The 72089-nt window shown below is 44.1% G+C and overlaps 1 protein-coding gene across 2 annotated transcripts; it reads left to right on the top strand.

Moving 5' to 3' along the window:
• Positions 1–32263: 32263 nt before the first annotated feature.
• Positions 32264–71868, top strand: LOC141103187 (uncharacterized). 2 transcript variants are annotated; one of them, XM_073592517.1, is made up of 6 exons: positions 32264–32477; positions 62520–62698; positions 62818–62874; positions 64239–64310; positions 65974–66036; positions 71795–71868. In XM_073592517.1, exons 2-6 carry the CDS (start codon positions 62554–62556, stop codon positions 71800–71802), a joined length of 345 nt encoding a protein of 114 aa, XP_073448618.1. In that variant the 5' UTR covers positions 32264–32477; positions 62520–62553; the 3' UTR covers positions 71803–71868. The 2 variants fall into 2 exon arrangements, with proteins under 2 accessions (XP_073448618.1, XP_073448617.1); XM_073592516.1 differs by lacking the exon at positions 71795–71868 and adding an exon at positions 69608–70162.
• Positions 71869–72089: the final 221 nt, after the last annotated feature.

The following is a 72089-nucleotide window of genomic DNA, read 5'->3' as shown; positions in this document are numbered from 1 at the left end:
ATGGGACCACAAAAATGTGAGAATAGAACCCCTGTCCGCGCTGCTCTGTCGGGACAATGACCTCCTGCTCTGCCAGCTGTCTGATGCTCTCTTGAAGGCCTGTTGCTCTCTGGGTAGGTGGGTTAGGAGAAAGTTTTGAGGGGGTGTAGAAACTAGCTCCAACGTGTAGCCCTCTTTTATCAGCTGTAGGATGTAGGGGCTCTGAGTGATTTTCCCCCACTGGGCGAGTAAACGTGAGAGCCTCCCCCCTACCCTGGCGCTGGCGTCACTTAGGTTCCTTGTTGGCCGGTCTTGGGCCAGAAAAAAGGAGGCCTCCTTTTTGCTTGCCCTTACCAAACCCCCATTTCTTGCCTGTGTCCTTTTTATTCATGAATCGGTTATGAGCCTGGGGGCCTTGATAGGGCCTGATCTAAGCTAGTCCCAAAGAGTAAAGAGCCCTCCAATGGCAGGCCACAGAGTCGTGTTTTCAACATGTGATCACTATCCCAGGTTTTCACCCACAGCACCCTCCTAGCAGAGTTTAGGTGCGCTGCTGATTTTTCAGCCATTCAAATGGTCTCTCCGCCACATCCGCCAAGTATGCCACTGCCTTGCCGATCACCTATAAAGGAGTCTATGATCTGCTTGGACTTTGCACTCTACGAAATGTGATCAACTAGCCTGCTCACCCACATGTCAGCATTCCTGGCCATGCAGGCAGATGCCAATTCTAGAGTCCCGGCTGCTGCGTTTGCCTTCCAGGCTCTGCGGTCCATTTGAGCCCTGATATTGCCAACATCCTCGAAGGAGAGATCAGATTGTTTTGACACCTGTGCTATTGAAGCGTCTAGCTTAGGGGGTCTTAAAAAATCTTCCTTCCTCCTCTTCCCTGAAGGGGCACCTGCATTTCTAGGTTTTGAACTTCAGTACTTTACTCTCAGTTTCCTTCCATTCTCTCAAGATGACATGCTTGAGAGCCTGGTGGATCGGGAGAACCTTCGACTGAAGTCTGACCAGTCCCCTATACATCCTGTCTAGAGCTGAAACCTGTGTCGTTGGTTCCTGGATCTCCTCCCAAGCATAAATTGCTCTAAGAAGTCCCTTCATATCATCTGCAGAAAAAATGTGCATGCCCGGCCTGGAATCCTGCCCATCCTGGTCCAAATCTTCTCCATCAGGGGAGCTCTGCTCGGAGACCTCTGCCTCCTCCTCCGAGTCCTGAGGGGCTGGGGTTCTGATCGCCTACCGTGGCTGTGCCACCGGCTAGTTGACATCCCCTCCTGTGAGGAGCCGCGCTCCCTGCTAGAGAGAGGCTCAGCTTCCTGCCTAGACCCTAAGGATGCTTGGAAGGATTCGAGGGTTGCAAGCATTTCAGACTGCATGGAGAGGAAGTCCTTCATGACCTCCTTTCCGGACAACTTATGAATAAATTTATAGCAGAATGGCTTAGTGTGTTCCTGCGACAGTTTGTCATTACAGTAAAAACATCTTTTGGAATGGGAGGGGTCTTAGGCTTAGGTCTACTGGCGTTCCCCTAGGCAGCTGTCTCTGGAAAAAAATGCATAGCCATACATTAGCTAGTTCCCCCCATGCCTTCTGCAACATCCTGCAAGGGTAAGGGTTTATTCACAAAATTGTCATATTAACAGGTTATTTCTCACACACAGCATATGCGTACTTGCAACTACACCCCAAAACACAATCTACTACTCCTCCCGAGTATGGCGATACCACATGTGAGAATTTTTCACAGCCTAGCCACATACAGAGGCCCAAAACGCAGGGAGCCCCATTGGGTGTTCTAGGGACATAAATTACACATTTAATCTCTTGACTACCCCTTACATTTTTAGGGAGTAGCTGTTTCTACTCCAAGTTTTTTTTCTATTTTTGTTTTTTTTTCTTATTTTCTAGGTTTCTATGATGATTTGTTTATATACAAGAAAGTGTAGCGCTATAAACTTTGAGTGAATAGTGTTTTCAACACAACTCAGGTATATAACAAACAATTAAGTGTTATCAAAAAATAAAAAAAAATAAAACTATGATGCACTATATGTAGTACAAATACAGTTGTACAGAATATGAACAAAATGAAAAAAAATGTGAAAAAAGCACTGTGTAGTATTAGTATGAGCCAAATATAATACACTATGTGTAATATATAAATAATGTGAACAAAACTTAAATAAAATAAAAACAAAAAACAACAAAGTCCAAGAAGGTTCAAATGGGGTTGGCACCACTCAGAACTCATATAACAAAAGTCCACCAAATTTATGGGTCTTAGGGGGCTTGCCAGGGGCAAATGCCCAGGCAAGACCTAAGAAGCTGAGGGATCAAATAAGTAAGTAGAGATAACAAAAAGTGGACAGGAAAGCTGGTGGTAGTTCAGAAGCCGTCACCGAAGACAGGTACAGTCACCGAAGACATCGAGAGGCTTACCAGATGTTGTTGACTTGAGAGGACTTACATCATCCAAGTCAAAAAGGCTTAGAGACCAACTGGTCAGAATGGTGCGTCTTCTCAGGTATCCGCAGTGACTTCCGAACCAAGATGGCAATTCGACTTCCACAGTTATCCACACAGCATAGACAATAGTATTCCAATAGAAGGCCACAAACGAATTTTCATATACCATGCGAGAAATGGACGAAAGGACTCACATAGCGTAGTAAAGTAAACACAAGCACTCCATCAGTTTTGTATTAGTATATGACAGCATTACCAGGGAACACCTCCAAATGATTTGTTTGCTAACTGTAAGACATGTATTGTTGCTCCCTCGCCACTAGAGGGAGAAGGTTACCAAACAAAAGGTGCATGGATAACTGCACTCCCTATTAGAAATGCTGATATATTGTGCAAGATCCATATACTTTTAAGGCTGTTCCAGTCCTGTCAGATATTCACCATGATGACCAAATGACCCCCCTTAACGTCTTGTCTTGGAACGTACGAGGCCTTAACCCCTGGATAAAACGTTCAAACGTATTCAAATTACATCAAAAAGTACAACCCCCACATCTGCATATTGCAGGAGACGCATTTAACTGGGAGCAGGACGATGGCTCTAAAAAAGCCCTGGGTAGGCTCCTACTATCATTCTACCCACTCCACCTACTCCAGAGGAGTCAGTGTCCTTATCCACAAATCACTACCCTTTACCCTCTTGGATCTCCATTTGGATCATCAGGGGAAATATGTTGCTATTCATGCTATGTGTGACAGGATGGAATTGGTTGTTGTTAGACTGTATAACCCACCTCCGGCCTTCCCAAATGTTCTTCATAAATTGACCCCTATACTAGCTCAATACCCAGCTGCAGCTGTGTTACTAGCAGGTGATTTTAATATGCCCCCCAATCCCAGTATGGGTAAGCTTGGCACTGACGTAGCTTCTGACTCTCCACTGTCAAGATGGGCGGGTGAATATGGCCTTAGTGACGTGTGGAGGTGGCGATATCCCAGGGAAAGGCAATATACCTGCCATTCAGCCAATTATGCCTCCTTCTCTAGAATAGACTTATTTTAAGCCAGTGGCCCCCTACTCTCACGCACCCAAGTGGTTAAAATCCTCCCACGTGACATTTCTGATCAGGCTCCCCTTTTTCTACAGCTTAACATGGACTCGCCGGTAGGCACTAGCCTCTGTCGACTCCCAGGTTTCTGGAGAACTAATGAGCGTGTCGCCCCTGAGGTTGCAAGAGAAATAGGCACTTACTGGTTGCATAACAGGGGGATGGCCCCTCCGCCATTGGTCTGGGATGCTTATAAGGCATATACATTAGGACAATACTGCATGATAATCAGCAAGGTTAGGAAAACCAATAGGCTTGCACTAGAGGAGGCTGAGGGTCGAGCCCAAAGTTTGGAAACCAGCTATGTGACTACCAGAGATGCAGGGACATACGCAGCACTCCAAACGCTCCACCGAGAAATCTCGGTGCTGAGAGCCACCACGACTCGGAAGCTTTTGCTATCACAGTCGCAGAGAATATTCGAGCAAGGGGAGAGATCAGGCAGATTGCTGGCATGGCTGGCTAGGGAACGCTCCACTATAGCACACATTGCGAATATTAAGGATGATCAGGGACAACTACAGGCAAACCCTGTCCTGATTAATTCTAGATTCACACAATACTATGAACACTTATATACATCCAAGACAGACTATAAAACAGACTGCCTACAAGATTTCCTGGCCCAGATAGAATTTCCTACCCTATCGGACGTGGCCAATACTAAACTAGATACACCAATCAGCTTTAAAGAAGTGCTACTGGCGATCTCATCGCTCCAGCCTGCAAAAGCCCCAGGCCCAGATGGTCTACCGGACTAATTTTATAAGACTAATAGTGAATTCCTTGCCTCACAGTTTCATGAACTTTTACTATCCATGCTAGAAGATCAGTGTCTTCCCCATCTATGTCGGAGGCAGTTATCGTGGTGATCCCTAAACCACATAAGGACCCTGAGCTCTGCGAGTCATATCGACCTATTTCACTTCTTAATGTCGATGCCAAAATAATTACTAAAATCTTAGCAAGCCGTCTCAACTCGGTCATCCTTTCCCTGGTTCATGGAGACCAAACGGGCTTCATGCCAGGTAAGGGCACAGACATCAACCTACCTCGGTTATATATGAACATATCCCACATGGTGGCCACGGAATCCCGGGAGTGGTGGCCTCCCTAGATGCCAAAAAGGCTTTCGACTCAGTCGAATGGGAGTTCCTTTGGCGAGTATTGGAGAAGTTCAATTTTGGGCCCAAATTCATCTCATGGATAAAGTTAATGTATGCCAATCCCACTGCTAGAGTCAGAACTAATGACACATTCTCGACCCCTTCAATTTGCACAGGGGCACTAGGCAGGGTTGTCCACTGTCCCCTGGGCTATTTGCCCTGGCTATCGAACCCCTGGCCATCCTCATTAGGTCGTCTACAACCACAAGGGGGATGGAGGTGGGTCCACTGAGGAAATAGATCTCCCTCTATGTGGACGACTCCCTGGAGGAGGCCCTACGGGTTATTGACCTGTTTGGGTCCTTTTCCGGGATACGTATTAATTGGACCAAATCCATCCTTTTCCCATTATCCCGGCCACCCCTCCTCCCTATATACCATTACAGTCAGTCACTAAATTCAGATATTTGGGCATTGAAATACAGAAGGATCCCTCCTGCTATCTAACAGATAATGTATACCCTATCCTACAGCAACTCATACGGAAATGCCTGGCCTGGAAGTACCTCCCCTTAACACCGGTGGGGAGGCTCAACCTTCTCGGAATGACATTTCTCCCCAAATTTCTGTATGTTTTCAGAAATACCCCAGTCCCCATTCCCAACTCCTTTTTCCAAAAACTGGACCTGGTGATCAATTCCTCCATTTAGGCGGGTCTGACCCCCAGGGTGGCTAAAGCTGTTTTACAACCCCCCCGTCCGCAGGCAGACTGGCACTGCTGTACTTCAAACAATACTATTGGGCAGCGGTGATGGTAACTGTGCGTTGGTGGTTCACCCAGTCACGACATAACCCGTCGGTTAACCTAGAGGCAGCCATTCCGGTGTCATACTCGGCACTGAGCAACCTAGTGTTCAGGGGCCCGAGAGCATAAGCTGCAATGACCATCCCCATGCGCACAACGACTAAGGTTTGGGAACAGTTGACAGCTAAACTTAATCCACCTAGCACACTCTCCCCTTATACGCCACTTTGGGGTAATCCTAAGCTACCACAACTCTTGTCTATCCCAGACCCAGCAGTCTGGGCTAGATACGAAATTAAAATTCTACAACATATCATGCTAGAAGGCAAACTCCTGTCATATGAGGAACTGAAACACACTTTCCAACTCCCATCGAAAATGTTTTTCCGCTACCTACAATTGCGACATGCAATACAAGCCCAATTTCCCACTGACGTTCACTTGGAGTTACATGTGGTGGAGCATTTTCTCATTTCTACCAGCGCGGGCCGTATCCTCTCCACCTTGTACCTTAGAATATCCTGTGAGACTGATGGCCAGGGGATTAGGCTCTTTTATAAATGGAAGGCGGATGTGCCCTCCCTGACGGATGATGATTGGGAAGAAGGAATCCAACAATATATCCCACTGATGATATCCGCTAGGGACAGGTACATCCAGCTAAAATTCCTTCACAGGGCATATTACACCCCCCGGAGGCTTGATATGTCCTACCCATTTTTCCATGTAGTGTGGTCTTGCCCCCTTATTCAACAATTCTGGAGGGAGGTGGTGCAATATATTATCCCGATTGGAAATTTAGACATCGGACTTGACCCTTGTGTCCTCTTACTCGGTATCTGTGACAATCTCACCACAAATACTCACAAAAGGTTACTAATCTTCTATGCCTCATTCTATGCCAGGAAGGCCATCCTAACTAAATGGAAGCAGCCTGAGCCCCCGATGGTTGGACAGTGGAGAACTCTCATTGACTCTACCCTTCCACTTTACAAGCTTACATATATGAACCGTATATGCCCGAAAAAATTTGGGTAGATATGGGGTGACTGGGCCAAAAGCTAAAATCCTGCTCACGCTACAAGAAGACCCCACTTTGTCTCAGATTAAGCAGATAGACGAACCTTGTGCAGAGTTTTTGTTTTCTCCCCCCTCTCCAATCACCCCCTAGGGAACCTCCTTAATTCTATTATTGGTAATATGGATGGTATAGGATAGGACTCTTTGTACCTATGACACCTCGTCCTTTGAATAAAGATAACTCTACCTCCTTTTATACAGAGAATGTATTATTGATGCTATGTACTAAGAAGCACATGTAAATAACATTTTGGCTACTATGTCTTACACCTTGTTGTAATATCCGTCGATGTATATAATTTGTTCTGTTTTATACCTCTTTATGTTTATAACTGTACTATGTACTGAAACTTATCTCCCGTTGGTGATTAATAAAAACTTTTTTTTTTTAACAGAAAAGTTAAAACAACAAGAGAAGATTTAATAGATGAAAAAATTACTGAAGGTCCGCTTTAAGTGAAGATGTCCATGCTCCTAGGACACTAACAAAAACAAAAAATAGCAGCTGCCATAACCCCGGTATTTAGTGTCAAAGAACCAACCTACAGGTACGGCGATTTGCGGTAAGTGGTTAAAGACTTCCTGTGTCTCTAATGGACGAGAAAGAAATTTTATGTACTATGCTCTCAACTTTGTGGGAACAGTTTGGAGATGGCCCCTTCCTGTTCCAACATGACTGTGCAGTAGTGCACAAATGTTGTTTCTGTGCATATACAGTACATATGTATTTTCCTAATACGGATTTAAATAGATTGTGTTTCTAGCACCATCTAGTGGGCTGTTTAGGATAGACAGTGGTCTTCTTTTATATAGATTGAATAAGAAACAGTGCAGATGTATCAAATATTTCGTTAACTTAGTCTATGTACATATATGAATGTGTATATTTACGTGTTTGTATACATTTATATATTGTGACATACCCACTGTCTTATCACTGTGAGAATGCAGTAAAAAATAATTCTGGCAGAGAAAGTGTCTAACAGGTAGCCAGAGCCAGCGCTGGCAGAGAGTCAGTTGCCATAGATAGCCCAGTGGAGAAGTCTGATGAGAGACAGGTTACTATTGCACTAAAAGAAAAGATCGCTGTCAGTCACGGTTCCTGTAGATGCAGTTGGCAGCATATATAAAAAAAGGACAAGCTAGGGAGCACAATCAGGCCTGTCTGGCCCTACAGACAGGCACCCTAACCAAAACAAGGTTTGACATAAATGATAGTGGGACATTGTGTAGTGAGTGAGTTGGTACTTTAAACATATAGAGAACATGCCCAGACCCAGTCTTTAGATTGGATTTTACTTTGAGGCCAAAATAAGCTGTGATGGTAAGGCTTTGTTTTTGACTTTACTAACAAATAGATACGGAGAGAAAGCCCAAAATGCAGCTTTGACGAGTGAACTAGGACATTAGAAGTCTCTATTTGATGCTCATCCTTCAAAATAAAGAAAAATGATATATATTTTTTTCCTCTCTTCATAGCGAAACAAGAAATAGTGCATATTAGTATTCTGCATTCTCCTGAGCCAGCAAGTAACTTTTTAGGCTTCTTTTCAGCTTTTATTCTCTGCCGTTTACAGAACTCAATAGTTCCAGATTAAATTTACACATACAAGCGAATGACTTATTTTATTGGATGACTGTCTGAGGTTTTAATCAGAGAATACAGACAGCATCACTTTAGCTGACTCATAGCACTCTGGGAATCCATTGTCATGCGTTAGGTTTATTTGTAAAAACAAAGACCATGTAAAATTTACAGTAAGAAAAAGAGCATGTAAAGAACAAATAGTTTAAAAATGTATAAACAAGAAATATTCACCCAAAACATTACAGTTTCCCTCAACGAAAAACTAAATGACTACTTTACATTAAAAGAAAAAAACTCTAGTCTAAGCTTATTTTTCCCCATTTAGGATCATAAATGGAAGAATTAGAATCTTGGTCAGGTTCTTCTGCAGCGCATTTCCTTATTGAAGAGATTCCCTTGCAATTTCTCTCAGGAAGCGAGGGAGTGGAAATTATGAGGATATAGACTTCTTCTAACAGTTGTTATCAGAGGAGAAGGAGAAAGATATCACCTTAAGCTGGCCATACGTTATACAATTTTCTTATTCAATTTCCTTTAGATTTACCTTCAACTATCTAGTGCAAGGGCCTGTCTGATTTCATACAAATTGAAGGGGTTTAGGTTTGACCTCATATTATATGGTTTTGGTAAATCTAAGCCATAGTCTTGTTCGAGTCTATCCCAGTGACAACTGTCACCATAGGGAAAGGAGGGTAGATCTCCAAAAAAAATTAAAACACAGGTTCTTACTATTTCAACTATTACAAAAAAATAATAATAATAATGTTCTGGTTGGTGTTATACTTTACAATAAGACAGCAGTACTGTTTATAAATGGTATTACAGGAGACATTCATTTTTGAATCACAAGTTACATTTAGAAGCTCATTCACATGGGCACTCTGCCCCTTGTGGCAGCAAGAGCAACCCATATAAACTGAACATGTATACATAAGCTGTGTGGACTCACCCACACAGACAGGTATGCAGAGATGGTGCATGGCCCAGGACACAAAGCCTGTGCAATTAGGTCTGTGCACCAATCCTGCGTATCCTGTGCACAGCCGATGCCTACCCATTCACTTTCTATGGGCTGAATGACCTGGTAACTGGCTCTGACTGCTGCTGAGGCTGAGCGCCCATGTAAATGAGCCCTGAAAAAATACCAAAAATTCTTGTTCGTACTGCATGTATGAAAGCTTGACATAAAGCAAATATGGTTTAGCATCCTGTGTACACCAAGTATAAAGCAACTCCGTATAACGAAACCAGTAGATTACCTCTAATAAAATGGTGATGAAACATCAAAACATAAATGCAGTAAACATTTACAAAGGAAGTGCATAGAAACAGGAAAAGGAGATGTTTAACACAGATACAGATTTTATGTTCACTACAAAACTGTTTCTCAAATACCCATGGTATCAGCAGAAATTGAATGAAATGTTCTTTGTTAATCCACATAAGCAAAGTTATCTGCACCTGCAAGACACAAGGATAAAAATATTATAGTGTCGGGTTGTTTTTCATGCATTGGGTTTGGTCCCTTAGTTCCAGTGAAGGGAACTCTTAAGGCGTCAGCATATCAAGACATTTTGGACAATTTCATGCTCTCAACTTTGTGGGAACAGTTTGGAGATGGCCCCTTCCTGTTCCAACATGACTGTGCAGTAGTGCACAAAGCAAGGTCGCTAAAGACATGGATGAGCGAGTTTGGGGTAGAGGAACTTGACTGGTACAGGAGTAAGAATCTGCTTTGTACCACATGGCCTTATCAGTTCTTGGCAGCTCTGCCTACCCGTTAGAAATAACATCAGTAACAATAGCTGACACTGTACTGGCTTCCCTGCAATCCGTTGTTGCAATATTGACTTTTCTACATGGCATTTATGTTGTTTTAGACAACAATTACTGAAAAAGTAGCTACACTAGCGTGTTCCTGTTTGAACAGAAAAACATTTGCCCTTCTGTTTTTGCGTCATCTGCTTACAATATATTGGAGCTGTGTACATCCACACATACGTAACCCAAAATGCTTAGGGCAATGCATCAAGTTTGCGTTAATGCCGCCCCCCCCCCAACAGCATATAATCCTCTATCTTTTGCTCCCCTTTCAACAGGACAAAGAATATACCCTGTACTTCCAGATATGGAGAAGTATTTGGACCAATATATAAGTGCGTACAGACTGACATAACAGTTACACAGGGTAGCAGGGAGCCCCCTGCACTGCCAGAAATAACTACTATTTTTGGTGCCTTTTGATGCATTAAAAAGTGTTAAGCCCAGGGCCCTGCATTCACTTTATCTGGTTTCCCACAGTTCACAGAACATGAAAATGATATTATTTTAGTAATTATAATCTGCTAAACCTTTTCTCATCAGCAGTAAATAGCAGTCTTGTGACTTCTATCAGTGTCTGGTTAAAGCTTGTAGGAGGAGTTGTCATTCAACTTTGAGTGTCCTATGAGGCTACAGGACCCCTGACCCTCTGTCTGGACAGTGCGGATTGGCCATATGCCAATCCCATGCACCCTCCCAAGAAAAAAAACAAACTAGCAATGCACAGCAAAATGAGCATGTGCACAGTGACTCCAAAAGCTCTGTCTTATCAGGAGATGGATTGGGGACAGTGGAAAAAGGGGGAAGATCAGAGAAGACAGGATCAAACAGCCTTTTTACACAATGCAGAGGATTAACCCCTTCCACAGTGAGTAGAACAAGCATGCTTTACTACATATATATAGTGCCCAACTGTCCCTGATTTTGTGGGACTGTCCCTGATTTCTCTCATTCCTCCTAATTTTTCCCTCTTTTTGGTCTGATCTATATTTATACAAAATGCACTTTTCATCTGTCAAAAAGGGTTTTCCAGCCCTAAACCTTTCATGTGATTTCTAAATTGCTGTATTTGTAAGTTCCAAAAGCCAATATAAAGGAATGGTAAAAAAAAAAGCACTTGTGGGTTTAACCAATTTTGTTTTTTTGTACAATTCTCCTTTCAGGGGCGTGGCAAGGGGTGTGTCCTATGTCTGCATACTTTTGCTGGATAGGTGTCCCTCATTCCCATCTCAAAAAGTTGGGAGGTATGCATATACAGATTGATTTAACTGTTGTGGGTTTAGTAACACTAAGTAGCCCACTGAATTAATGGGCTGTCCTAGAGGAATGCACACTAACGGGCATAACAGGACACATTAAGGCATTGTAATGGTTTGAACGGGTTCTCAAGGATAAGCTTACACAAATGATGCATTAATGTTTTTCTTTTTTTGAGCTGCAAAAGTAAGCTTACACTTTAAATACAAAAGCATGAGTGATGAAAGCACAGCAGAAATATCCTGTCTAAATGGCAACACAACAAGATTATTATTTTAGAAAAACTACAATTCTTCCTGTAAAAGAAAATGACTTCTTTAGCAAATTGCAGAAATGTTATAATTTTGCTTCTGTGTGACAGCTGCTCCTCAGCATGTCAGACCTGAGCAGACCTGAACTAGATAGCATGTTAGAACTGAGCGGGGATGAACTCTGCTTTCAAGAGGCAATAGGACCTCTTAAAGCTTTTAAAATGCTGTGCTGTCAATTAACATGATGAAAGAATGGGATAGGGTGCAGACGCATAGATAACAGGTGAAAGCTTTCCAAAGCTATGCCTTTCTTTTTAGTTGACTGATGACTGAAGAAATTCTTTAATGGCGTTAGCAGGGAAAGCTGCAAAAGAAAGGAGGGTCACTTACCACCTTATCTAGTTGGATAGTTGGAATAGGCAGGTGCCTCACCTGGATATGGTGGGGGAACAGAAGCTTTGTCAGGCCGCTGAGCGTACATGGAATGTGGCACAGGCTGGTATCCAGCAGCTACTGGCATTGTTACTAAGGGTTGAGGATTAATGTTGGTGACAGCCACAGATGTTGTCAATGCTGTTGCCCGAGCTGAAAAAGAAAAAAAACACCAAACAGTTTTATTATCTGTTGGTTAGATGGCCCAGCCCTCCTAAAGTGAAACTAGTTTAGTTGAGGATATGTTAAACTGACATCTTCAGATCAAATACATTGCAAGAATGTGAGCAAAATTATTACTTGCTTCCTTTTGAGATACTGAAATTAAGCCTAGGGCTACACTGGCAAGATTTAACAGCAGTTTAAAAAAAAAAATAAAAATAAATTATTAGCATCACATTTATTTCAGTTTGTTGAAAATAGGGCGGCTTCCAGCAAGCAGTAATATCACCTGGCAGCAGAGATTTAATTGCCCATGTAGGCCTAGAGCAATTCTTCCCAGGGCTAGATTTTTTATAATTGCAGTGGGACAGGTTACTTTTATCATAAATCATATTTTAGACGCCAGTACTGTAATAAACACTGCAACCCCAAAATAAATGTTCTCTGTGTAAGTATCTTAGCAAAAGATCAAACTTTCATTTCAGTAAATGTAGTTCTGAACATGGCACATTTTATGCAGCGGGTTGTCTGAACATTGTCCACAGAACACTTATAGAAACATTAAGCTTGTCTGAAACAGAAAATGTATTTCATTTTATATTATTTGATTATAAAAAAAACAGTTTGCATAGCAAAAGACAATATGGGAAATTTACTAAAACTGGAGCACAGAGAATCTGGTTCAGCTTTGCATAGTAATGGATCAGCTTTTGACTTCAGCTTGTTCAATTATGGAAGCTGATTGGTTACAATGCACCACATTCTGTGGGATCCAGTTTTATTGTATCCCCCCAATTATGTAAATTTTTAGCCTTGGTTCACACTGTAGGGAACACAGACATCACATGTGATTCGCACCTGTACTGCTGTGCCGATCACATGCGATGTCTGAGCAATGCGATTTCAGCCATACAGTTTGTATGGCTGAACTCGCATTGGATTTGCACTAAAAAAGTTGCAGGAAGTTTCTCACACTGGAATCGGATCGCATGGGTGTTCTCACCCATGCGATCCGATTCCTGTCTGAATCCACAGTTTGCACTGCGATCTGTGAACCGATCTGGGGGTGTCGTTAACATTGTATTGACACCTGCAGCGGTTCGCAGAAGGCAGTGTAATCTTCCTGCAGGAGAGATGCGATGCAGGATCTGGCGCTGGAATCACACTGGTTCCTGTTTCGCTACAGTGTGAACCCAGGCTTAATAAAAAAACTTTTCTTCAAAAGTCCTAAAGCAAAACTAAACCCAGGAACAAAGGTTTAACATATTGCAGCTTGTCAATCCTTACGCGTAGTGGATGCATTCGTTTTCATTCTTTGGGCAAAGAACACTTTAAGTACATAGTTCATATCCTAGGGCAAAGGTCTCCAAACTGCGGCCCCTGGGGCACTATTCCTCTCACTGATATGAGATACTATTCGTCCAACTGACACCAACAATGGAGCACTATTTCTCCCACTGACACCAATATTAGGACCACTATTCCTCCCAATGATACCAACGATGGAGCACTATTCCTCCCTCTAATACCAAATATGGTAACTGTGAAGTGCCTAGCGTGACAAACATTGTTTTTTCTAAGGTTTATGCCTGCGCTGACTGCGCTGTCACAAAAAGTCAAGTGAAATGTTGAATGGATAAAATATAAAATGAAATTAATATGGAAAGCCAAGCTGCAACTTCCTGTGAGAAACACAAAATCTACAACTTTCAATATTAAGTTGTGCTAAACCTCCATATAAAGTGAATCTGTGCGATAAAAATTGATTGTGCTAAACTTCCATAAAGTGAATCCGTGCAATAAAAAAAATTGATTAGTTATCACACTATAAATAGTCCATTATATTAAAGATGATTTTCCAATGTGAGATTGACACACGATACACCCAAGAATTGTGGCGAGAAAAGATGCAATTTCTACCTCTACACACACTGCCGCTTACCGACTCCAAATGATCTCCTTTTACAGGAGATCACACACGCTTTTAGCTTAATACCCGGCCCAGGCCTTTAAGATGTAAAGCAATGGTCCCAGTGTCTTCTCAGGTGTTATCCCTCAAAGATACATATTGCCAGATGGTCAGATGGGCCGGCCGCCTCTCGATTTAAGGAGATAGAGAGATTATCTCTCTCTCATATATATATATATATATATATATATATATATATATATATATATATATATATATATATATATATACACACACACACACACACACACACACACACACACACACACACACACCTTAAAGAAAACAGGATTGTCCACATTCTACATGTGCATCCAGTTCTGACCTTAGCTCCAGTAACGCTGCAATATGCAGATGATACCAGTGTAAACTCTCCACTCCCACAGTCTTACTCATTTACATTGCATACTACGATTGCAAATAGATGTATGACTTCACTGGTGCCTAAAACCCCTTTTCCGTGCTTTTAAACTTTTGTTTTCCCCCCTCTTTAATTCTTTTCCTACTTACACCTAATAACTAAACACCCTTTCCTACCTTCTATTCTCATTCTTCATTGACTTTATGCCTATGACATGGCAATGGTCACTTGGCCATTGAAACTCTTCAGAGCCATTAGCTACTTGATATGTTGATGTACCTGTGGACAACCATGGCTCCCTCCATAAATACATTGAGGAGTAAACAGAAAGGGAAATTTGAGCTAAAAAAATTAGAACAGCTTGACAGAGATGCTATGGCCCTATATGCAGCTTACACATATTGAATTTGCAAATATATGCAAATTAAACCTGATTTAAACACTTTACGAGCCAGATGATTCATTAGCATTACACAGGGAAATACAAGCTGTTGTAGGATATTCACCTCCTAGACAATGACTGTTAATATATTTTTTCAACCTGCCCGTTACCTGAAAAAATATATTAGAGGGAAAAGGGGGTAGTATTTTGGCATCACACTAGTAGACTGGGGTGAAGGTTCATCTTCCAACAGGACATGACCCTAAGCACACAGCCAAGATAACAAAGGAGTGGCTACGGGACTACTCAGTGAATGTCCTTAAGCGGCCCAGCCAGAGCCCAGACTTGAACCCGATTGAACATCTCTTTAGAGATCTGAAAATGGCTGTGCACCGATGTTCCCCATCCAACCTGATAGAGCTTGAAAGGTCCTGCAAAGAAGAATGGGGGAAACTGCCCAAAAATAGGTGTGCCAAACTTGTAGCATCATACTCAAAAAGACTTGAGGCTGTAATTGTGGGCAAAGGTGCTTCAACAAAGTATTGAGCAAAGGCTGTGAATACGTATGCTCGTGATTTTTTTTTGTATTTTTAATACATTTGCAAAGATTTCAAACAAACTTCTTTCACATTTTCATTATGGGGTATGGTTTGTAGAATGTTGAGTAAACTAATGAATTGAATTCATTTTGAAACAAGGCTAAACCATAACAAAATGTGGAAAAAGTGAAGCGATGTGATGACTTTCCGTATGCACTGTATTCACAGATATCCAGTAGTTTTTAATATCTACTCTCTCCTAGTATGAGCCTTTTTGCTACAATCAATTGAATGCAATACTCATTTCCAGTATAAAGTAAATTCTATAATTCCCTGAGAATCACTTATAAATAACCTCAGTGGCCACCTTATTAGGAACCCTTGCTTGTCAACAGTAAAAGCCAGAGACTAATGTGGCTGCAACTAAATACATAGAGTAGGCAGACAGATGAAAAGTTTAGTTGTTGCCTAGCAAACATTACATTGTGTAAAATGCACGATCTGGGAGACTTTAACCACAAAATGATTGAGGATGCCAGACATGGTGGTTGTAGTATTTGCTGAACTCCTGAGATTCAAAACATTGAGAACAGTTAAATCCCTAAGACCCCTTTCACACTGGGGTGGTTTGCAGGCGGTATTGCGCTAAAAATACCGCCTGCAAACCGCCCCTAAACAGCCTCCGCTGTTTGTTCAGTGTGAAAGCCCGAAGGCTTTCACACTGAAGCGGTGCGCAGGCAGGACGGTAAAAAAAGTCCTGCAAACCGCTTTTTTGGAGCGGTGAAGGAGCGGTGTATTCACCGCTTCTTCACCGCTCCTGCCCATTGAAATCAATGGGACAGCGCGGCTATACCGCGGCTATAGCCGCGCTGTACGAGGGATTTTAACCCTTTTTCGTCCGCCAGCGGGGGTTAAAACCGCACCGCTAGTGGCCGAATACCGCTGCAAGAACGACGGTACAGCAGCGCTAAAAATAGCGCTGTTGTACTGCCGACGCCCCCACCGCCCCAGTGTGAAAGGGGCCTAACTGTAATATGCAAGTGTAAACTATCTTGCCTGGCAAAATATCTGTAACTTTGTTCATCTAGTTTCTAGTTACAACTTGGTCAAAGACCACTCCAGGCTGCAATAGAAAGAGCAACATATTGCCAAATTAATTTCTATGATGCCCCCCTCCTTTTTGGCACAGGATCACCACAGCTGGACAAGTGAAAATTGGAAAAGCATTGGGGCATTTTTGGTTTCTGCTGAGAATAAATCCATCATGTATTGGGGCTAAAATTTTAACACAAACTACACACTAGGGGGGGGACCCCCTGGGGGAATCAAGGATGGAAAAGGATCTGGGGGTCCTACTTGATGACTGACAAACTTGCAATGGCATGCAATGCCAAGCTGCAGCAAGCAAGGCCAGCAGATTATTAGCATGCATTAAAAAGTGGATTTATTCAAGAGATAATCTATAATAATTCTACCACCTTACAAAACTCAGGTCTGGCCACATCTTGAATATGCCGTCCATTTCTGGTTACCAATCCTCAAGAAAGATATGCTGGAATTGGAGAAATTCCAGAGAAGGGCAGCAAAACTACCAAGGGGTGCTGGACCTCAGATATGAGGAAAGGCTACACACATTAAACTTATTTTCCCTGGAGAAGAGACTATTAAGAGCAGATATGTCTGCAATATATAAAACATCTAAATAGTGATTCTAGCATAAGGAGAAAAATCTTCAGTCTTAGATCACCCAAGAAGACACATGGGGGTTGACTTACTAAAACCGGAGTGCAAAATCTGGTAAAGCTGTGCATGAAAGCCAGCTTCTAACTTCAACTTGTTCAATTAAGCTTTGCCATAAAAACAAAAAACAAAAAACTTTGCACAAAGATTTTGCACTCTCCAGTTGTAGTACATCAACCCCATGGTCACTCAGTCAGGTCGGATGAGGTTTAACCTTACACTGCGTATGGGGTTCTTTACTGATAGGACAGAAAAGACGTGGAACTCCCCTTCCACAATCGGTGGTGTTTGCAGAAAGTGTTAATAGACAAAAAAACAACTCTTAGATAGGCATCTGAACGTAAACAATATATAGGGATATGGGAAGTGTTAGACATAAATGCATACACACACCCACACAGGTTGAAATGGATGGACTGATGTCTTTGTTCAACCTTACCAATTATATCGTGATGGCTAGTGTTGGTGCAGGGAAAGAATTCTCGTCACAAATGAAGGCCTTCAATACTAAATGAACTATAAAAGTAGAACTAAAAAAAGGCAAAACTTTTTTCATTTTGGATAGAGAAAGAGGGTTAAAACCCCCTGTAAGGTTTTTTTTTTGCCAACTTTGTCCTATTGGGGAGATTTCCCTTCACTTCCTGTTCCATAACCACAACAGGAAGTGAAAGGAAATCAGTTCAAAGTGAGCGAATCCCTGGTTGTCACCAGAACTAGTGTCCCCATTGGAAGATTTCCTCTCTATTACTGTTCTGGGAACAACCCAAAATTTTCTTTTACTTTTGATTATAATAGTAAATAGAGCAAAAAGAGGGTAAATCTCCCCAATGGGGGCACAGAAAACAACAAAAATCTGACAGGTGTTCCAATCCCTCTCCACTCTATCCAAAAACTAAAAAATAAAGTTTTCTAAGTTTAATTATTAAGCTGCTTCCTAGGAGGGCGCACCTACAGGCTCTCTGCCAAACCAGGCTGTGTGCATCTATAGACACATAAAGCACAGCTCAGCCCCGTCCCCTGCGCTCTCTCAGGATTTGACTGACATCATCAGGAGGGAATGGCTCCCGCTGCTGCCTCTGATCAGACAGAGGAGAGGGCCACTGCAAACCAGCACATTGAGACTGGGCTCAAGTAAGTGAGGGTGAGGGGGCAATACAAATACCGGGACAATTTTTACCCTGTGCAGGGAATGCATTAAAGTAAAAAAAAAAAAAAATAATAACCTTTACAACCATTTTAAGCCTTTGGATGAAAAGCAATAGCTTCCTGTTGCAGATATGAAGGTTTGATACTACTGATGGGAAAAAAAAAAAAAGAAAGAAAGGTGAATACAGGTTTTTGCTATTGAGGTATGTAGGAACCTGGCTTTTGAGACCAACATCCATGGAGCACAATTTGGGTATGGAGGTTAAATCACGCTTTTTTCTGTTTCAACCAAATTAACTTTAAAGAGTATTAATGCAGACAAATCATACCCCTTTAGGCGTGCCAATAGGCATAGCTAATACAGTGGCTACTAGGTGCAAAGCTGGTCAAAGATGACTCAGTTTATTCAATCAGCCAGAACGCTGATCAAAAAAAAAAAAAAAAACTGAACAGATTCTCCCATTCACACAAGTGAGGTTAATGGGGGAATCCTACCCGCTGCGCTATTTTATTGCGACAGCCATAAGTTGATCATTAAATTGTCGCCTCTCAAACTGGAAGGGCCATAAATTTATCAAAATTCAACTGGTCTTTACTGAACCAGCCAATTTTTAATCCCTCTATAGTCAGTCTAAGGCCCATTCTCTGGTTAAAAAAAAAAAAAAAAAAAAAAGGAAGAAGTAGTAAAGTACACTTCACAGAACGAACAACTCAATTATACAGTTTAGAGCATTATAGGCTTGTGACTTACGCTGTCGTTCGCAAAGTCTGCAGCACAGACAGAGTGATTTACAGATACAACTGATAATTGAAATAACAGTCAGCAAAGAGATAATAATACCAGCTCCAATGACGAAATAGAGGCTGTTGAAGAAATACAAGGAGAAGGTTATAAAATGAGACATGTTCAATATTACAAACATAACCGTAATACATTTTTACATAAAAATAAATAAATGTAATAAAAAGTTTTTTCCTCCAATACTTCAATGGGGCACACGGTGACTAATCTTAATCTGTATGTATGGGTTAGCTGCTGCCTCTAGGAGGCTGGACACTAGGCAAAGCAAAGGGCACAGCCTAAACTAGTGCCTATTCCTTATGCATGTACAGAGCCATCTAGCATCAGCCATATCTACATGAGAAAACTTGTTGAATATGTGAATGGAGGACCTGGTAGTAGCCTTGCATACCTAAGATGCTGATGCTTGTTTCGGCAAGGCCCATTTATCTCTCTAGTAGGGAGGCGACAGGGAACTGAGGCTCCCCAAAAGGTGCCTCGTTGGAATAATTAGTATAATCTAGCAAATCCTTCAAGAGATGGTCACACTGGAAGCTGAGGACCCTCTAGTAGGACCATCCAGACTGACAAATAGAGTGTTGTAGGAACCCTGGCAGCCCTTTACCACATCTACCACGTGTAGGGCAATTTCCTTTGTATTAGAAGGGGATGGATAAAAGAAAGCAAGAAATATGTCCTAATTAGGAGAAGAAAAAGTGGACATGACCTTAGGAAAGAAATTGTTTACAGAATTTTTCTTCTACGTCCTGATGGTAATATGGTATGGATCTTGGCCAGCAGTTTATGCCATACAGTGGAGAGGAGAGGGACCTCTGACCTGGGCAGGCACCGGCTTCAGTACACAAGCGAGTCATTCTGCTTATGCATGGAAGCTCACCAATCCGGTGGATGTAATGTCCGCCAGGACCCACTAATCGTTTCCCAGAGAGGCAGAACGGTGATCTGCCTGCCTATGTAAACAAGGCAGATTGCTGTTCTGACAGGGGAGTACACAGTGATCTTGTGTTCCTGCTAAGCAAGAACACGGATCTCTGGGTTCTTCCAGTCAATCCATCCCCCACACAGTTAGAAAGCATCCCCTAGGGACTCACTTAACCCTTTGATCACCCCTGGTGTTAACCCCTTCCCTGCCAGTGTCATTAGTACAGTGACAGTGCATATTTTTTAGCACTGATCACTGTATTAGTGTCACTGGTTTCTAAAAAAATAAGTGTCTCAGTCACACTAAAAATCGCTGATCGCTGCCATTACTAGTAAAAATAATAAACAATTCCATAAAAATATCCCATAGTTTGTATACGCGATAACTTTTGTGCAGCAGAATACATATTGGCCTAAATTGAAGGAGAAATTAGATTTTTTTACATTTTTTTTTGTATTGGATATGTTTTTTAGCAGAAAGTAAACAATATATTTTTTTTCAAAATGGTCACTCTTTTTGTTTATAGCGCAAAGAATAAAAACCGCAGAGGTGATTAATTACCACCAAAAGAAAGCTCTATTCGTGTCGAAAAAAAGAACAACTTTATTTAGGTACAGCTTTGCTTGACCGCGCAATTGTCAGTTAAAGTAACGCAGTGTCGTATCACAAAAAAATGACCTGGTCATGAAGGTAAAACCTTCCAGAGCTGAAGTGGCTAAAGCCCAACCGGGCTGAAACGCATCAACTCTCTTTGTTTGGACTTTATATCTCCCGTGGATCGCAATAAAGATTTTAGAGATTATAGATGGCGATGCCGACTTTTTTGTTTGGATGTTTCCCTGTAAGTTGGAAGGACTGTAGTCTGGGCACATGTTTGGCTCTTTAACATGCTTCATGACATTTGGGTTGTAGCACCAATTTGAAAAAGAGGTTCCTGAACTATTTTTGGCAATTTCAGGTACGACTTGCATAGACATCTGTGTATGAAGTCGCACAGATGTCAGCCAAGTTGCACCTGAAGTCGCACTGACATGCAGCTTTGAAATCGTGTGATTTCGAGTGAAGTCACACTAGTCGGTGTGACTGGGGGATAAGGCCTAGTTAGACTGCTGTGCAGCGAGCTAAAAAAGCCCTGCCCACATCATATAAAGGTGTGCCAAGAAAAGTGTTGCTCTGGAGCCCCCTACCCCCCGGCACAGGAGAAATTTACAAGCAGCCCCTACGAAGATAGCAGTGGAAACAAGCCGAAGCCCATGTGTATGGCAGTCTGCCCGACTGTTTGGCCGGCTTCTGTCGGATGAGCATGCTGGAAAACCAGCAGCTGACTGACTCCCAATCAGGGCTCTCAGCCAATGGCAAAGAGCACTGATCCAAGCATTAGAGTGCGGGGGCCGTTCCCCTGTCAGAACACAATAGCACAGCAGAGGAGATCGCTGCACTTCGCATAGTTAGTACAGTGGCTCCGACCGGAGCAGACAGTTTTTTTTTCATTCAACCCGCTGGATTGAATGGAAAAAACTCAGTGTGTACCAGTCTTTAGTGAAAACACTTCCAGTGATATATCTCCCTGGTAGACACAGCAGGCATCTTTATAAACAGCCTACTCACTGCTCAAGGGCGTCTTCAATGACAACCTGTGCCGGAGATCTCAGAGGTTCTGACATGCTAATGCAGGCAGGTGCCTTATAGAATAATCTTTAGCTAAAAAAAATCTTCATTCAGCAAAGTCGAAGAGAGATATCTTACCTCCTCAGGACACCAAGCTAAACTGGGCTTGTGCTGTGCCACTTGCCTTGTATTTTGCTCAACCTACTAGAGGCTGGAGATATACCTGTACTTAGAAGACTGGATTTTACGTGCACAAATAAACACTGAGAAAAAGATTATTTACCACTCAGTTTTGTGTATAGGTTGGTACCCAGTGTCTCAACTTAACCACTTGCTGACTGGCTCAGGCCGATACACGTCGGCAAAGTGGCACGTTCCCGCAAAACGTATGTGCGAACGCCGCCGGCCACCCACGATCGCGGGCACGAGAGCCAGAATGGGGATTTGTGTGTGTAAACACACAAATCCCTGTTCTGTCAGGGGAGAGCAGATAGATTGTTTGTTCCTAGTAAGTAGGAACAGTGATGTCTCCTCCCCCAGTCAGTCCCATCCCCCCCACAGTAAGAAATACTCATGAGGGAACACATTTAACCCCTTGATCACCCCCCTAGTGTTAACCCCTTCCCTACCAGTGACATTTACATAGTAATCAGTGCATTTTTATAGCACTGATCGCTGTATAAATGTCAATGGCCCCAAAAATGTGTCAAAAGTGTCCGATCTGTCCACCAAAATACCGCTAAAAATTGCAGATCACCGCCATTACTAATGAAAAAAAAAAAAAAAGCCAATAAAATGCCATAAATCTTTCCCATAGTTTGTAGACGCTATAACTTTTGCACAAACCAATCAATATACGCTTATTGCAATTTTTATTTTATTTTTTTACCAAAAATATGTACAATACATATTGGCCTAAACTGAAGAAATGTGTTCAAAAACATTTTTTGGGGATATTTATTATAGCAAAAAGGTAAAAATTGTTTGTTTTTTTTGTTTTTTAAACTGTCGCTCTTTGTCTATAGCGCAAAAAATAAAAACCACAGGAGGTGATCAAATACCACCAAAAGAAAGCTCTATTTGTGGGAACAGTGTCGCGCAACCGCACAATTGTCAGTTAAAACGACGCAGTGCCGTATCGCAAAAAATGGCCTGGTCATTAAGAAGAAAAATCTTCCGGTCTGTAAGTGGTTAAAGAAAACATTCTGCGCTATAATGGCAAGTCATACAGAAACCAGAAAGCAAGTGCTATGTAAAAAGCAATAATAAAAGTTAATTTTATCAGTTTAAAACTAGGAAAGATGCATGTTGATGGGGTAATTTACAGAGCAATACAAAGATTCAAGACAAGCAGGTTTGGGTCCACCACTATCATGGGGTTCAAGGCAAACCTTGCATGCTCAAGGTTCATGATACTGGCGAATTTATGCAGAAATTTGCCAGACTAAATTCTTTGTAACCATGATGCGCTGCCTTCTCTTAAGTCAGCTGGCTCAAAAAGGCCAATAAGGGGGCTTCTGAATAAGTCAGCTCACTATAAAGGGTGAGGTCACAGCAGCCATATTGACAATGTGCATTATCTGTGAATTGGAAAGCATAGGGAGTGCTGCTGACAAACTGCACGGAGAGAGCATAGTGTAGGGCTTGTTGAAGTAAACATAAACCTTAAGTCTTGGTTCACACTGGGGTGGCTTCAAAGTCGCCCAACTCTGAAGCCGCCTTGTACAGCGCGGTTTGCAAATGCCTTCTGTAATAGAAGTCAATGCAAGTCGCTCCGACGTCGCCCCCAAATGGCACAGGAACCTTTTTCTAAGTTGGAGCGACTTGAGTCACTCCAATTAGAATGGTTCCATTGCACTGAATGGAGTGTGACTTGTCAGGTGGCCAAGTCGTGACAGGTCGTCTCAGTGTGAACCGAGCCTTACTGAATGTCATGTAGGTAGCATCATGCTGTGCAACTCAGCTTATCTTGGAGTGCTTCCCCGGACCCTCTTATGTGTAAATCACCCTGTGTCCATTAGGGGCACAAGGTACCTGAGAACCCCACTATAATCTGTGCTAGTCAGACTCAATGTTGTATATATGTATATATTGTGTGTTGTCTCAAGCTGTTGTGGACTCTTTGCTGTGATTGTTTGGGGTGTGGTTGTATTCCATTGTTTGTGTCTGTCTGCCTTGGAAGAAACGTATATTATGGGATGGATGTCTATGCTATGTGGGGGGGGATTCCAGTGAAGAGGACAGGATACAAGTAACTGTGCTGTCACAATCGGAGAAGAAATGGTTGTGCCTCTTTTCCTTCCGCTACAACATTGGACCCAGTGTGCCATGAAGGATATGTAGCGTCCCTGTCCATGCCAACTGGACCACATGACTGTGGTCATGTGTTTCCATGTCAATGACAGCGTGGTTCGGCATGGACACATTGTGTTCCACATGCTCAATGAGGGCAGGGACAACTTTTTGAACAAAATAAAGGTGGATGGGTACCCGTTACTGTGGTGTAGCACCGGCCACAAACTTAAGGGAGGGAGTAGATTCCACAAAGGGAAAGGGAACAGCTGCAAAGCCAGCAGGCATTAGGAACATGGGCATGATTATTAAGGGAATTTTTATCCACTCCAGCCGCGTCAGAAAAACACCTACCTTGGGAAGGATTCTGGGAATGGCAGAGTAGGGGGAAGGATCTGCTTGAGCACCCTCAGTGTGGTTGCAGGTGCCACAGGAAAATGTTGTGGGGAAGGGGGAGAAGAGAGAGAGAGAGAGAGAGAGAGAGACAGAGAGAGAGACAGAGAGAGAGAGAGACAGAGAGACAGAGAGACAGAGAGACAGAGAGACAGAGAGACAGAGAGACAGAGAGACAGAGAGACAGAGAGAGACAGAGAGACAGAGAGACAGAGAGACAGAGAGACAGAGAGAGACAGAGACAGAGAGACAGAGAGAGAGAGAGAGACAGAGAGAGAGAGAGAGAGAGAGAGAGAGAGAGAGAGAGAGAGAGAGAGAGAGAGAGACTTTTGCTGCTAACTTGTCTGATTGAAGTGCTCACAAAGATGCAAACAAACTAAATGGTAGAGGATAGGCTTTAAAATATATTTCAGTTCTTAAGTACGGTATATGCAATGTCTTCTTACTTGTTCAAAATGCACAAGAACTGGGACTGATCCAGCTGTAATCCAGGGATTATATTACAATACCGATTTGTGCATGACCCTGAACAGAAGGATAGAACACAGGTCTGACCTCGATGGAGGGAAAAGTCCTGTCCCACATAGGGTGCACAGTCATCAGCCACAACTGGAACAAAATAAACAGATTATTATTAAATTAGAGAAAGTAAAGTAAAAAAATAATGAACATAGAAACATATATTTATGAAAATCCTTAAAGCTGAATTCCCAACAGAGAGATTTTTTCATGGTTACATTGGTCCAGCTTGGTTAGTTACACAGCACTGTGTGAGTATTCTGTTTTAGGAATAAGTGACAAGCACTGTCGGGCTGCGTTATTCACGGCACCAACCCGAGATAGCTGATCAGTCATTCTTAAAATTGAAAGCTCACAGCGCTGCAGAGCTGTGTGACCCATCGACCAGGCTGTACAGCCCTGATAGACAAACAGGGAGCTACAAATCTAAATGATCTGCCAAAAAAAAAAAAAAAAAAAAAAAAAAAGGGAAGGATAGTTCTACTTTAAAAACATACATGAAATGGAACAAAGCCCCATTGTTGCATAACCAGTTTATCCCCAGCAATATAAACCTTTTACACCTAGAACTTTTTTAGGGTTTATATGTGTTGGTTTAGCATTAAATAATTATTTTTGAATCTGTCCTAATGTTTTAGATTCAAAACAAGCTCCTCTCTGCAGCTGCGGCCATGAGCTTGGTACCGTTTTTTTTTAACCAGCCATCAGCTATTCAGTAAAAGTGATCTGGGTGCCCCCTGCCACCAGCCGCGGTAGATCCCAGGTTCTCCTGTTTATCTGGAAACCCAGGGACCACAGTAACTCACTTCAAGGTGCTGAGCGGCAGAAGTTTAAGGAACACCCATTTCCAGATCTCCTCTGTGATGAATGATCCTGGAAGTGATGAGAATTTCGTCAGGTGTAGCAGTTAATCAAGCATAGTCTGTGCTTGATTAGCTGCGGTTGAGGACAGAGTGACATGGGGGGGGGGGGGGATCTAAAAGGCCCCTGATCTTCCCATACAGAGTACTTTTCTCCATTTGGTGTGCTAACCATATTTGTCTATGGATTTGTGCGGTGTCTTTGTTGGCTGTGCACCTGGGCTCAGGCGAGATCGGCGAAGGTGGGGGATTAATGATATAAAGAGAATATCTCACCTGTCATTTCATCAGGACAACATATTCAGAAAGAAGCTGGGAACTTTGAGATTTGCAAATTTGGTTAGATGATGGAAAACTTCAAAACAAGCTCATTAGGTCTGGCAAGACAGCTCCCACACAGCAAGACTTCCCTCGATAGGCACTCAACAGTAACTCAAACCAACCATAGAAATACAGAAGGAAGCGCATGACCAAAAAAAAAAAAAAGGAGTGCAAGATAATTTTCTTTGCTGAGAAAAAGTCATATAAAAATAGCCAATGCATTTCAAGGACAATACCTCCTTCATCAGGGCTGAACACAGGATAAAACTTGGATGGACTTCACAGGCCTATATTAAAACCAGTATTGAACTGTCCTCATGGAGGAAAAGCTTGGCATGGGTTGCAATTGAGTCCTGGAAGCTGTATTTTTTATGCACTTTCATAAAACATGCATTTTAATAGAGATTAATGGCAGCGCACCTAAAAAAAGTATGTAAAGTGTGCATAAAAAAGGAGACAAATTAAATCTGCAGCGCACAGATGTGAACCAGGCCAAAGTGTTAGCTGGAGTTTGGCTTTAATTTAGTGCATCAAATCTGCTAGTGCCTCTAAATATCCCCTCCCACCAGATAGAAAATGTTGCTGTCCAAAGGCGTCTCTGTTGCTCCTTCATCCAGAGTGTAGGCACCCAAATAAAAGGAGACGTGTTACTGGCCAGATTACCAGTTTAAAACAAAGGGGAAAAGGCCTGAAAAAGAAAACGAATGCAGGCAGCACATCTAAGGACTGGTAAGCTGCAATAGAGAACATTTTTAGTTTTGGACTTAAAGTGGTTGTAAACCCTTTACAACCACTTTTTACTACAGGCAAGCCTATAATTAGGCTTACCTGTAGCTACACTGGATTTAGGAGATATCACTGTATTTGCATGTGCCAACGTCATCGGCACACGCGCAGTTAAGCAAGCTGAAGCAACAGCAGTTACCGGCGGCTCCAGCGCGCATGCGCGGGAGTGACGTCATCGCAGCTCCGGCCAATCACAGCGCCGGAGCCGCGATACCCAGAAGTAACCCCCGGGAGAGATGTCGGCCGCCGGAGTGGTGAACGAGGACCGCTGTGGGGGCTTCGATCTCAGGTAAGTAATTCATAACGAGCTAGTATGCTATGCATACTAGCCCATTATGCCTTTATCTTGCAGGGTTTTTTTTTTTTGGAATTTTGTTTTAGGGTTTACAACCACTTTAAAGTGGAGCATTAGTGAGAAAATTAAGTCCTGCTAGATCACTTCACATTGGCCCCTTTTGCAGGTATAGCTATGTAAAACATTAAAAATGAAGTGCCTATACGGTTTCGGCAAATGGCAGCTTCTGGCAAGAATTAACAGGAACAACGCTGGAGGCAATTTACAGCACACACTCATTTTAGTGGCATAATTATTAATGTAGAATATATGTTCCTTGCTAAAAAAACATTTTTGTCAAGCTTTTATGGGTAAAGTTCCGCTTTAACTCCTAACAGGCTATTCATTTTTATCTTGTAATTTTTAGCTGGAGTAGTACGGGCTTTAAGCAAGCACATATACCAGAGGCTATTTTTTGTTCTGTTTTAGTTCGCACTACACTTCCTTAACCAACATAACATGAATCTTCTTCCTGCAGGTGAAAAAGCCGAGCAGAAAAAAAATAAATAAAAAACACAACGCCACAAGACAAGACAGGCATCTGCACGCATTCTAGAGAATTTGCCAAAATAGTCAAATACAGTATATAAATATCTAAAAAAAAAAAAAAAAAAAAAAAAAAAAAAGTTAAATGTTCTTTTAAATTGCATTTTCTAGGACCCAAGAGGAAAAAATTTAATTAAGCTTACAAAACAGCCAGCAGTCTATACTAGAGTTTAAAGTAAACCTGTAGTGAAGACTTGGAAGCTGTCGGAACTGACCTTTTTATCAAAAAAATACTAGCCACTTGACTGTCATCATAATCCACTGTCTTCAGTACTTTCTAAGGCTTCATGAACATGGGGTTGTGCACCGGAACAGATAGTGTGGTTAGCAGAATACGTCAGTGCCAAGGTTGCCACCTCGTCCCTTTTAACCCAAATACATTATTTACACAGGTTCTGGGGCTAATTTTATGCAGATAAGGCACCAAGTTTAATTACCACCTTAATAAGCCACAGAACCTGTGTAATGAATATGTGTTCGGGTTTAATTGGATGAGGTGGCAACCCTAGTCAGTGCGCATACTTGTGCTTTAAACAACCCCTATTGCACAAGCACATACAGCCACCTCTTCTAGTGCATTTCAGTTGGCAGCTGTACGCAGAAGTGGCAGGAACGTCATGACGCAGGCTCTGCACACTGTACGGTCCCTGTAAAGACATGTACATGAAGCCTAAGTTCATCACTCCAAGCAAAGATGCATATTTAGAGTTCCGATTTTTCTGATCTGCATGCTTGTTAGGGTGCATTCACATTTTCAAATACGCCTGCTTGGCAATTACATGCGAGAACCCCAGCCAGGGCTCTTGGGATTAGTTGGGAGAAGCAGCCCCAACTAAAGCAATGGGAGACTGCCAGCTCTCGCTGCTAATCTCGCCCACTCGTATGTACTCACTCGTGCGAGTGATCAGCAGCCTTCTATTGCTTTCAATAGGGCTGCCTCTTGCAGCTAATCGCAGGAACCCCTGCTGGCGTTTTTGCAAAAAAAAGCGAGTGCATATGCAAGTGTGAATGCACCCTTATAGTCTGAAGTACTAAAACTAGATATAGCCCAGCAAATAGCATTTACAGGGGTCCCCGAGTTACGAACCTCTGACTTGCGAACAACTCCTACTTACGAACGGGAGGCGGCGTGACGTTCTGCGCATGCGCTGCCATTTTTTGACGGCGGGCACATCGGAAAACGACGTCTGCGCACACGCGGCTACTTGACAGAGCATCGGAAAACAACGTCTCTACCGTTCTGCGCATGCGCTTCCGACTTCCGAACAAATCTGACTTCCGAACCATTAGGAAGTCCCTAACCCGTTCGCAACTCGGGGACCCCCTGTACAGACAAAAGTTAGCAACGGTCCACTCATATTACTCCCTGTATGCATTTCCATTCTAAAGCCCAAACTTTCCTTTTTAGTTTTGGATAGAGTAGGTATGTATTAGAATGTCTGTTAAGTTTCTGTTACTTTGTGTGTGTCTCCACTGGGAAAAAAAAAAAAAAAAAAAGACCTTTTTATGTGCTCTGGTGAACAGTCAACTGTACTAAAATCAAAAATTTTGAGTTGTAAAAGGAATACAGGGGAACTCTTTCAGTGGGGACACTTATCCTGGCGACAACCGTCTACGGCAAGCCATAGATGAATCCTTTCGTGGTGGAAAAAAAAAAAAAAAAAATTCACTCAATTCCCCCATAAATACAGTCAGTGTTAATGAGGGAATGCCACCCGCAGTTCTGTTGTATTTTTCCGGCAGGGGAGGCGCAGGGAGCCTTCCTAGCCGGCAGAATACAATGATTACTTAGCAGCTATATCCGCTGGCAGTAATCGCATGTAGAAAAATCAGAGTGGCTGGTTGTACCCAAGTTGATCAATCTATCAACATGGGTACAATCAGCCAGCCCATACACGGATTGAAATTCAGTCGGTTTCTGCTGAACTGGCTGAATTTCGATCCATATATGTTTGGCTTAAGTTTCCATTCACACCCGAGCATTTTGCAGTGTGTTTTCCTATGCTGGACTTTGTTCAACATGCAGAATCCCATGGTTTGTAATTATGCCTGTTCACATTTCAACACTTAGTTGCTTGTATACTTATGCTCAGAGAAGTACAAGAACTATTTTGTTGATATTTTGCCTAAATGGGTGTTTATCTCCCCATAGAGTGCCTGTAAACACGTTTGCACCAGAAGAACTCCTCTCCTCCTCTAGAATTGCTCCCCACCCCTTGCCCAGCCCTGGAAACAAATGTATGAAACTTAATACATGTGCAAAACCTCTTGCACAATACAAATAAATAATGGAACAAAGGTAACCTGTTATTAACAGTCAGATCTGTTTGGTCACTTTTTGCGGTTTAAACCTAGTGGAAACTGCCTTAAAGAGGAAGTAAACCCTGATGGGTTTTACATCCTCTTTATTCCCCTGCAAAGTAAAAGCATAATGGGCTAGTATGCATCCCATACTAGCCCACTATGTGGCACTTACCTGCAAATGAAGCCCGCGGTGTCCCTGCTGGTGGAAGCATCCATCTTCACCCCTCTTCCCTCCGGTGGCTGCGGACTCCGGCTCGGTGACTGCCCCGAGCCGCGTAACATCAGTCACTGTGCATGCGCCGATGACCTCATTGGGGCGTTACAAGGTGAATATCTCCTAAATGGCGCACGTTTAGGAGATATTTTCAGTACATAGAGGTAAAGCCTTATTATAGGCTTACCTATATGTAAAAATGTCTCAGGGGGTTTACAACCACTTTAACCACTTGCCTACTGGGCAATTTTACCCCTTCCTGCCCAGGCCAATTTTCAGCTTCCAGCCCTGTCACACTTTGAATGACAATTACACAGTCATGCAACGCTGTACCCAAATGACATTTTTATCATTTTTTTTTCACACAAATAGAGCTTTCTTTTGGTGGTATTTAATCGCTGTTTTTTTTTTTTTTTTTTTTGCAAAAACAAACAAAAAAAAACATTTTTTATAGTTTGTTATAAAATTTTCCAAACAGGTAATTTTTCTCTTTCACTGATGTGCATTGACAAGGCTGCACCGATGGACACTGACGAGGCAGCACTGGTGGGCACAGTTGGGACTGCACTGATAATCAGGACAGAGATAATTAGTGCCCTGATAATCAGTGTAGATGTCCCTTTTACAGAAGTCGGTTGTTGGCTCTCTTCTCCTTTCCTGTTTTTTTTTCTGGGAACGGGTACCTTTTTCTGACAGGTATCCACTCCCACAATTCCTGCCTAGGTAAAAATTACATCAGCTTGGTCCGCTCCTTCCCCTTCCAGGCTACACTATTTGTAGCTGCTGACTACTACTTTTTTAAAACAGGACTGACGTTCTATTTTAAAGTTGCTGGATATATGGGCAGAATTATAAGGGCTAAATTACACTGGCGATGGGGAAGGGGGGCGGTAATACCTCATGGTTGAGCCACGTTTTACTGCATCTTAACTGCACCCCCATTGCTGAGTGTACAACAGGAATTATACCCTCTATTGCACTTCAAGTGAATGGGCCCACTCTGCAGTAAGGAAGCAATACTAACGCCTCCTTACCGCCTGTCAAATGCCCTCTGAAGAGCAATCCGAACACAAGTTGCTCTTCAGAGGGCAAAGCAGGTGTAAATGAGCCCTTAAAAGTAAACAATTAAAAGTATAAAAAAGGCAAAACATTTTTTTAAATTTTTTTCAGATTTGGATAGAGTGCTGAGGGGTACAATCCCTGTCAAGTTTTTATTGCGATCTGTGTATCCATAGGGAGCTTCATGCTCTCTAAGGGCTTGTTCACACAACATGTGCTGCAGGAACGCATGTATTATTGCACGATTTCCCAAACACAAGTGCTAGCCTTCTGCAGACACACATGGGTGCCATTAATTCTTAAAGCGGTATTAAACCAAATAGTAATATATCACAGCTTACCAATCATTAGATATGGTGGCTGCCTTGGTTTTATTTTCCCTCTGTATCCACCTGGTGATCTGACCAGTATGACACAAGGAACACGGGGGCACCTTTGGACAGAAATGGGGTGGGGAGTGTTGAACTAGAAGATTTAGATACACTAACAAACTGAAGCCAAACTCCAGCTGACACTTTATAAATCAGTTATAGCAAACTGTTTTTTTCCTTTTGGGATAAAGGTTTTACAGAAATAAATAAAAGCTGATCACTGTAAGCACCCCTGTTAGTGTTAAATTGTTTGTAACTGATGTATTCTGCTGTAAAAGTTTGTTCTTTTGATGGGCATGCTGGCTGGATTACCAGGTAAAAATAGAAGAAAGCCTAGTGCCGCGTACACATGAGCGGACTTTACAGCAGACTTGGTCCGGCGGATAATTCCATCGTGTGTGGGCTCCAGCAGACTTTTTTTTCCCCAAAAGTTCGACGGACCTAGAAATGAAACATGTTTCAAATCTGTCCGACGGACTCGAGTCCAGTCAAAGTCCGTTCGTCTGTATGCTAGTCCAACAGACAAAAACCGACGCTAGGGCAGCTATTGGCTACTGGCTATCAACTTCCTTATTTTAGTCCGGTTCAGGGGCAGACTGACCATTCGGGCACTTGGGCACTGCCCGAGGGCCCCATCAGGGTTGCCAGCCTCAATAAAACCAGGGACAGTATGTAAAAATCTGTGTTTATTTTAAAAATCCCAAGATTATAGCTGCCCCGCCTCTCCAGTACCTTTTCAGTGTGTGTGTATACTGTGTGTGTGTGTATACTGTGTGGCCCCATAATCTTCTCCTATTGCCCGGGGGCCCCATGAGTTGTCAGTCCGCCTTTGGTCCGGTCATACGTCATCACGTACAAATCCGTCGGCTTTGGTGTGATCGTGTGTAGGCAAGTCCGTTCATTCGGAAAGTCCGCCGGACCAAGTCTGTCCGAAAGTCCGCTGCATGGTAAGCTGCAATATACTAAGTGTTTGCTTTTGGGTTTAAAAACGCTTTAATGGCATCCCCACATACACTACATTACCAAAAGTATTGGGACACCTGCCTCCACATGAACTTTAATAGCATCCCAGTCTTACTCCATATGGTTCAATATTGAGTTGGCCAACCCTTTGCAGCTATAACAGCTTCAACTCTTCTGGGAAGGCTGTCCACAAGGTTTAGGAGAGTGTCTATGGACCTTGCTTTGTGCACTGGTCCAAATGATTTGGTGGAGGGGGGATTATAGTGTCGGGTTGTTTTCAGGGGTTGGGTTTGGCCCCTTAGTTCCAGTGAAGGGAACTCTTAATGCGTCAGCATACGTTTTGGACAATTTCATGCTCCCAACTTTGTGGGAACAGTTTGGGGACGGCCCCTTCCTGTTCCAACATGACTGCGCGCCAGTGCACAAAGCAAGGTCCATAAAGACATGGATGAGTGAGTTTGGGGTGGAGGAACTTAACTGACCTGCACAGAGTCCTGACCTCAACCAGATAGAACACCTTTGGAATGAATTAGAGAGGAGACTGTGCACCAGACCTTCTTGTCCACATCAGTGCCTGACATCACAAACTTGCTTCTGGAAGAATGGTCAAGCATTCCCATAGACACACTACTAAACCTTGTGGACAGCCTTCCCAGAATAGTTGAAGCAGTTATAGCTACAAAGGGTGGACCAAGTCAATATTGAACACTACGGACTAAGACTGGGATGCCATTAAAGTACATGTGCGTGTAAAGGCAGGTGTCCCAATACTTTTGGTAATAGTGTATCTAGCAAATGTGTGTATTCACACCCACCAAAAAGCATGATACTGCGATTTAGTGTGGACCAATTTTAAAAAATCATGCCTGCAAACTAGGGCAGCCTATTAAAGTTACCGGGCTGTGCGGAATTGTGCAATAAAAGTGTGCGCTTGGATGCTCCAGGCGCACCTCATGGTGTGAATTATTCTGATCACCAATGTCATGGGAAAAAAGTGAGAGCAAGCAGTCCTCCCTTACTCTATCCAAAATGGGAAAAAAAAAAAGTGTTGTTTTTCATATATACTGTAATATTCTCCTAAGTACATCTAGCCTCATGGACATTGCAGCCAATTTCTCCATGCTATCGCTCAACAATCTGGATGTTTTGTACTCACCTCTTGTTATGCACATCAGAGCAAGAATAGCGAAGTGCTTGAAGATTCGATCCATGTTGAACAGTTTGCAGTCTTCTTTCCACTTAGAATGATCTCTTGCTGGGCTCTGTTCTGTAATAGAAACCCCTCCTGCAGCAGGAGAGGCGCCTCCTTCCCCTCTACACCTAGGGTGGGGAGAGACATCCTGTTAACCACATGTATGCCAGCCAAGCACTGTGTCTATGTATGTATATATACAGTATATATATAAACAATCTACAAAATAAAAGGGATTACTACATTGATTTATTCAATTCCATCAAGAAGTATTTATAGAAATAGATATTTGTAGCCTATTTTTGGCTGCATGGTGACTTTTCGGCTACATTTGTTGACTTCTTTCTAAAACAGCGTGTTGCCCGGTTGTTATATTGATCCAAAATCTTCAAAATCATCCAAATACTTTGTGAGGCTGACCTGGGACAAGCGTGCCCTCTGATTTCAGCTGCATACGTTTTCCAAGTCAGTGATTCAAATTGATAAAGGCATCCTTCCCCCGATCACACTTAGGACTCCTTTACACTTCTGATTAAGGGGTGGAAAAACTTTGTGGTTGAGAATCATTTTTACTGCCCCTCAATCACTCTCCTTTTTGCTGCAAAGGCACCTGACTTGTACACATCCCGCTGCCGCAATGCTTTGCTTCAGGACCAAGGGAGAAATGTTATCCCCTGTCACCCTTTTCAAGTGAAAAGGTCTGTGCTGCAGCCACCCGGCACCTATGCACAATATATTTAGCAGGTTAAAACAGGCAGTGAAGAGGCAATCCAATGGTTCCTCACAGCCTGTCAAATTCTCTTTGATGAGCGACCTGAACCCAGGTCATACTTCATAGAGAAAAGCAGGTGTAAACGAGCCCCTATGCAAGGACGAGGGCAGGGGGTGTATGCATACCTCCCAACATTTTGAGATGGGAATGAGGGACACCTACCAGCAAATGTATGTAGGCATAGGACACGCCCCCTACCACACCCCCTTAAAGGAGAATTAAACAAAAAAAAAGGTTAATTAAATCCGCAAGGGCTTTTTTTTTACCACTACCATTCCTTTATATTGGCTTTTAAAATGTACAAATGCATAAATTTAGACTTTGGAAGAAAGGTTTAGCATTGGAAAACACTTTTTGATAGATAAAAAGTGCATTTTATATACAGCTATATGGATCAGACCAAAATGAGGGACAAATGAGGGGGAAAGAGGGACAGAGAGCCAGACCAGAGACAGCCAGGCATCTTGAGTCTGGGTTCACATATGCTGCAGGCCTCGGCTCACAGCATGGGGTCTGGTGCGTTCTTGTTCACCGATTCAGGTGTGAATCCGGTCCGAATTTTTTGCCTGAATTCTCACCTGAATTGGAACCAAAGACGCACAGGACCCTTTTTAAAAGCGGATCACGGCCACCCCGAAACTGTGCGAACTGGCTCCATTCACACTCTCCTGTCATGCGAATCGGATGCAGGGAAATCCACATCTAATTCGCACATGGGTGAACCCAGCTTAAATGGTCAGCAAAGGCAACCTCTGCTTTTCGCTCTAAATTTACACATCTTGCACACAATACACGCATCTGAACAGAAATACACACACAATGCATTCCTGCTATTAGTGCTATATGCCAGTACATTTGAGAGTATTCGCATACATTGAAACAATGACAGTTAGAAGAGGATGAAGAACTTTAAAGAGGCCTCTACAGAAGTGTTTTTTTTACTCAAGATCTTTCTGCCAGCTTTTGCCGGTGTCTTGCCGAGAAAGTTCCCTCGGCGGATAAGTTCCCCCCCTGTACTGCGCAGGCGCAGCGTCTGCCAGTACGAACTACTGTCAGCTACCGGAGATAGCCGAAGCTCAAACTTTTCAATCAGCTGTACACGGCACCTGCGCCCTAGGTCCAGGTTCTTTCCCCACCATCCAAGTGGACCTAGAGGGGGAATCAAAAAGAGGCCGTGCCCTAAGCGTGGCGAGCGAAGCGAGCCCGCGAGGGGCCCTCTTACAGGCGCCGTGTACAGCTGATTTTCAGCTATTCACCTTCGGCTATTTCCGCTGGATCCTACTGCGCAGGCGCAGCGCCTGCGCAGTAGAGGGGGGTCCTTATCCGCTGAACTTTCTCGGTAGAACACCGGCAAGTTCCTGCATATAAACATCAGTAATTCATTATGTGCATGTGCAAGAGCCCCTTATACAAAGTGATAACCTGTACATTTTGAGAAATAAATACATTTTATTGCAATTGCCAGAAAAAATTACCAAAACTCAGGTTTTTAAAAGCCCTATTGAGCAACCTGAGCAAGTATCAGCAGTTTCTTCCTGAGCTCCCCCCCTCCTTTATGTGGGAGTGATTCTCTCTTTCCTTGTGGAGTGAAGGATGCTGGGAATTATCATAGGCAGGTTAGTTTCGTTTCTCAGCGCTCACACTGACTTTACAGGAAAGGGGCCCTGACCCAATCCTCGCACAGTGTCCCCTCCCCTAGATGAACAGCTCATAATTCAGATCTAAGGTGCGGCAGGTTAATACTTGTAGTTTTCCCTGCAGCCACAAATTGTACATTTTAGATCAGTTCACGTAAAATACACAAAAAAGATTGTTCAGTGTAACCACAGCCATATTTCCTGCATACAAGGCAGCCCAGGTGCAGTGTACAGCCTGTCATTAGAAAGCAAATTTTCTATTTTCAGCAAAAGCTTGTACACTGTACTCGTGTTTACAATAGCACCACCATATACTCGCACAGCAGCCATCGGCCATTCATTTTAAAGCCTAATTCCAGGTTTCCTATGACCTTAAAGTGGAATTCCACCCAAAAATGTAACTTCTGCTTTCCGCATTCCTCCCCCCCCCCGGTGTCACATTTGACACCTTTCAGGGGGGAGGAGCAGATACCTGTCTAATACAGGTATTTGCTCCCACTTCCGGCGAGTCCAGCCCCTCCTCCACCCCCCCCCCCCACTGTCTTCTGGGAGACGCACAGGTCCCAGAAGACAGCAGGGACCACTCAGAACGCGCAGCACGACTTATGCATGCGCAGTAGGGAACCAGGCTGTGAAACAGCAAGGCTTCGCTTCCTGATTCCCTTACTGAAGATGCTGGCACCTCCACCTAGAGCTAAGGGACGGGTCGGTTGTGGGTGAGGACATTGTGGGCACCCTGGACAGGTAAGTGTCCTTATATTTAAAGTCAGCTGCAGTATTTGTAGCTGCTGACTTTCATTTTTTTTTTTCGGCGGAACTCCGCTTTAAATATTTCATTTCAGCCAAACTATTTCCTTCACTAACAGCGCTGTATAAACTGTATGTACACAGTGCTGTGTTCTAGCAGGGAGATGGAGACTTCCTGTCCTGTTCCCAAAACAAACCTGAGTCATAGTGAGTGCTGTTCAGCCATTCACAGGGAGCCCTGTATTTTATGAATAAATACTAAGCTTCCTCTGATTGGTTGAGGTGGTGATTGTGATGACATCCGCCCACCTCTCCACATCAGCCAATTAGAGGAATTCTTGTATTCAGTCATACAAAAACAAGGCTTCCTATGAATGGCTGAGCGGTGCCCAGCCCGACTCGATTTTGTTTCAGGAACAGGACGGGAAGTCCCACTGCTGAAACACAAGCAATGTATACAGCATGTAGCTGATGCTACATACAGTTTACAATGCTCCCAGCGGGCACATCTGTGACGAAAATAGTTCATTTTGGCCAAACTAAACATGTTGTCCCTGTTCACGCATTACCAGCATTTTAGTGCACTGGATGAACCCAGGTCATCACAGAGCTACGATACAATGAGGACATGCTGCATTTTGTTGCAGCATAGGAAAGGATCCCATGTCACTGTACAGCAGCGTAACGCATCATGCCGCTGCACAGTGACATAAATGAAGGGCCACTTTTTGCACTTGAAATAAAGCAAAACATCTTTTTCTGCTATTTCTTCCTGTACGATTGCGGGGCGTGTTTAGCCAACTGAAGGGCGGGTTTTTCTATCGGAAAAAAATGTGTTTAGCAGCACTGCCCATCATGTACAAATCCTCCCCTCACCGACATGAACACGCCTCGGCAGCGCGGGGCACAATCTGACACAAAAATTTCTTCTTAGCGCAAGCGCCATCTCGCCGTCACAACAGCTGATCGAGAAATCAGCTGCTGTGCTGTTCCCTATGGCGCATGCGCCATTCGTCCCGGGCACTTCTCGATAGCAAGCACTATCCGATAGAACACCAGCTACTGGCAATATAGCTAAAAAATCAAGGAAAAAAAATAAATAAATAAATAAATCAGCCCGGGTTCCCACCCCCAGTCCATACAGGGTCTGGTATGAATTTTAAGGGGAACTCCACGCCAAAATGAAAAAATAAATTGGCGTGGAGTCCCCCCCAAAATCCATACCAGACCCTTGTCTGAGCAAGCAGCCTGGCAGGCCAGGAAAGGGGGGGGACGAGCGAGCGTCCCCCCCTCCTGAACCATACCAGGCCGCTTGCCCTCAAACATAGGGAGGGTGCTTTGGGGTCCCCCCGAAAGTACCTTGTCCCCATGTTGATGGGGACAAGGGCCTGTTCCCAACAACCCTGGCCATTGGTTGTCGGGGTCTGCGGGTGGGGGGCTTACTTATCGGAATCAGATGCCGGCACCCCCATATGTGAATGGGTATCAGGTACATTGTACCCCAATAATTCACCAAAAGTGTAAAAACAAAAACACAATAGACAGTTTTTGACAATTCCTTTATTAAAAAAGAAAAAAAAAAAAAAAGTTTCCCGCGATGTACATCCATCATCAATCAAGCCTCCCGGCGGACCCGAAAAATAGAAAAATAAACGTAAAAACTCTGCCTCCATGGGAGGCCTCCAGGCGACTGCTGTCTTTTGGCTTTGATAGCTGTTATATGGGCAAGGGCCGGGGCACCTGCTGACGTAAACCCGATGATGGTCAGAAGGGGCAGGGTCACTCGGTTATGTCTCCTGGTGGCCCCGCCCTTGCCTATATAACAGCTGTCACAGCCAAGCGACACCATTCGCCGGGAGCCTCCCATCGAGGCGGAGCTTTTTTTCTTTCTATTTTTCGGGTCCGTTGGGTGGCATGACTGAAGATGATGGATGGACATCACGGGAAAGGAATTGTCAAAAATTGTCTGTTGTAGCTTTTACTTTTTGATACTTTTTTGGTGAATGGGTAAGGGTACAATGTACCCGATACCTATTCACATAGGGAGGTTGGGCTCTGGGGGACCCCTTGTTAAAGGGGTCCACCAATGTCCCGCCTCCTGTGATACGTCACACTGATTCAATGTCCCGGCATTGGAGGCGGGACATTCTTACTACGGCCGCCCAGATAATTCAGCTCTGTGACACAGGGAGATCGCCGCTCTGCATAAGGAGGGAGGAGAGGAGGAGGGAGGGGAGGACGGATGATACCCCCGTAATGTGCAGCACCCGGGACTGACCCTGCCCCCTTTTCGGTGCCATTATCGGCACCTTTTCTTCTTTCGGCCACATGCCGTAAACACTGTTTTCAGTCGATATGTTTTGTCGGCTGAAATTTTGGTGCACCTCTAGTTTTTTGTAAAGGTAAACTATCATTTTAAGAATGACAGAAGGGCAACCTGCACTTGTAGCTGAGGAACCAAGCAACAGTAGCCTCACAAGCTCCTTAAGGGGGCCATTAAGGCCTCGTTCCCATCTAAACGATGCAGAATCTCAGGATTCTGTCCGCGATTCTGGATCGCACTTAAATTGCGGGAAAACAAGCAATACGCTAAGGATTCATTCTTAATGGTACTCCAAACATGGTTAGAAGATGGTTGCTGTGTTTTTTGACACATGACAAATACGCTACAAAAGTGCCAAAATATGCACTGAAAAAAATGTTCAACGCTTAGCGCCCAAAAAGGTGCTGGAGCCTCTTTGGAGCATTGCAAGTAAATGAGCTGCCCTATGCTCAACGCACAGAAAAGCAATTAAAAAAAACGCTATTTGAAGTGTGATTCTATCTTGTCTATTTAATTTGCTTAGGAAGGAGAGCTAGTAAAAAATTCAGGCAAATAGGAAATTTATTACAACTAAAGGCAAAACTTTATTGCACTACACTGCATTGTAGGTCGTAAAGAATGTTCGTTGGTGTTTCACTTAGAACGAATGTCACCGAGGTGCATTCAACACTAGACATGTGCAATTCGTTTCGTATTGAATCGAAATTTGGCCGAATCTGGCATCCTTCGGACATTCGGGTGCATCTGAATGTCTGAATAAAAAAATAACAAATTTCAACTAATACGAAAGAAATTATAGCTGATATAACAAATGAATTTGACAAGATTCGGTAATTCGTTAAAGATCTAATGAAACAAAAGAACAACTCAAAGTAAATCTAATGCCCGTACAGAAATTCCGCCAGCAAAAGTCGGATGTGAGCTTTTGGTCAGAAATTCCGACCGTGTGTACGCTCCATCGGACTTTTGCTGGCAGAATTCCAGCCAGCAAAAGATTGAGAGCAGGTTCTCTATTTTTCGGTCTGAAAAAGTTCCTATCCAAAAATGCGTTCGTCTGTATGCAATTCGGACGCGCAAAAAATCACGCATGCTCGGAAACAATTCAACGCATGCTCGGAAGCATTGAACTTGATTTTCTCGGCTCGTTGTAGTGTTATACTCCACCGCATTCTTGACAGTCAAAAGTTTAGAGAACTTTTGTGTGACCGTGTGTATGCAAGGCAAGCTTGAGCAGAATTCCATCGGAAAAAACATCCAAGTTTTTTCTGACAGAATTTCTGATTGTGTGTATGGGGCATTACAGTCCAATCAGCTGATTTTGTGCTGGAGGCTGGATTACTGGCAAAGTACATTCCTGAGAACTGAGTGAGAAGGGTGTTGTATTGTATTCGAGCAGAGGAGAAGAGATATTATCATTGTGCGTGTTAATAGATTCAATAAACAAACAACTTTCCAAACTACGAATCATTATCACGAATCAATATACTGTACATACATAAATATCGAATTTCAACGAATACGAAAGAAATTATAGCGCATATAACGAATGAATTCAAGATGATTCGGGATTCAATATAACGAATATCGACACTCTACAGAAATAACAAATTATCAGAAAACGAATTAACAGAACATAACTAATATAACAGAACGAAATTATGTATTTTACGAATGAAAAAGAAACGAATCTAAACAAAACTTTCTGTTGTGCACAAGTCTATTCAACACCGGGGCTGTTTTTAATATTGATTGGACTCTGGGCAAACATTTTCTTGGGGCCCCCCTTCCATGTAATTTCACACTCCACCTGCTCTGAGACATACAATAAATAGCAGCTAGACTCAAAATCAGTTTACTGAACCAGATTAGGCAGTGATTGTGATTGGTTAACAGAGGTTACAGTGCATCATTGCTGCTCACTGACTGGCTGCTAGAGGTTACAGCACACATTATGGCTCACTGATTATTTGCTACAGGTTACATCACGTGACTTCTGCTTGTTGATTGGTTGCTAGAGATTATTTTACATCAATACTGCTCACTGATTGGTTGCTAGAGGTTACTGAACATCCTTACCACTCACTAATTGGTTGCTAGAGGTTACTGTGCATTATTACTGCTCACTGATTGGTTGCTAGAGGTTGCGGCATATCCTTGCCGTTCAATGATTGGTTGCAAGAGGTTAGTGTACATCATTACTGCTCACTGATTGGTTGCTAAAGGTTAGAGCACACCATTTCCGTACTGCCTGCACGTCATGGACTGGGGAGGTGATCCATCAATAGACATAAAACTCCTAGGGATCCTAGGACTCCTGGGATCAGTGGCAATGCTAGGGGGGGTGAGATGTGGCAATGCTGGAGGGGTTGATGGGATCAGTGGCAGTGGTGGGGGGATGGGATTTGTTAGGAGGCAGTACACTGTGGCAGCTGGAAATCTTTGGCAAATATATAGTGGGCGATTCTACACTGACCACTGACCACCAATGTAATGGGGAATTTACAATGACCACCAATGTAAGGGGGGGTTTACACTGACCACCAATGTAAGGGGAAATTTTACCACCATGTAACGGGGGATTTTACACCACCCACCAATATAAAGAGGGATTTCTACACTGAGACCAATGTAATAGGAGCATTTACACCAACAACCAGTGTAAGGGGGAATATACAATGACCTCCATGTAAGGGGGAATTTACACTGACAATCATTGTCGAGGCGATTTGTACTGACCACCAATATAAGGTGACACTTCTACACCGACCACCAATGTTAGGATGGTCAATGTTCACTGACCATCAATGTAAATGGGGATTTACACTGACCACCAGTGTAAGGACAATTTTGCACTTACCATCAATGTAAAGGGAAATGTACACTGATCACAATGTAATGAAGAATTTACACTGACCACCAATGTAAGGGCTTCACTGGCCACTAGTGTGAATGAAAGGATTGTACACCAAGCCCCAATGTAATGAGAACATTTACACTTACCACCAATGTAACTGAGACATTTAGCCTGCGTTCACATTTCTTTGTTTCGGGAACACATGCAAAATCGCTTTCCTGACACCACAGAAATGTGCTGCCCTTTAGCAGATACACGGCAGTGCCATTAATTGTTAATGACATCCTCATGCATCTGCTGAGATGTGTGTATTCACATCCACCAAAATTCACGGTGCTGTAGCACCATGTTCTTTTGAAAAAGGGTTCCACCTCCAATTTGCTTACCTTTGCAGAACAGGCTGATGTTAAGTTTAATGGCCAGAGTAGGTAGGGCTTTCCAGCATGCCCCTTTACCTCCCCAGTGGGCAGCATTCAGCAGAGGTGATGGTGGATATGACCTCGGGGGGCATAATATACATATGAATGCTGCCTCTTTTTACATATCAATGCCACCGGTCTGCATCTACTTACATATTAATGCCGCCGCTATTTACATATTAATGCCGGTTATTTACATTTAAACACAGGGTCTGCAGGTGAGTCATCTGTACACAATAGGGCAGAGCTGGGCAGCATTATTATCAGGACTTCACACTGAGATATCGGCACACAGCACGGGACTAAAACTTCAAGGGTCAAGGGAATTTAAACTGGGATAGTTGGCAAGTATGAGGCAGCTGCTTTGGGCCCCACAACAATGATGGGGCCCAGGGCAGCTGGCTGCCCCTTTTGCCCTGCCTGAAAGACAGCCCTGTTCAACACGACTGTTACACATCCATTGTCACAGCAAACTCATGCAATTGAGTCCTAAGGCTGTATTCACACGCTAAGGGTGCCATTCACACATTCACACTGTTGATTCACACATCTGTGCTATCAAATCATGGGCAGAATCTCAGCAAATCTGCCTGAGACTCAACACGCTGCAGTGTGAATGCAGCCTAAATGTTCACCCTATGGGAAAGCCCAACTAACTCACACCAAATCCAGGGATACACTGTGCTACACCCGCGGTGTGGTCAAACGTTACCACATCAGCCCTTAGCCAGCAAGTACACATGTGCTGTGCAGGGTGCATGGAATAATAAATATTGTGGAGGGCAAAAGTTCTTTTGGAAAAAGAGATTTTGCATGTCTTTTTGCTAAAGAAGTCTTATGCAGCGTACATACGATCTTAAATTCGGGCAGCAAAAGACCGATAAGAGCTTTTGGTCGGAAAATGCGAACGCGTGTATGCTCCATCGGACTTTTGCTGGCCGAATTCCAGCCAGCAAAAGATTGAGAGCATGTTCTCAATTTTTCGGTCGGAAAAAGTTCAGATCGGAAATTCCAATCGTCTGTAGCAATTCCAACGCGCAAAATTCCTACGCATGCTCGGGAACAATTCGAAGCATGCTCGGAAGCATTGAACTTCATTTTCGCGGGTCGTAGTGTTGTACGTCACCGCGTTCTTGACGGTTTAAAGTTCAACAAACTTTTGTGTGAACGTGTGTATGCAAGGCAAGCTTGTGCGGAATTCCGTCGGAAAAACCATCCAAGATTTTTCTAAAGGAAAATCCACTCGTGTGTATGTGGCATAACTCCTAGCAATTTTTTTCTGTGATACATTAGTTCCACTGAAAAAAACTGAGGTTTTAAGCATTTGTTCCAAGAAATATATGTCCCAGGAAAACTTCCTTGGTTTCTAAATTCATTGCACTAATTCTTTCTTGTATGCCATCTGTGTTTAACCGCTTCAGCCCCGGAAGATTTTACCCCCTTCCTGATCAAAGCAGTTTTTGCGATTCGGCACTGCACCGCTTTAACTGACAATTGCGCGGTCGTGCGACATTGTACCCAAACAAAATTGATGTTTTTTCTTTCTCGGACATCACGGGACACAGAGCCTCAGTAATTACTGATGGATTATAGGGTATCACTAGGTGATTGGACACTGGTCACACTCTAGACAGGAAGTTCAACCCCCTATATAACCCCTCCCCTTACTGGGGATACCTCAGTTTTTTCGCCAGTGTCTTAGGTGTTGGTCATGAATAAGATGTGCTGTGCTGAGCTCCAAAGGAATATCCTATACTGGGGCAAGCCATGCAACCGGATCCATTCAAAGTGCTTTTTCAGGCCAAATTGGATGGTACCCGGGCCTCATGTCCGAAGAAACGAGGTTTTACCTGTAATGCTTCTCTTTTTAGAGAGCTGGACCCCGGGATCCAGTATTTGTTTTTTTCAGCCATATCCCTGGCGGGGTGCTTTACGGGCCAAGAACTGCGAATTCTCCTGTTTAAGGGGGCCCCAGTCTCTGAAGGTTTTTTCAGATGGAGCCCACTGTGAGAGATTGAAGATTGTATAACAGAACCCTGCAGCTGGATAAGGTAAGAGAGAATCCTCAAGAATTTTTTAATTCTAGTAGATTTTCTCCTTTAAGTAAATGTATGCTATGCCTATTGTCCCCACCGGGGGTGGAGCGTTAACGCCACGTCCGGCGTGATTAGACGCCCACATCGCTGGCTATACAGTCTATAAAGTGCACTCTCTTTCAGGTGCACACAGCCTATGGAGGGACACAGTAGCTGACGGGCACATGTGAGGTGGGACACAGGCATTCTCCCAGGCAGCATTTACTTTAAATGCCAGACTGGGCATTGGTAGCAGCAGCAGTTGCTGAACTACATCGCTCAGCAGTCAGTGTTTTTTTGTTGTACCTCCACTTTGTTGCTTGGCACTATGGGTAGAAGAGGTACAAATACCCCGAAAACCAGAGGCTCTAGGGGATCTCCCTCAGGCTCTGAGGACCCCCCTTCTGCAGCACCTTCCCCCCCTGTAGGACCTGGGATTGCTGGCCAGGGTGAGCCGTCGGGGTCAGGGGCTGCATCTGCTTCTGGCACTTCAGCCCCTGTATACATTACACAGGAGGTTTTTTCCTCAACCATTAATGGATTAGAGGAAAGACTAATGGCCTTAATCGCATCTTCACTCAGTGGAAGAAAACGCACTAGGTCTCCTTCTGTTACCCAGGACCCTCAAGCTGAGGAACTCTGGGAAAAAGGAGAGGAATCCCTCTCAGAGGATCGGGATGAGACTGATGATTCCTCTTCTGAGGAATCAGATGGAGAAGGGCCCTCTTCAGCTTCTCAGGATGAGAAGGTGTTAGTGCAAATTCTTGATGGATTGGTCTGCTCCACATTTAAGTTGCCCGTATCTGAGTCAATTAAAGAACCCAACTTCTTTGGGTTCACTGAAGCCTCCTCAAACACATGCTTTTCCTGTTCATAGTTTACTAGAAAAGCTCATTTATTCTGAGTGGGATCACCCAGATAAACATTTTTTTCCGCCTAAAAAGTTTTCAACACTCTATCCTATGGAGGAAAAATTTAGAAAAATGTGGGGTATACCGGCAGTTGACGCTGCCATTTCCTCTGTAAATAAAAGCCTGACCTGTCCTGTCGACAATGCTCAGATGCTTAGGGATAAAAAAATGGAATTCCTGTTAAAAAATATTTTTTCCTTGGCAGGTTCAGTAGCTCAACCTGCAGTGGCAGCAATCGGAGTCTGTCAATACTTGAGAGACCATGTTAAACAGGTCCTCAAAGTTTTACCTGAACAGCAAGCCCAGGGGTTGGCTTACCTTCCAGCAGCTTTATGTTTTGCTGTTGACGCAATCAGAGATTCTATCATCCAAATCTCTCACCTTTCGCTTGGGTTGGTGCATATGCGTAGAATCTTATGGTTGAAAAATTGGTCAGCCGAATCACCATGTAAGAAGCTTCTGGCTGGATTTCCATTTCATGGTGCAAGGCTGTTTGGAGAGGATTTGGACAATTATATCCAAAAGATCTCTAGTGGGAAAAGCACACTCTTACCAGTTAAGAAAAGGGGTAAACGTCCCTCTTTTAAACAGGCTCTTTCCCCAGTGCCAGGAGCATCAGCCTCCAGGCAGTCGCGACGGTCTCCTCCGTCAGGCTCAAGAAATAAATTTCAGAGTCGACCCCGGGGACAAAAGAAGTCCTGGGGGAAGAAGCCTACTAGAGAAGATGCTAAAGCCTCTTTATGAAGGAGTGCCCCCACTCGCTCGGGTGGGGGGAAGACTACAGTTCTCAAGGCTCTGGCAGGAAGATTTCCAGGACAGATGGGTAATCTCCATGGTAACTCTAGGTTACAAACTGGAGTTCCGAGTATTCCCCTCTCCTCGTTTCCTCAGATCAAATGTCCCCAGAGATCCAGAGAAAAAGCAGTCTTTCCTTCTAGCGTTGGAGCGACTATTGTTGCAAAAGTTCATTGTGGTGGTTCCCACGGAAGAATTTTTTTTCAAACCTTTTCACGGTTCCAAAACCAAATGGAGATGTCAGACCCATTCTGGATCTAAAGGATCTAAACCGATTCCTAAAGATTCGATTCTTTCGCATGGAATCAATTAGATCAGTAGTCTCCATCCTACAAGGAGGAGAACTTTTGGCGTCAATAGACATCAAGGATGCGTACCTGCATGTACCCATTTTCCCTGCTCATCAAAAGTACTTGCGTTTCGAAGTAGAAAAACGCCACTTTCAGTTTATAGCCCTGCCTTTCGGGCTAGCTACTGCACCTCGGGTGTTTACAAAGATCTTGGCTCCTCCTCTAGCCAGATTAAGGGCCCAAGGTATAACAGTAATAGCATACCTAGACGACCTGCTCTTGATAGACCGGTCGGTAGCCTGCCTGGACCAGAACTTGGTCACCACAGTCAACTACTTGAAATACCTAGGTTGGATTCTCAACTTAGAAAAGTCTTCCTTAAAACCAGTAAGAAGACTAGAGTATTTGGGCCTGGTCATAGATACAAGCCAAAAGAAGGTATTTTTACCTCAGGCAAAGATCAGTGCCTTAACCACTTGCTTACTGGGCACTTAAACCCCCCTCCTGCCCAGACCAATTTTCAGCTTTCAGTGCTCTCACACTTTGAATGACAATTACTCAGTCATGCAACACTGTACCCAAACAATTTTTTTGTCCTTTTTTTCATACAAATAGAGCTTTCATTTGGTGGTATTTGATCACCTCTGGGTTAATTTTTGCGCTATAAATGAAAAAAGACCGAAAATTTTGAAAAAAAATGCTTTTTTCTTCGTTTCTGTGATAAAATTTTGCAAATTAGCAATTTTTATTCATAAATATTGGCCACAATTTATACTGCTACATATCTTTGGTAAAAATAACCCAAATTAGTGGATATTATGTGGTCTGTATGAAATTTATAGAGTCTACAAGCTATGGTACAAATCATAAAAAAATGATCACATCTGATCACACCTGATGTACTGAGGCCCATCTCCTTTCTTGAGACCCTAACAAGCCAGGAAAGTACAAATGCCCCCCAAATGACCCCTTTTTGGAAAGTAGACATTCCAGGGTATTTAGTAAGAGGCATGGTGAGTTATTTGAAGTTGTCATTTTTTCCCACAATTCTTTGCAAATTAAGGTTTTTTTTTATTTTTTATATTTTTTTCAGAAAATTGTCATTGTAATAGCTTATTTCTCTCACATGGAATGTGCATACCACAAATGACACCACAAAATACATTCGGCTACTCCTCCTGAGTATTACAATACCACATGTGTGGGACTTTTTCACTAACTGGCCACATACAGAGGCCCAACATGCAGGGAGCATCATCAGGTGTTCAAGGAGCATAAATTACCCATCTAACTTGTTGACTACCTATTACACTTTTGAAGGCCCTAGAGCACCAGGACAATGGAAACGCCCACAAAATGACTCCATTTTGGAAAGCTAACACCCCAACCTATAATCTATGAGGCATAATGAGTCTTTTGAACGGTTCATTTTTTTCCAGAAGTTTTTGGAAAATGTGGAAAAAAATGAAAACGCATTTTTTTTTACACAAAGTTGTCCGTTTATAAGATATTTCCAACACATAGCATTTACATAGCAAAAATAACACCCCGAAATACATTCTGCTACTCCTCCTGAGTAAAACGATACCACATGTGTGAGACTTTTACACAGCCTGACCACATACAGAGGCCTAAAATTGAAGTAGCACCTTCAGGTGTTCTAGGAGCATAAATTACACATCTCGATTCTCACCCACCTATTACACTTTTGAAGGTCCTGGAGCACCAGGACAATGGAAACGCCCACAAAATGACCCCATTTTGGAAAGCTAACACCCCAACGTATAATCTATGAGGCATAATGAGTCTTTTGAACTGTTCATTTTTTTCCAGAAGTTTTTGGAACATGTGGAAAAAAAATGAAAACGCATTTTTTTTACACAAAGTTGTCCGTTTATAAGATATTTCCAACACATAGCATTTACATAGCAAAAATAACACCCCAAAATACATTCTGCTACTCCTCCTGAGTATAACGATACCACATGTGTGAGTCTTTTACACAGCCTGACCACATACAGAGGCCTAATATTGAAGTAGCACTTTCAGGCGTTCTACGAGCATAAATTACACATCTCATTTCTCACCCACCTATTACACTTTTGAAGGCCCTGGAGCACCAGGACAATGGAAACGCCCACAAAATGACCCCATTTTGGAAAGCTAACACCCCAATGTATAATCTATGAGGCATAATGAGTCTTTTGAATGGTTCATTTTTTTCCAGAAGTTTTTGGAAATATGTGGAAAAAAAATGAAAACACATTTTTTTTACACAAAGTTGTCAGTTTATAAGATATTTCCAACACATAGCATTTACATAGCAAAAATAACACCCCAAAATATATTCTGCTACTCCTCCTGAGTATAACGATACCACATGTGTGAGTCTTTTACACAGCCTGACCACATACAGAGGCCTAATATTGAAGTAGCACTTTCAGGCGTTCTACGAGCATAAATTACACATCTCATTTCTCACCCACCTATTACAGTTTTGAAGGCCCTGGAGCACCAGGACAATGGAAACGCCCACAAAATGACCCCATTTTGTAAAGCTAACACCCCAACGTATAATCTATGAGGCATAATGAGTCTTTTGAATGGTTCATTTTTTTCCAGAAGTTTTTGGAATATGTGGAAAAAAAATGAAAACGCATTTTTTTACACAAAGTTGTCCGTTTATAGGATATTTCCAACACATAGCATTTACATAGCAAAAATGACACCCCAAAATACATTGTGCCACTCCTTCTGAGTATGGCAATACCACATGTGTGAGACCTTTACACAGCCTGGCCACATACAGAGATCCAACATGCAAGGAACACCATCAGCTGTTCCAGGGACACATAGCATGCATATACCAAGAATTACACCCCAAAATACATTATGCTGAGCAAAGAGAAACAAAAGATTACCTGTGGTTTTAGTAGTACAGTTGTCCACAGGAGGATAGCACTGGTCCAGGCAGCAGGCAGGGACTTGGCCAGCAACAGCGAACACAATTTTTCAGGCAGCAGGCAGAAATACTGTCCATAGTCAGTACAGGCAGCAGGCAGGGATACTGTCCATAGGTCAGTGCAGTGCAGGGTCAGTGCAGGCAGAGATTGTCAGCAGTGCAAAAATATTGGTCTTGGTAGTAGGCAGGAACAAGGTCCATGTGCTGTGGTCAGTGCGACAAACAGAGGCATGACGGCAGTAACTCCTACAGGCAGCAGGCAGAAGTAGGGCCTCGTTCAGGACAGAATGGGGACAGGGGTAGAGGCTTCTCCCACCCAAATCTCTTTGAAGCCTCCGAGTCTCCAGACCCTAATCTAGGAATGAGAAAACAAAGAAAATTGTTTTCTTCATCCAGAAAAACTATTCTGGAGCCCCTCACATATGTGAGACCCCTGTGTTGAATCCCACTAGTCCAGTTGCAGGGTACAAGATCAGTCCAAGAGGCAGGCAAGAGGCATGGTCAAACAGTCCAAGGTCAGTTCCAGATCAGGCAAAGGTATGTACAGAATCGTTAGGCAGAAGCATGGTCGAATAACAGTCCAGGGTCAGTTCCATATCAGGCAGAGGTATGTACAGAATCGTTAGGCAGAAGCATGGTCGAAAAAACAGTCCAGGGTCAGTTCCAGATGAGGCAGCGGTATGTACAAAATCGGCAGGCAGAAGCGTGGTCAAATAACAAGCCAGGGTCAGTTACAGAGCAGGCAGTGGCATAAGCGGTGTGAAGGCAGGAACTGAGGATTACGGTTACCATACTTCACTAATAATTTAGTGAAGTATGGTAACGGCGGAAGCATTCACCTATACAGAGGCCTGGTTCGGAAGGACATTCTGCACAATAATAAGATGTGTCTCTTCTGACTCCTGCTCTGGTACACACCTTACATCTTTTTTGACGTCTTTGGCCTGTTGGTCTGGGAGGGAGTTTATCTGGAAAGTGGCGCTCGGAGAGTCGACTAACAACATCTGATCGGATGTTTACTGGTGGGCCGTTCGGGAATATAAGGGCAGTGTAAATTTCCTCCTGGTAGCCAAGGAAGGGTTGGGGGTTTTGGGTGGATTTGCGGTAAATGATATAGGAGTTGTATATGGCCAATTGAAAAAAATAAATCGCTACTTTTTTGTACCAGTGGTATGTCCTTCTTGTGGCATGATATGGTTCCAACATTTGATCGTTGAAGTCGACTCCCCCCATAAACAAATTGTATTGATGTATGCATGTGGGTTTCTGGATGGGGCCATTCCTTCTGGGGATTTCCACATAGGTGTTGTTGTGGATGGAAGACAACATATACACATCCCTTCTGTCCCTCCACTTCACTGCCAAAATCTCTTTGTTACGCAGACATGCCGTTTCTCCTTTTCTCAACTTCTTATTAACAAGACTTTGAGGAAAGCCCTTCCGATTTTTTTTCACGGTGCCACATGCTGGCGTCTTCTTCCGATGAAGGTTGTGGAACAGGGGCAGAGAAGTGTAGAAGTTATCTACATACAGGTGGTATCCTTTGTCGAGTAGGGGGTATATGAGGTCCCAAACAACTTTCCCGCTGGTTCCCAAGTAGTCCGGGCAATTAGGAGGCTGCAGCTGGGTGTCCTTCCCTTCGTACACTATGAAGGAATATGTGTACCCTGTGGCTCGGTCACATAGTTTGTACACCTTCACCCCATAGCGGGCCCTTTTGCTGGGGATATATTGCTTAATTTTAAGCCTGCCGCTAAATTTCACAAGGGACTCATCTACACATGTTTGTTGGTCCGGGGTGAACAGCTGGGGGAATACTTCGGAAAAATAATTTAATATTGGGCGAATTTTGTAAAGCCTGTCAAAATTTGGATCAGTTCGGGGAGGGCACTGGGTATTGTCGCTGAAATGTAGGAACCTCATTATCATCAGATACCTGGTTCTGGGCATTACCGCGGAGAAGAGCGGCATGTGGTGGAGGGGGTGGGTTGACCAATAGGAACGGAATTCGTTTTTTTTGGTGAGCCCCATATTCAATGTGAGGCCCAAAAAAACCTTGAACTCCTCCACTGTCAGGTCTCTCCACTCATAGGGACGGGCATAATATGATGTGGGATTTTGCAAAATAAATTGCTGTGCATACAGGTTGCACTGGGCCACAATTGACGCCAACATGTCCTCCGTAAAAATTAAATTAAAAAAATTAATTGGGGTGAAATTCCCTGTATCCACCTGGACTCCTGGCTGGGCCGTGAAAGGGGGAACGCTAGCTTCTCCTGAATTCGGAGGAAGCCACAAGGGGTTCTGAAGTGCCAAGGGAAGGCTGGCATGGGACCTAACCCTTTGGGGCTGGGGTGACACCCCACTGGTACTTGGCCTTTCTTGCCGAGGCACTGCGGTGCTAGTGGATGGCACTGCAGTGCTAGTGGATGCCACTGCGGTGCTGGCGGATGCCACTGTAGTGCTGGCGGATGCCACTGCGGTGCTGGCGGGTGCCACTGCGGTGCTGGTGGATGCCACTGCCTCCTCACTAGAACGCCTTCGTTTGGCAGGCCGAGTTTCTTCCTCCTCTGAGTCTGTAAGTGTTTCGCTACTGAGGACTGGCTCGTAATTTACGTCAGAATCCGAATTGGAAAGGGAATCTGAAAAAGAGAGCTCCGCGTTGCTCTCGTCGGCCGTAGAAAGAATTTGGTATGCCTCCTCGGCGGAAAAGCTTTTTTTGGACATGGCTGCTGGTGGTTATGAGATTGCACAGCTGTGTGCTAAGCCTGCACTAATGAGGTGGCACTGATTGATGGCACAGATGTGCACTGATGAGGCGGCACAGATGGGCACTGATCGCACAGATAGGCACTGATGAGGCGGCACAGATGGGCACTGATCGCACAGATGGGCACTGATAAGGCGGCACAAATGGGCACTGAGGCAGCACAGATGGGCACTGAGGAAGCAGCACAGATGTGCACAGATTTACACTAATGAGGCGGCACAGGTGGGCACAGATATGCACTGATATGGCACAGGTGAGGTGGCACAGATGGGCACTGATGAAGCGGCACAGATGGGCACTGATAAGGCAGCACAGATGGGCACTGATAAGGCAGCACAGATGGGCACTGATGAGTTGGCACAGATGCGCACTGATTGCACAGATGCGCACTGATTGCACAGATGCGCACTGCACAGACAGGCACTGATGGGCACAGACGGGCACTGATGGGCACAGACGGGCACAGATGGGCACTGATGATGCACTGATGGCACAAGTGGGCACTGAAGCGACAGATGGGCACTGATTGGTACAGATGGGCACTGATGAGGTGGCACAGATGGGCACTGATGAGATGGCACAGATGGGCACTGATGAGGTGGCACAGACGGGCACTGATGAGTTGGCACAGATGCGCACTGATTGCACAGATGCGCACTGATTGCACAGATGCGCACTGCACAGACGGGCACTGATGGGCACAGACGGGCACTGATGGGCACAGACGGGCACTGACGGGCACTGATGGGCACAGACGGGCACAGATGGGCACTGATGATGCACTGATGGCACAAGTGGGCACTGATGTGCACAGGTGGGCACAGATGGCACTATATTGGTGTCACTGTGGGCACTGTTGGGCACTTTTTGGGCACACTTTGCTGTTTTACTACTCACAGAAGCTCTCTCTCCTCACACACTGTCTCTGTGTGAGGAGAGAGAGAGCTGGCAATGAGAGATGATCTCAATTGTTTACCTTTTAGATCATCTCTCATTGGAGGCGGCGATCGCGCTGTAAACGGCCGCTGTGATTGGCCGTTTACAGCGATCTGTGATTGGCTGTGTCCAAGGGACACGGCCAACACAGATTTTCCCCGAGGCGCGCTCACGAGAGCGCGCTGGGAATGAGGAAAGGGGACGACGTCAATAGACGTAGTCCCGGTATTTCAGATCCGCGCTGTTGCCGTCATTTGGCAATGGCCCGGATCTGAGAAGGTTAAAAGAACTGATTTAGGTAGTCAGGACAAAGAAGGGTCCTTCTATCCGCCTTTGTATGAGGCTGCTGGGAAAGATGGTGGCTTCATTCGAAGCAGTTCCCTATGCTCAGTTTCATTCAAGACTGCTACAACACAGTATCCTGTCTGCCTGGAACAAGAAGGTACAGGCATTAGATTTTCCGATGCGTCTGTCTCCTACAGTGCGTCAGAGCCTCAGTTGGTGGTTAATATCCAGAAATCTGCAAAAAGGGAAATCCTTTTTACCGGTTACCTGGACAGTGGTAACAATGGATGCCAGTCTTTCGGGTTGGGGAGCAGTTCTGGAACAGTCTGCGGTCCAAGGAGAATGGTCCAAAACCGAGAGGACTTTACCCATCAATGTTCTGGAGATCCCTGCGGCGCATCTAGCCCTAAAGGCCTGGACTCTCAGGCTACAGGGTTGCCCTGTCAGGATCCAGTCCGACAATGCCACAGCAGTGGCTTATATCAATCATTCCGGGGATAGAGAACTGGCAGGCGGACTATTTGAGTCGCCAGCGGTTAGTCCCAGGGGAATGGTCTCTTCACCCCGACATCTTCTGGACCATATGCCAAAGATGGGGGATTCCAGATGTAGATCTCTTTGCATCCAGATTAAACAAGAAGATCGACATGTTTGTGGCAAGAACAAAGGATCCTCTTGCATGCGGGACAGATGCGTTGGTGATTCCGTGGCATCGGTTCTCACTGATTTATGCATTCCCTCCTATTCTGCTTCTGCCACAGCTCCTTCGTAGGATCAGGCTGGAAAACAAGTCGGTACTTCTGGTGGCCCCAGCTTGGCCCAGGAGAGCTTGGTATGCAGAAATAGTAAGAATGACAGTAGGTTCCCCATGGACCCTACCGTCACGTCCAGACCTGTTATTCAAGGTCCAGTGTTGCACCTTATTTTCTGCTGTTTTAAATCTTTTGAAATGTGAGTGATTTTCTAAAGGCTTGTAGTGGTTTTAATAAACTTGCTGTGCTGAGTTACACTATTGGAGCATTTTCATTATTTTTTATGTGGACCGATCCTATCATACACTGTGGGATATCGTATTTATCTGATTACCCTGGAGTGTGGTAAACAAGCTATTTTTGCCGTGCATGAGAGTGCTGGCAATAGGAATCGGTGAGTGTGTTTCTATTGGGAGTGGATTCACGTATCACGGTGGTGGGGTGGAAGACACGCGGAGATCACTTAATTATCAAGATTCCAGATTTTTATTGAGTTTTTTTTGTTGTCACTATTTTTTATCACATTTTTTGTCACTGGACTGATTTTTGTTCACATTATATATGGATTACTGTATTACACTAATGATATTTTTCACGTTGAACACTTGGTGAAATTATTTGGATATATATGTATATATTTTGTGTTTCAATGGATCTCAGGAAGGGCGTTAGCTGACTAGCCCGAAACATAGTTGCTTCTTGATATTGCTTGAAAGGATTATACTTGCTTTGTAAATCTCTCCTGAAGATATAGTGAAATAAAGCAAAGAAGTTTTTAAGTGCAGCAACCTCTTGGACTTTTTTTCTATATATAAGGTCGGTGGGAAGACCTGATTGCTGGCACTAAATTGTAAGCAGAGTGCGGTTCTCCTCTACAAGTGAATATGTATATATTTGGTGTATAATATACTGTGGATATCATTGGGTTCACATATTTATGTTTAGAAGCAGAGCATATTCTGCGACACACAGTAGATTTGAATTTCACTTTATTGTGTGTTATTTAGTATTTTGCACTGGGAGGGTGAGAGCGCCTCTTATTTGTTCTTTTATATCTGTAAAAGGGATTGTTTAGGCGTGCAGATATGTGAGATCAAATATCTTTTATGTGTAATTTTTAAAGGGGCAGCTCTATATATAGGAGAATGTATGAGATTATTCACATAATCACATTTATATAATTTTCATTTTTACACATTGTGTGGTGGCGCAGTGGAGGTATTTTTTGGATTGAGGGGAGGTGCAACTTTCAGGATACCTATACATTAATACACTTATATTGCTTTGCTACAAAACTGAGGTATCCCCAGTAAGGGGAGGGGTTATATAGGGGGTTGAACTTCCTGTCTAGGGTGTGACCAGTGTCCAATCACCTAGTGATACCCTATAACCCATCAGTAATTACTGAGGCTCTGTGTCCCATGATGTACCTCAAAAGAAAAGGATTTTACTGGTAAGCCGTTATAAAAATCCTATTTTTTACCACAAATAGAGCTTTCTTTTGTTGGTATTTGATCATCTCTTTTATTTTTTGCGCTATAAACAAAAAAAGAGAGACAATTTTGAAAAAAAAACACAATATTTTGTACTTTGTGCTATAATAAATATCCCCATTTTTTTTTAAACTATTTTTTTCTCAGTTTAGGCTGATATGCATTCTTCTACATATTTGTGGTATAAAGCCCATGTCCAGGATCCGTCTGTGTGTGGTGACTCTTGATGCACTGACTCCAGCCTCAGTCCACTCCTTGTGAAAGTCCAACACTTTTGAATGGCCTTTTCCTGACAATCCTCTCCAGGTTGCGGTCATCCCTGTTGCTTGTGCACTTTTTTCTTCCACACTTTTCCCTTCCACCTAACTTTCTATTAACGCGTTTTGATACAGCACTTTGGGAACATCCAACTTCTTTTGCAATTACCTTTTGAGGCTTTCCCTCCTTATGCCGCGTACACACGAGCGGACTTTACGGCAGACTTTGCCCGGCGGACGGGATTTGGTCGGACAATTCGATCGTGTGTCGGCTCCAGCGGACTTTGTTTTCTCAAAAGTTGGACGGACTTAGATTTGAAACATGTTTTAAATCAATCCGTCGAAATCGAGTTAAGTCGAAAAGTCCGCTCGTCTGTATGCTAGTTCGACGGACAAAAAGCCACGCTAGGGCAGGCTACTGGCTATGAACTTTCTTGTTTTAATCCGGTTGTACATCATCATTCAGTGTCACGAACACGAATTTGACGGACTTTGGTGGATTGTGTGTAGGCAAGTCCGTTCATTCAGAAAGTCCGTCGTAAAGTCTGTCGAAAAGTCCGCCGAGCAAAGTCTGCTGTAAAGTCCGCTCGTGTGTACGCGGCATTAGGCTTGATTCACACCAATGCGTTTTTTGATGCATTTTGCATTTTGCAGAAATGCAGGGAAATTTTTTAACATGGGTTCCTATGGAACATGTTCACATCAATGCATTTTTGTGCCTCTGCAGTTTGGAAAGGGTCGGGGACTTTTTTTCCCGCAAAATGCAGCGTTTTGCATGTAATAGAATGCAATGGACCCGCATCCAAAACGCAAGTACCGCGTTTTTACAATGATTTTACCGCGATTTTGTCGCGATTTGCGTTTTTTTTTCATTTCTTTTTTTTACACTGTATATAGCTGGTTGCTAAGGAGGGGGCCGGGAGGCTGGCCACCGCGTCCTTAACAACCGATGACTCATCAGCTGTCTTTTCACTCATGGTAAAAAAAAAAAAATTGTGAAAAAAACAGTGTGGGGTCCCCCCAGGTCTATACCAGGCCCTTGGGTCTAGTATGAATTCGGAGGGGACCCCCAAGCCAAAATTTAAAAAAAAATTGATGTGGGGGTCCCCCCAAAATCCATACCAGACCCTTATCCGAGCATGCAGCCCGGCAGGTCAGGAAAGGGAGGGGACAAGCGAGCACCCCCCCTGAACCATACCAGGCCGCATGCCCTCAACAGGGGGGGGATGGGTGCTTTAGGGCAGGGGGGCTCTGCGTCCCCCCACCCCAAAGCACCTTGCCCCCATGTTAATGGGGACAAGGGCCTCTTCCCGATAACCCTTGCCCGGTGGTTGTCGGGGTTTGTGGGCGGGGGGCTTATCGGAATCTGGAAACCCCCTTTAAACAAGGGAGCCCCCAGATCCCGGCCCCCCTATGTGAATGAGTATGGGGTACATTGTACCCCTACCCATTCACTAAAAAAAAAGTAGTGTAGTGTTAAAAAATACAGTAGACAGTTTTTGACAAGTCTTTTATTAAAAATCTTCTTCTCCGCTTCTTCCTCCGGTCCTCCTCCATCTTCTCCCACATCTTCATCCTCTGGTCTACTCCTTCTCCCCCTGCTTCTTCTTCTGCTCTTCTTCTGTCTTTTTTGTCCGGTATTCTTCTTCCTCTACCGCCACTCCTGCCGATGACCCTCCTCCGATGCTGCATCCTGCTGATCTGTCGGCGCCGATGTCCTGCACTCCTTAAATAACGATGGGGCGTGGCAAACGGACTACGTCATCTGAAGGCCACGTGCCTTGTGACGTCACGGACCCATCATGCCCTGGACGGTGACGTCACAAGGGGCGTGGCCTCCGGATGTCTTTATCCGATTGCCATGCCCCATCATTATTTAAGAGGTGCAGGACATTGGCGCCAACAGATCAGCGAGACACAGCATCGGAGGAGGGTCATCAGTGGGAGCGGCAGCAGAGGAAGAAGAACACCGGACAAAGAAGACAGAAGAAGACCGGAAGAAGAAGCAGTGAAGAAGGAGAAGACCGGAGGATGAAGATGCGGGAGAAGATGGAGGAAGAAGCGGAGAAGAAGAAGATTTTTAATAAAAGACTTGTCAAAAACTGTCTACTGTATTTTTTAACACTACACTACTTTTTTTTTTAGTGAATGGGTAGGGGTACTATACTCATTCATATAGGGGGGGTGGTCGGGATCTGGGGGCCCCTTGTTTAAAGGGGGCTTCCAGTTTCTGATAAGCCCCCCACCCGCAGACTCCGACAACCACCGGGCAAGGGTTGTCGGGAAGAGGCCCTTGTCCCCATCAACATGGGGGCAAGGTGCTTTGGGGTGGGGGGGTGCAGAGCCCCCCCTAACCCAAAGCACCCATCCCCCCATGTTGATGGGGACAAGGGCCTCTTCCCGAGGGCATGCAGCCTGGTATGGTTCAGGAGGGGGGGCGCTCGCTCATCCCCTCCCTTTTCCTGACCTGCCGGGCTGCATGCTCGGATAAGGGTCTGGTATGGATTTTGGGGGGACCCCCATGCCATTTTTAAAAAAAAATTTGGCATGGGGGTCCCCTCCGAATCAATACTAGACCCAAGGACCTGGCATGGACCTGGGGGGGGACCCCACGCTGTTTTTTTTCCTCGATTTTTTTTTGGCCGGCAATTTTTTTTTTTACATTCAGCGGGAAGCCCGCTGACAACTGATGACTCATCGGTTGTTAAGGACGCGGCAGCCGGCTTCCCGGCCCCCTCCTTAGCAACCAGCTATATACAGTGTAATAATAAAAAAAAACGCAAATCGCGGTAAAAATGTGTATCCAAAAACACGGCAAGCATCGCAAAAAGCACTGCAGAAACGCTCAAAAGCAGCATGCATATATGTGAATCAAGCCTTATGGAGGATGTCAATGATGGTTTTCTGCACAATTGTCAGGTCAACAGTCTTTCCCATGATTGTGATTCCTACTGAACCAGACTGAGAGACCATTTAAAGGCTCAGGAACCCTTTGCAGGTGTTATCGCCTAATTAGCTGATTAGATTGGGACACTTTAAGGCTCGGTTCACACTAGGACGACTTGTCAGGCGACCTAGGTCGCCTGACAAGTAGCGTCCCGTTCAGTAAAATGGAACCGTTCTACGGGGAGCGACGCAAGTCGCTCCGACTTAGAAAAAGGTTCCTGTACGACTTTGGGGGCGACTTGGGGCGACTTGCATAGACTTCTATACAGAAGTCGTTTTGCAAGTCGCCCGGGCAGTCGTGTGCAGGTCGCCTCATCGTGCCGCCTCTGGTGTGAACCGAGGCTTAGCCTAGAATATTGCACCTTTTCACAATATTCTAATTTTCTGAGATTGAGGATTTGGGGTTTTCATGAGCTGTAAGCCATAATCATCACAATTATGACAAATCACGGCTTGAACCATCTTGCTTTGCATGTAATGCGTCTATCTATATAATAGTTTCACCTTTTAACCACTTTGGGCCATTTTGCTGCCCAAAGACCAGAGCACTTTTTGCAATTCAGCACTGCCTCGCTTTAAATGACAATTGGCGGTCGTGCATCGTGGCTCCCAAACAAAATTGACGTCCTTTTTTCCCACAAATAGAGCTTTCTTTTGGTGGTATTTGATCACCTCTGCAGTTTTTATTTTTTGCGCTATAAACAAAAATAGAGCGACAATTTAGAAAAAAACACATTATTTTTTACTTTTTGCTATAAAAAATATCCCGAAAAAATATATATAAAAAAAACATTTTTTTTCCTCAGTTTTGGCCGATACGTATTCTTCTACATATTTTTGGTTAAAAAAATCACAATAAGCGTTTATTGATTGATTTGCGCAAAAGTTATAGCTTCTACAAAATAGGGGATAGTTTTATGGCATTTTTATTAATAATTTTTTTTTTACTAGTAATGGCAGCGATCTGCGATTTTTATCGTGACTGTGACATTATGGCGGACACATCGGACAATTTTGACACGTTTGGGACAATTGTCATTTTTACAGCGATCAGTGCTATAAAATTGCACTGATTACTGTAAAAATGACACCGGCAGTGAAGGGGTTAACCACTAGGGGGCTAGGGTGGGGTTAAGTGTGTCCTAGGGATGTGTGGGGGGGAGGGGCTGTGTGTGACACATCACTGATCATAGCTCCCGGTCACAGGGAGCTATGATCAGTGACACTCACTAGGCAGAACGGGGAGATGCTTGTTTACATTAGCATCTCCCCGTTCTTCCTCTCAGTGAGACGATCGCGGGTATCCCCACGGACTGGCAGCGCGCACGCGATGGCGCGGCGGCAAATTCAAAGGGATAGACATGTGCACAACAAAAAATTTAGTTTAGTTTAGTTTCGTCTCGTCTCCGTGGATTCGTAACGATTCGTAATTTCGTAATACGCGGGGGTTCATATTCGGACTCGTTCGTATTTTCGTGACAGTTGTATTTTCGTTAAACTTTATACAATATAATTCGTAATTCCGTTAGTCTAGCAATTCGTAATTTCATAAGACGCGGTTCGATTCGGAGTCGTTCATATTTTCGTTGATACTGAATGATTCGTAATTCTGTCTAATTTTCTTTGATTCGAAATTCGTAATTTTGTTAGATAATAATTTTTGTTTATTCAGTACACTTCTCGTAATTTAGTAATTGTTACTTTTGTGAGATTGCCTTTCCCGTTGATTCGTAGTTTCGTAACATTGTTTTGTTTTCGTTGATTTGAGTCTACTAGCGTGCTTCGAATGGATTCGTACATTCGTAAATGCATCGCGGTCATTCGTAATGTTTCGCAATCTCGTATTTTAGTTTTGTTTTCAACACGCAGCTAGCCAGCTATAGCCTCCGCCCCTGTATGCCATTTTGAGAGGGTGTACTGTACATTGGTGTGGTGAGGTGTGGGAGCTGGGAGGAGCAGAGAGTGAGATAGTTGTTTTTGTAGTTGTTTTTGTGTGGTTTGGTAGTTTTGTTGTTGCAATTAGAATGTCTGGGAGTGAGAATGGACGTGTGAGTCTTGTGAGTGAGAATGTTGGTGTTAGTGAGTGTGTCGGTATGAGAGTTGTTGCTGTGACTGCGAGTGGTGGGGAGCGGAGGAGTGGAGGAGGGGACTCAGGGGAGAGGAGTGGAGGGGAGCGGAGGAGTGGAGGAGGGGACTCAGGGGAGAGGAGTGGAGGGGAGCAGAGGAGTGGAGGGGAGCGGAGGAGTGGACTCATGGAAGAGGAGGCATGGAGGGGAGAGGAGGCGTGTAGGGGAGGAGAGGCATGGAGGGGAGGGGAGGCGTGGAGGCGTGGAGGTGAGGGGAGGCGAGGTGGGGAAGAAAGGCGTGGAGGGGAGGAGAGAAGAGGAGGGGACGGAAGGCGTAGAGGGAAAAAGAGGCATGGAGGGAAGAAGAGGCATGGAGGGGAGAGGCGTCGAGGGGAGGAGAGGCGTAGAGGGGAGAGGATTGTTGAGGAGAGGAGGAGTGGAGGGGAGGAGAGGCATGAAGGGGAGAGTATTGTTGGGGAGAGGAGGAGTGGAGGGGAGAGGAGTGGAGGTGAACGGAGGCGTGTAGTGGAGCCAAGGCCTGGAAGAGAGTGTGGAGGTGGAGTGGAGCGGAAGCATGGCCAAAAACGGAGACATGTATCCCCCACTACATCAGAGAGTGCGGACTCAGACATGCAGCAACCTCACCAAAGCAAGCGACAAAGATCAAGGGGGCCTGTATATACCCAAAAGGAGAATGCTGCATTGGTTGCTGCAGTTCTAATAGAAAAAGTGACACTCTTCTTCCAAACCGTGCCAACATCCGAGAAGGCAGCAGGCTGGGGAAGAGTCCAGGACTCCGTGAATGCGGTCTCCAAGTTTCGCAGGCCCACCACTGGCGTCAGACACAGGTAATTAATCCAATATTCTTTCACTCTTATGCCCCGTACACACGGTCGGACTTTGTTCGGACATTCCGACAACAAAATCCTAGGATTTTTTCCGACGGATGTTGGCTCAAACTTGTCTTGCATACACACGGTCACACAAAGTTGTCGGAAAATCCGATCGTTCTGAACGCGGTGACGTAAAACACGTACGTCGGGACTATAAACGGGGCAGTGGCCAATAGCTTTCATCTCTTTATTTATTCTGAGCATGCCTGGCACTTTGTCCGTCGGATTTGTGTACACACGATCGGAAATTCCGACAACGGATTTTGTTGTCGGAAAATTTTATCTCCTGCTCTCCAACTTTGTGTGTCGGAAAATCCGATGGAAAATGTCCGATGGAGCCCACACACGGTCGGAATTTCCGACAACACACTCCGATCAGACATTTTCCATCGGAAAATCCGACCGTGTGTACGGAGCATTAGAACACACATTTGTAAAAAATACACAGTGTAATGTCAATAAAAAGTAACAGTTCTACTTTACAAAACTATTTATTTGGCACAGCCACATACAGAAGAGAACATTAACATACATGGAAATATTGTAACGTATAAAACCATCACTGTGTGAAACGACAGGTTGCTTTTCAAAACAATAAATCAGTTTGGTTTCTAATTTATGTAACTAATAATGTTTATTTTTCATGTGCAGATTCTATGATTGTCAGGCGGCAGTCATCAAAAAGATGAGGAAGCGTCTACGGGGAGAGCATATTAGGGGAAAGCCTGTTGAGTTCCAAGAGTGGGAGGCAGAGCTGAGAGATGGCCTTGGCCTTCTGGCAGAGGATGTCCCTGGAGTCAGCAGCAGGGGTCCACATCAAAGAGCTGGTGGTGAGTAAAATGAAATATATCATTTAATATTGCAGTTATATGGTTGTTTCAAGCTCACTATTATTTTTTATGACTATGCATGTGAGACTTACGTTTTTCTTTACATACATGTTTTCCAGATCGAGCAACATCATCTCTAGAGCGATCAGCTCCAAGTCCATCCCATCGACATTCTGGTGAGTACCTAACACAAAGGATGTATAATGATAAACTTCTATTTAACATTTAAAGCAGGCATCACTAAATGGCGGACTGTGGGACAGATGTGGACCAAGTCACTGTGCCATCTGGAACGCCACAGTCCAGCCATTTAGGTGCCGGTTCTGTCTGCCTCCCTCTGCCGCTGTCACTATCGCAGAGCTGCTGAAAATAACTTCACAAGTTAAACAGCAGGTGATTGGTTGCTATGCGGCCCTAGCAACCAATCAACTGCTGGTTAACTTCAGCACCTCCTGCTCCCACCCATTATTCAGTGCTGCTGTGTCTCCGGCTCTGTGTGCCCAAATAAGGTAGGATGGGGCAGCGCTGCAGGGGGATGTGAAAGTGTCAAAGGTGCAGAGGCTGTGAAATGTGAAGGGGGCCAAATATGCAGGGGGCTGTGTAATGTGAAGGGGGCCAGAGGTGCCGGGGCTGTGATGTGAAGGAGGGTCGAGTTGCAGGGGGGTTAGGATGCAAAGGGGGAGGGCAGAGGACACAGGTGTGCTTAGGTGCTATGAAGGTGGGGGAGAAGATACCATTGTGAAGGGTGTTCAGATCAGAACACTACTGTCAAGGGGAAACTAAAACAAGCATGGGCTTGTGTAATAAAAGAGGGGGGTATACTATAGTATTGTATATGTAAAAGGCTATTCACAAAAATGTTAATTGGTCAATTTGCCAAGAAATATATCATCTCATCTGTTTTAACACATCAGCAACTTCAGATTAGATTTTACAGTTCCAGTGCAAATTAAATCGGTAGTAAACCACGGAAGAAGAAAAAAAGAAACATGCAAGACAATGGCATAATGTGCTAGTATGCATCGCATACTAGCACATTATGAAATACCTTGGAACGAGGCCCCAGCAGCCCAACCCGGCCAGCGCTATGGGGGCTGACACGTTGCCTCGCCGTCTCTTCCGGGCGTCGACGCTGTGTGTGGCTGGAGGCGCGATGGGGTCTCTCCCACGCATGTGTGTGGGAGTCCTGTTTTCAGCGAGGAGCTTTGATTTTTCTGAACCGTCCGCCGGCCCTTCAGAGCGCATGTACCGCCACTGACGTCAGCGGCTGCATGCGAGGTGGATATTTCCTAAACCGTACAGGTTTAGGGGATATTCATATTACCTACAGGTAAGCTTTATTATAGGATTACCTGTAGGTAAAAAAATGACAAAGTGGGGTATGCAATCCACTTTAATTCACCTCAGTGCACTTTTTTACACTTTGATTATCAAATATATTGTTGTCGTCCAACATATACCAGGCAAAAATAATAAATAAAGCTGTTGATTTTATCTTGAACATTACTTTGACTCTTGTCTTTTCTTCCGTCTTTAACAGAAAGCCTGACCCGTATCCCGGACTCTCCAGTAGCATCAACTGGGAAGAAGCAGCGGACCATTACGCCTCAGGGTAAGTAGTGTACATAATCTGGAAAGAAACAGGACACACCATCATCATCATTCATCGATGTCCATGATATTATATACACACAGGCATTATCATCTAATACACATTATTATTATTAAGGTCCATTTTCAATTCCACGACTGTGAAGGGGAAACTGTGATGTGAAGGGGGACTGAGGAAACTGAAGTAAGCATGGGATTGTGTAATAAAAGAGGGGGGTATAGTATAGTATATGTAAAAGCTTATTCACAAAAATGTTAATTGTTCAATTTGCCAAAAAATATAACATCTGTTTTAACACATTAGCGACTTTAGATTAGATTTTACAGTTCCAGTGCAAATTAAAGCGGCTTTAAACCACAGAAGAAAAAAAAAAGAAACCTGCAAGACAATGGCATAATGTGCTAGTATGCATTGCATAATAATAGCACATTATGAAATACCTTAGAACGAGGCCCCTGCAGCCCGACCCGGTCAGCGCTGAGGGGGCTGACATGTTGCCTCGCCGTCTCTTCCGCGGTCGCAGGCTCCGGCGCTTCTGAGTGGCCGGAGCCGCAATGAGGTCTCTCTCACGCATGCGTGTGGGAGTCCTTTTACTGGTGAGGATCTTTGATTTTTCTGCAGGGTCCGGCGGACCTTCAGAGCGCATGCACCGCAGCTGACCTCAGCGGCTGCATCTGAGGAGGATATCTCCTAAATAATATTCATTTTACCTACAGGTAAGCCTTATCACCTGTAGGGATAAAATGACAAAGTAGGGTATACAATCCACTTTAATTCACCTCAGTGCACTTTTTTGTGAGTACAGAGTATTAGCTCGAAGCCCAAACAAAAAAAAACAGCGTAGTGCTAGCATGATTAGGAGCACAGGGAAGCCGGGCAAGTCGGGATAAAAACATGTTTTCAGACAACATGGGGCTGCAGGGGATTGGGCAGACAGCGTGGAGGAGGGACTGCAAAAAGCCAGGAGTGTGGGTGACAAGGTGAAACCAGACATCCTGGGAGTACACGAGGAGGAGAAGCATTCCCGCTCGCCCTCCCTCCCTACATCGGCTTGGTTCGTTCTATGCTTACTTTTTTGTTGTAATGGTTGTTTTTGTTTATCTTACAGGGTACGTTTGGTTGGGTCTTTGGAAGTATTTTAAAATGTCTTGCTGTGATCAGATGATTGGGACCCATCTAATGTATGGGGTCCCCGGTGGAATGCCAGTTATGGTGGAATAAACTGGTAGTTACAATGGTGTATCTGCAGAACGTGGTTCATCCCCGAGTCGGTGCAGAGCGGTAGGGAGGGACCATGGAAGTAGTTTACACAGATACAAGGGAAACATATTTGATACTTAGTGCCTCCAAGGATCGTCAACCAAAAGTTTTATGTATTTGTTTGTTAATATTGGTTTACATAATTGTTAATTTTAATAAAGGGGCAGAAAAAAGACATTTTACTTTGATCTTTGTGTCAGTATATTTTTGGGCAATTATAGTTGGGGCAATAAGATGGGAATACAGTAATTTATGACACAAGGAGTCAGGATACATCTGGGGTACCTTTTATTTATAATGCTTTGATGTTGTAGTACAACTTATAACAGGCAAAAATAAATAGCACTGTTGACTTAACTTTATCTGGAACATTACCTTGTCTCTTTTCTTTGGTCTTTAACAGAAAGCCCCAGCCGTATCCCTCCAGCGTCATCTGGCAGAAAACAACGGCCCAATACTCCTCAGGGTAAGTACACAAGCTGCCAATATAAAGAAACAGGACACACCATAATCATCTACACATTACACACAGTCATTATTATCCCCTTCCCGCCGAGCGTACGCAGATGTGCGGCCTCGGCTTTCAGGGGTTATACCGCAGCTGCAGGCATCATCCCGTTACCGTTTTGTAGAGCGGGCGATCGGCTATCCAAGTATAACAACCGATGCATCTAAAAGCCGCTCGGCTGTTATACCGGAGGAGCGAGAGGGGACAACCCCCCCTCCCGCCGCCTCCTGCCGCTCTTACCGGGCCTCCCGATCCACTGGGAGGCCTGATCACCAATCCACCACCTCGGCTACTGCCGGCTGCTGACAGTCTGGAACGAAGCTGTGAGCGGCTAGCCTTCTAATTGTAAATGCGGAAGCGACGTCATGACGTCACTTTCCGTCTACTCGGCTGCCAGTGGCGCCTGTTTTAAAAAAATATACAGTATTCAGAATCGCCGAAAATGGCGATCTGAATACTGTGAAGTGCAAAGGAGGGATCGGGGGTCTTTTAGACCCCCGATCCCTCCATAAAGAGTACCTGGCTGTCACCACCTATTACTGTCACAAGGGATGTTTACATTCCTTGTGACAGCAATAAAAGTCATCCAATTTTTTTTTTTTTTAAAACACAATTTCTAAATATAAAAATAAATAAATAAAAAAAAAAATTTTAAAGCGCCCCCGTCCCCGCGAGCTTGCGCACCAAAAAACGCATACGGAAGTTGCACATGTAAATGGTGTTCAAATCACACATGTGAGGTATCGCCGCGATCGCCAGAGCGAGATAAATAATTCTAGCACTAGACCTCCTCTGTAACTCTAACCGGGTAACCGTAAAAAAAATTTAAAGCATCGCCTATGGAGATTTTTAGGTACCGTAGTTTGTCACCATTCCACGAGTGCGTGCAATTATAAAGCGTGACATGTTTGGTATTTATTTACTCGGCGTAACATCATCTTTCACATTATACAAAAAAATTGGGCTAACTTTACTGTTTTTTTATTTTTTTAATTCATGAAAGTGTTCCTTTTCCCAAAAATGTTGTGTTTAAAACACCTCTGCACAAATACCGTGTGATAAAAAATATTGCAACATTCACCATTTTATTCTCTAGATTCTCTGCTAAAAAATATATATAATGTTTGGGGGCTCTAAGTAATTTTATAGCAAAAAAATACGGATTTTAACTTGTAAACACCAAATGTCAAAAATAGGCTTAGTCATGAAAGGGTTAAAATGTAAAAGAAATTACCATCCATTTTCAAACTCATACACACAACTCATACTTCAATCACTTCTCCATGAAATCATAAAGTGAAGTGTTGTGTTTTAAAGTAGTAAACAATGAAGTGGATTTACACAAAATTACAGTGCAAAATCTGGTGCAGCTCTGCAGAGAAATCAATCAGCTTCCAGATTTTTTTGGGAAAGCTTAATTAAACAAGCTAAAGTTAGAAGCTGATTGGTTTCTGCATAGCTTCACCAGAGTTAGCAATGTGTCCAGTGTTAGTAAATCAACCCTAATGTTTGTATGTGTAACCTAGAATTGCATAGTTGCCAACATCGCAAAAAAAAAAGTGGGACACTTTTTTGGCTGTAGGCGGAGCCGTACAATAATTAGGGGGCGGGGCATTCATTTGCAGGTGTGGTTTAGAAAAAAATACGAGTGCGTCGCGGTTTACGCGAAATAGTGGCCGTGGCTTAAACGGGTGTGGCTCAAGAGGGTGTGGTTAGAGTCTGAGATGAATGAGGGATGGAGAGGGAAAGGGGGAGAGGGGGAAAGGGGGAAAGGGGGAGAGGGGGAGAGGGGGAGAGAGGGAGAGGGGAATGACGGGACAGCAGCCCCAGATCCTACACAATAAAAATATGTGTATTCTAGAAAGTTTAACAATCAGTAGATAAAGATACTCCAAACACCTGGTGTTAGCACTTCAATCATCCCGGCACCATGGGTGTTATGGCGTCAGGATGATTGAAGTGCATTATTTCTATTATTACATTGTAATATAAAATGAAATTATTTAACTCACCATAATGCAGAAATCAGTGGGAACCCTGAGCGTGTCACCTGCCACCAGATGCCATCAGGTGTCCCCAGCGGAGTCCTCCCTTACATCAGGCATTGCCAGCAGAGTCCTCCCTTACATCAGACATTGCCAGCAGAGTCCCCCCTTACATCAGACATTGCCAGCAGAGTCCCCCCTTACATCAGACATTGCTAGCGGAGTCCCCCCTTACATCAGACATTGCCAGCGGAGTCCCCCCTTACATCAGACATTGCCAGCGGAGTCCCCCCTTACATCAGACATTGCCAGCGGAGTCCCCCCTTACATCAGACATTGCCAGCGGAGTCCCCCCTTACATCAGACATTGCCAGCGGAGTCCCCCCTTACATCAGACATTGCCAGCGGAGTCCCCCTTACATCAGACATTGCCAGCGGAGTCCCCCCTTACATCAGACATTGCCAGCGGAGTCCCCCCTTACATCAGACATTGCCAGCGGAGTCCCCCCCTTACATCAGACATTGCCAGCGGAGTCCCCCCTTACATCAGACATTGCAGCGGAGTCCCCCCTTACATCAGACATTGCCAGCAGAGCCCCCCCTTACATCAGACATTGCAGCGGAGTCCCCCCTTACATCAGACATTGCCAGCAGAGCCCCCCTTACATCAGGCATTGCAGCGGAGTCCCCCCTTACATCAGACATTGCCAGCAAAGCCCCCCTTACATCAGACATTGCCAGCAAAGCCCCCCTTACATCAGACATTGCAGCGGAGTCCCCCCTTACATCAGACATTGCAGCAGAGTCCCCCCTTACATCAGACCTTGCCAGCAAAGCCCCCCTTACATCAGACATTGCCAGCAAAGCCCCCCTTACATCAGACATTGCAGTGGAGTCCCCCCTTACATCAGACATTGCAGCGGAGTCCCCCCTTACATCAGACATTGCCAGCAAAGCCCCCCTTACATCAGACATTGCAGCGGAGTCCCCCCCAGTGACACACTGGCTCCCCCCACGTGGCGCCGACTGTTCCCTGGTGGTCCCGGCCTCGGGCTCCCCCGGACCTTTCACGTTCTCCTCCTTGGTGCTGTGTAAACAGGAGGAGGCAAACTTCTTCCTCCTCCGAGTGAGAGTCCTGGCACTGACACAGCAGCAGTCAGCGTGACACAGCGGTGCGCACCTCCTCCCCCATCCATCCATGTGCTCCGACTGCGAAGTAGCCACGCCCCTGCTTGCCATACTTGCCAAATCAAGGCAGGCAGAAGGAGCAGGTGTCCTCCTTGTCCAATAGAGGACAAGGAGGACAAAATGAGACAGGGGGGAGGATACCGAGGCTGCGGCGATGCTAATTAACCCTTTTATTGCCCCCAAAAAATTTACGATCCTCCGGGACAAGCAAGGAAATTCGGGACAAATCCTGGGAAATAAAAAAATCGGGACAAGGCTCCCGAATTCGTGCATGTCCCGGGAAATTTGGGACTATTGGCAAGTATGGAATTGTTTATGAATGCTATCGTCAACATTTGCTATCTCATCTATTTTAGATCAACAAGACCAGCCTGAGGGGAGAGCGCAGTGCAGCCCGCACTCGCCTGTCCTTATTTTGGAGGGTATAGAGCTGCAGAATGAGCCAGAATTGACACCTGCAATGTCACAGACTTCTGGCTTCTCCCCATGGCCAGAGGAGGTCAGGGGCCAAAGTTCAGGCATGCTGCCACCATGTATTGCTGCCCCCAGTGTGCATGTACTGCAGTCCCCACCTCCTGTCCGGGTGCCAACTGCTGTACTGCCTGGCTTAACTGCACAAATTGAGAGGCTCCTTAGAGAAGTGAGGAGATTGTCAAATGAAAATAGAAGGCAGTCATGGGACATGAGAAGGCTTACCCGGACCATACATCTCATAGGCAGACAGCAAAATGACCATTTTGAATTAATGTTGAGCCGGGTAAACCAACAGCACAACCAGGCAATGGAGCATTTGAGACTCTCATTGATGGAAGCAATTTCCAGGCACAATGCTCCGTCTGTTAGTACTCAAAGCAGCAGAGAACCCTCTCCTTCTGAAAACTGAGGGTTAGTTCTTCCACTGCCCCAGGACCCAAAGCAGCTCAGTTCACCTTTTTATTTATAGTTGTATATATATATATATATATATATATATATATATATATATATATATATATATATATATATATGTGTATACGTGTTAACACACATGTTTTTTTTCTATGTTTGTTTGTGCAAATAAATGCAAATAATTTTCATCTAATAAAAGCATACTTTAGTGCTTATATATTGATTATTATGTGATATTTTACACTTTATTACATATCTGGTTGCTTATTGCTTAATAATAACACACGTGCTATCACACATGGTAATCATCAACTTAAAAAGAACATCCTTGCCAGTTGTCACCAACAACTTCATTTAGATTTAGCTAGGTATTATACTGGCTCGCTGACCTTACTATTCTCTTTATATTTCCGCATCATTATATGTTGTTCAAAGTTGCAGTACTAATACTAATACTATTTCCATTTCTGTTACTGAAACTTTGGACTACAACATATAATGATCTGGAAAAGTGTATAAGTGTTCAGTATACAGCTGTCTTGATTTTATGTTTGAAATGAACAAGCATCACTTGAGATTCCCTCTATGTAAGGATGCACTGATACCGATATTGGATACGAGTAATTTTTTATCTATATTCGTCAATACCAAATGCCTGCCAATCAAGAATCTGGGAGGCCTGGCTTCCTGATAAGCTGTGAAGCTGGCGTCACGCTCTCTAAAAGTACCTGGATGCACCTGAATGGTCTTTGGTATTGAAGACGAGTACAGGGAAATAATTACTAGTATCCAATACCGCTATTGTGCATCCCTACATACAAGTTTGCCGTTATTTATACATCCTAATAGATGTGCATGGTTAATGCGTACCTGTGAAGTCTTCAACTTGTATGTGTCTGTCATGATGAAGCCTCATCCACTCATTCCAGTGGTACTTACACTACATTGGCAAATAAAACAAGAGTTACATAAATGAATGGAAATCAATGATGGATGGGGCAGTATGTGGGCAGTTGAGCAGGTACTCACCTATTTCTGACTCACAGCAACGCGATAACAGTCTTTCCTTCCTTGTTGTGGATGATGACTTTCCAGAGTGCCAACTTACAAGTGCCATGTTGCCAACAATGTGGCCTGGAGATTACATGAATATCTTGGTGAACTGGATATATTAGCAGCAAAAAACTTTTTGCCACGATGTAGGTGCCATCAGAGGGTTGAACGAAAAAACATTTTGGTGGTGGGGGTATAGGAGACTCGTAGTACCATTGTAGGCCTTCATTTTCCTGTGTCTGTATGTATATTAGCATAGCAGCAGACTCAGTATCACCACTATTTCCACCACTAGTACTACAAGTATAGGAGTAAGCAAGCAAGCAGCCAGGTTGGCAAGCTGCATAACACAACAACCAAAACTACAACATATTTAACTTAATAAATACAAATACAGCAGCTTGAGCCAGTTTTGACACCTGTCCAGGTAGTGAAACCCCTACAGAAGGCAATCCTCCAAGGTGCTGTTTGCACTCATGCGTGGTCTGTGCTTTCCTGATATATTGCATGACCATGTGCGTAGTCGCACTGCCAAATGGTTTGCCTTTCCCCTTCATGGTGCTGCTTATACCAAACTTAAAGGGAATGCGTTTGTGTTCCAGTGTCCTAGGTATTCGAGATTTGAGAAGAAGGCAGGGGGAGTGGAAATAGCAGGAGTTAGGACTATTGCAGCAGGTAAGTTTCACAAACTGAATGTTTTAAAGTTTTAATTTATATGTACAAATGATACAGCTGTCCCATTTATTTTTTATGCTACTAAATGACACAGTTGTCTCAAATGAACAACTATTTAAGTTATAATACCAGATCAGTAGCTAAAACCTTGGACAGGAAAATAGCAGGGCAGGAGGTATGAGGTGGGACTTAGTAGGGGATCATTCCATGCCAAATCATCAC

The sequence above is a fragment of the Aquarana catesbeiana genome, linkage group LG07 (assembly GCF_042186555.1).
Source record: "Aquarana catesbeiana isolate 2022-GZ linkage group LG07, ASM4218655v1, whole genome shotgun sequence".
NCBI lineage: Eukaryota > Metazoa > Chordata > Amphibia > Anura > Ranidae > Aquarana > Aquarana catesbeiana.
Note: the sequence above shows the minus strand (reverse complement) of the source record. Positions and strands in the feature narration are given on the sequence as shown.

What these genes read in the sequence shown, in the direction of transcription:
- LOC141103187 (XM_073592516.1), top strand. Translation starts at nt 62,554, where the DNA reads ATGAGGAAGCGTCTACGGGGAGAGCATATTAGGGGAAAGCCTGTTGAG. An exon ending in GCGGACCATTACGCCTCAGG is followed by an intron (nt 64,311 to 65,973) that starts GTAAGTAGTGTA and finishes GGTCTTTAACAG; the next exon opens with AAAGCCCCAGCCGTATCCCT. An exon ending in ACGGCCCAATACTCCTCAGG is followed by an intron (nt 66,037 to 69,607) that starts GTAAGTACACAA and finishes CATCTATTTTAG; the next exon opens with ATCAACAAGACCAGCCTGAG.